Here is a 72089-nt window from a genome sequence, read left to right on the forward strand (position 1 = left end):
GACAAGATACATTCATCAAGAATCATAAGGTACAACACTTAGTGATAGTCATTGTTGTTGTTAGTTGCGAAGTCGTGTCCAACCCATTGCGACCCCATGGATAACGTTCCTCCAGGCTTTCCTGTCCTCTACCATCCTCTGGAGTCCATTTAAACTCATGCCGACTACTTCCATGACTCCATCCAGCCACCTCGTTCTCTGTCTTCCCCTTCTTCTTTTGCCCTCCATCTTTCCCAGCATGAGGCTCTTCTCCAGGGAGTCCTTCCTTCTCATTAGGTGGCCAAAGTATTTGAGTTCCATCTTCAGGATCTGGCCTTCTAAAAAGCAGTCAGGGTTGATCTCCTTTAGGGCTGACCAGTTGGATCGCCTTGCAGTCCAAGGGACTCACGAGAGTCTTCTCCAGCACCATCGTTCAAGGGCCTCGATTCTTTGGCGCTCAGCCATATTACAGTCATGAAGTCATAAGTGACCTGAATGTGATATTTAAGGAGCATTGCCTTTAATTCTAAAGGAAACGCAAACGTATCAAGTTTAGCATGCACCGCGGTTGTGTTTTCCTATGAATTTGTCTAATCCATCGTTTAAAAGGTTGACCATCACCATTTGGCAGCAATGAATTCCAAAGTTCAATCATTTCTTGTTTTAAAAAGTATTTCCAGAATTTCCTTGCAATTACTTTCAATGTAGGATTCCAGGTTCTGGTATTCGAAAAGAGAAAGAAAATTTACTTTTTCTCAAAATTCTCCATCCCATGCATGGTTCTATATTCTTCCTCAGGGGTGTCAAACTCGCGTCGCCACAGTGTCATTAGGTGACGTATCGCGACTTTTCCCCCCTTCGCTAAACTGGGCATGGGCGTGGCCAGCGCGTGACACATTTGGGGGGGCAGGGCTGCTGCTGCTGCTGCCGGAGCGTGTTTGCAGCAGCTCCTCTTGGTTTTATTTTATTTTATTTTATCAATTTTTAGTATACCCCATTGGAGCCTTTTTATTTAAATAATATTTTTCGGAGACGATAACAGCACAGACCACAACACAGACAAAGTTTTGGCTGATGGGGACTAATAAGACATGGGGAAAAGAAAGAAGCGTCCTGGCACCAGCCCGGAGCCCTCCCACCAATGAAGAATGCAAAACAACCAAAAATTGACGAGCATTTTGCTGACAAGAGATTTGTAAGTAAAAGTATCCCCCCCTCTATTTCCAACAATCTGGAGAGGTTACAAGGGGACCGGCAAAGAGATTTGACAAAACAGCAGATACTAGACTTTCCCGACCTGGGGGGAGGGGAGCAAAATGACAGCCAGCTGTTTTTACATACAACGAGTCCAGCTACAGCCTGTATGGAGACTGAGATAAAGTCTAAAATGTTTAACAACAAACTAATCCAGAGTGTGGAGAGTTTACCGTGGGAGAATACAACAGAGTTTATGGCAAAGCAATGCCTTCTTACAGCACAAACGGTGGTTTCAATATTTTGGCTCGCGGGCCACGAGTTTGACAGCCTTGCTCTATGTCTTGGTTTATTTACTATTTTTAAGCTCATCTGTTTTTAAAGCCCTGCTCCAGTGATGGCTAACCTTTTCCGGACCAAGTGCCCAAAGTGTGTCCGTGTGTGTGCGAATGTGTGCGTGAGCGCCCGAACCCCCAAAATGCAATGCGCGTGTGGCCCCCTGCATGTGCCCTACCCCACCGTGCATGCGTGTGCATCCCCTGCATGTGCCCGCCCCTGCGCATGCACACATGGCTACCCACAAGCAGACCGCCCTCACGTATGCACATGCGGCCCCCATGCACCCCACCCCTGCACATGCATGCACACACCCCACATGCCCCACCCTGTGCATGTGCTCCCCCGCAGACGCTCCACCCCCATGCATGGAGGGAGGCGCACACACATGCACGGCAGAGCTGAACTGGGGCGACAGCTCACGTGCCATCAGGGACGGCACTGCGTGCCACCCAGTAGTGGGATTCAGCCGGTTCGTACCACTTCAGGAGAACCGGTTGTTAACTTTCTGAGCAGTTTGGCACACTGGTTGTTGGAAGAAATCATTAGGGCAGAGAACCGGTTGTTAAATTACTTGAATCCCACCACTGTCTATGCCCCTTAGGTTCGCCATCCCAGCCTTAGTCTTTCTTAGTAAGGATCAGCTTTACTTTTTTCATTCCTATAATATCCTTTTGCAGTATGATGACCAGAACTGAAAACAGTATCACTAATAATAAGAATTTAAATCAAGGTAAAGGAAAGAATCAATTGCATCTCTCATTTTTATCCTCATGTAGGAAGTCACGTTTCTCAGTTCTTTTGTTACTATGAATCAAAATGAAACATTCAGATGGTAAATGATATTGGCATTGTTATTTATAATATTTTCTGTAACAGTGCATACATGTGTGTGTGTTTGGATATGTATGTATGTGCATATATATATTTCTATTTAAAAAAACTTGGGATTTATAATTTGCAACTCTGTTCTGGTCCCATTATTATTTCAATAATACATGGGGGAGTTTGAAAATGTTAACTTTATTTGTGTCACAGAATGTTAATCGCAAATATGTATGTTAAAATACTTCCTATATACATTATTTGGTCCAAATGCCTTTGCTAAAACTACAGCAGTAGAAACTCCAAAAGTATTGATAGTATGACAGACTTTACTGAAACCACAATTTATTGTTGCCAAAAAAATTAAAGGCCATAGTAAGCATGAATCTCTTTGAAAATATTTTATCTCATCTTTTTTATACTGGAAACATAGTAAATGTGTAGGAACCTCGGTTCTTATATTATCTTATCTTATATTATATTAATACACGTTTTAAGCATTTCAGTGAAAAGAGATCATTTTATTAAAAAACCATGAAAGCAAGTGCACTCATTCAACCTTAGAATTGTTTTCAGTACAGCAATATATTTAGATGAGAATATGTCATTAATATAAACAGCCGAATAGAAACTATTAAACTAACACATTTTAAAACTGAGCAAACCTGAGTATTTGATTAAAGTTTTGTACATTCTGTACACTTGAACAGGTAACAGAGAAGCATAATATTTTTGTTGATTTTTAATTTGTTAGAAGTAGTGTCTCCACAGTGCAAAATTCCCCATTAGTTTGAATTTTGAAATTACAAAGCTGGGGATGAAGAGGAAGCTTTCTTCTTCTTCTTCTTCTTCTTCTTCTTCTTCTTCTTCTTCTTCTTCTTCTTCTTCTTCTTCTTCTTCTTCTTTCCATTTTTTAGGGACATCTATAATAATAAATTGCAACTCTCTGTCTAATTCAGATTTAGACTTTGAACAAACCATCATGATCTTCGCTCACAGAAGGAAACTAGGATTCCATAGAGAAAAGCTAGTGAAGATTAAAGAAATAATAATATGTTGTTTACTATCTTGGGAAAAGGAAACCTTTCATTACTCATTTTAATTTTAGTATGTTTATTAACTGCCCAAATCTATTTACTCCCACACAGATTGAATGTACAGGAAGTCCTCAATTTACAGCATTTGTTTAGTGACTGTTTGAAGTTACAACAGAACTGAAAAAAGTGATTTATGACCATTTTATGACAATCATTGCAGCATTCCCCTGGCCACATTGGTAATTACCGTAAATCATATTTATGACAGTTGGGACATGTAATCACTTTTGGGATTTATTCTTCTGACTGTCAGGGTTCCAAGTAACACCCCCAATGAAAGAAAACTCCAAGGCTTGAGGTTCCTCAAAGTTCCTTTTTATTGAAGATGTCATATTGGCACATCTGGGAAATCCTGAATCTGAAATTTTCCAAGTTTTCCCCACCCAAATGAAAGTTCATGTCCCTGCCCAGCACCCTCATGTCCATCACATGGTCCAATCATCCACTGTCCTAATTGGAGACACCTCCCAGTCATCTGACTACAGGTGCCAGGGCAATGCGTCCTTGAGTGTCTGAGAAAGGAATGTTATTTTGGCTACATATCACCCATACTCTATGCAATCCCCTCCCATTTTCCCACAGAAGAATATGTGGCAGGCCTGAAGGCCCAAATGTAAAAGATAGCTTCCAGGTCTGACACTGACAAGCAAAGTGAATGGGGAAGCCAGATTCACTTAAAAAATAGGTTACTAACTTAACAACTTCAGTGATTCACTTAACAACTGTGACAAGAAAGGTCATAAAGTGAGGCAAAACTCACTTAACAATTGTCTCTAGCATGCTCTGCAATTCCATCCATTTTTTTTTATTTTTTTTTTAAACATGGTTTATCTCTGATATTTACAAATCAAAGGAGTACTGTCTTATTCAATAAACAGTGGCAAAATATACCATAGGATTCTCAAAAGCTGAAAAACAAGGGAAACATGTACGGTTACACTGTTTCAATGGCCAAATTAAAGAAAACAATTATCATTCCTTTCACATCTACTAGAGTTCTCATATAATGACACACAAAATTACGGCTTTGCTTTTACATAGCAAATCATTGAGAATGTTTTGATAATTTTCCTCTATAAAACATGAAATAGGCAATAGCCTTAAACAACAAGATATGACTTCTGATTTTTATTGAGAGGGGAGTTAATATTATCTGGGTTTTATATGATTAAAAAATGTTCAGTTCAATTTCTAGCCTGATTTGCTGTAAATATGGTCTAATCCAAATGAATACCTTAAAGAGAAATCAGTTACTCTTCAACCATTCAAGATCTATCATCTCTGTGGTGAGAAAGCCTCGTTTTCATCTTAGAACAGATGGATAAAATTGTCATTAACACAAACTGACAACCCTAAAACTGAAATATAGATTCAGAGAAGGATCTAATGAATTAAATCAATATTATTGCAATGAAAGCCAAAGAAATTAAAAGTGATTTGTAAAGTTACTCCACATTTTAACCTCAGTATATTATAGTGCCTGGCCTTTTTCAATTTCGTTGTTAATCTCTAAATCTGCAATATATTTTTATTTTAACATATCAAGTATGCATGAGAAGTCAAATGAATTCTGAACTGTTTTCAAATTCGTGGAAAGGCCAAAGATTTAGAAACTTGAGTATGGAGAAAGCAGCAAGGGAAACCATGATGAGTCGCTTTTGAAGTCCAGTTGTCCACTATGACTTACGCTAACACTACATCTCATCTACATGAGTTATGTCCGAATTTGACAGTGTAACTGAATCCTCGTGACTTCCCTAGGATTAATACTTTAAAAGTCTCACAATGATGCCTGGTAATATGTACAAATATTAAAAGGATGACCAGATAAAATCCAACTTTTACCTCCGCAGCAAGTTCAAACGTAAATCATCATTGATGACTGAACATGTAGATGTATTTAACAGCCTGCTATAGGTGCTGAGCCTCCAGAGAAGTAGAATTCCTAACTTCAAAAATTCTCCAGCCACTACACCTAGTTTAGTACTTAAGGAGCAGACCTCAGGCTAGGAAATCGAGATTCAGGTCTCTGGAGATTCTTAGTCATCCAGGTCATGGTTGTCCCAAAGGTGCTTTTTCAAAAGGCCACTGGACTTTGTTTTTCCTTGAAGACGTTTTGCTTCTCATCCAAGAAGCTTCTTCAGTTCTGACTTTGCTTCTTGGATGAGAAGCAAAACGTCTTCAAGGAAAAACAAAGTCCAGTGGCCTTTTGAAAAAGCATCTTTGGAACAATGTTCAAGAATTCATGGAATCTTACTTCGTGACTTTATCCTAGTTATTCTTTCCTCTAAACCCACTTCCCAGTTTGGGCATGGAGAAAGGGAATACCATCCACACTGCTTTAAGAACCTGGTGGAGAGGTGGGATATCAACCTAATACAGTATATAAATAATACATACTGGAATGCAACATCTAAATGGGTGCAAGGTGCAAAATGTATTAGCTAAGCAACTTTTTTTCTACCCACAGGTTTCCCTGGTGTTATTCTCTCTCTCTCTCTCTCTCTTTTTTTTTTAATTTGATTTATATGCCGCCCTTCTCCTGAGACTCAAGGTGGCTTACAATGCGTTAAGCAATAGCCTTCATACTTTTGTATATTTATACAAAGTCAGCTTATTGCCCCCACAAATTGGGTCCTCAATTTACCTACCTTAGAAAGGATGGAAGGCTGAGTCAACCTTGAGCCTGGTGAGATTTGAACTTACAGTAATTGCAGACAGCTGGTGTTAATCACAATGCTATCAGTCTGCTGAGCCATCAGGCCCCTCTTACGTCAATTTCTTTCATGCAACTTTTAAATTATACGTTTCCACAATGCAGCCCATGTTTAATGGAACTCTTCCTTCTTATACCGATATTCATAATTTTCGGGGGGGAAACAAATAACTGCCTCAGATGAATCTTTCACTAACCAACAAGGATATGATGGATTGTTTGGGTTTCAACCACCTAATAGTTATCTTTTACTGTTACTGTACATGTTATGTTTACTCAGTAGTAAAGAGGGCTGTAAAAATATTTACAGACCCCTCACATCCTGGACATAAACTGTTTCAACTCCTACCCTCAAAACGACGCTATAGAGCACTGCACACCAGAACAACTAGACACAAGAACAGTTTTTTTCCCCCACGCCATCACTCTGCTAAACAAATAATTCCCTCAACACTTTCAAACTATTTACTAAGTCTCCACTACTATTAAACTTCTCATCATTCCCATCACCCATCTCCTCCCACATATGACTGGATGACTGTAACTTTGTTGCTTGTATCCTTACGATTTATATTGATATTGTTTCCTGATTGCTTATTTGTACCTATGACTATCATTAAGTATTGTACCTTATGATTCTTGACAAATGTATCTTTTCTTTTTATGTACACTGAGAACCTATGCACCAAGAGAAATTCCTTGTGTGTCCAATCACACTTGGCCAATAAAGAATTCTATTCTATTCTATTCTATTCTATTCTATTCTATTCTATTCTATTCTATTCTATTCCATTCCATTCCATTCCATTCCATTCCACTCCACTCCACTCCACTCCACTCCACTCCATTCCATTCCATTCCATTCCATTCCATTCCATTCTATTCTATTCTATTCTATTCTATTCTATTCTATTCTATTCTCAGTAGTAAGTCATACTTCCCAGCAAAACCAGAAATAAAGACCTGCCTCTTAGGATTCAGGGGCTGCTACAATAATCATAGATCCTCCATGAAGTTGCCTAAATCTCTACCACATCTAAAATACTCCAGATTTTATTTATTTTTTTAAAATTGGCAGTCGTGAGGTTGAGTAGCTGTTCCCATGACTTCCATTTTTTTTCTTCTTGCTCAGCTGGGCTCTTTAGTTCTCAGTATTCAGTTAATATTTTTTTTTCCTTAGAGGAGGTAAATACTGTCGCTGCTTCCTCTCATCCTAGAAAAACAGTTCGGCCCTTAAAAAGAAACATTATATGCCCAGACTCGTGCTGGGTAGCTGAATGGTCTTTCCATTCCCATTTCTATCGATTTCAGCCCCTGCTACAATCTGGTTTCGTAGGTAACCTGGCAGCACATCATGCCTCCATTTCCCCACCCCCTCCTCCCCTAAGTAAAATCGCACATACATGCTTTATGTCCCTTGCCTTTCTCATAATCCCTCAGATGAACCCAATAAACAATATTAAAGCCCAATTTCTTCAAGATGACACATCATTATTACTGATTTCATGGGCTTGTTTATTCCTATGTTTAATTGGTTATGTTAATAACATTTTAATCCACATCTGGGTTGTAAGGGGGTGATAAAGAAACATTTTTTTGGTGTGTGGCTGCAGTGACATTTTTCAGGCATTATTAGTCATCATCAGCCAAACAGGTCACTCATTCATTCTTTTGAAATGTTCACTGCCCTCTCCCACAAAATGGGCAAACTGGGTTGTTGTTGTTGTTGTTTTTTGTTTTGTTTAGATGCGAAATAAATGAGACTCCTTAGTGTGAAAAAGAAACGTTAAGCTTCAGAGTAACTATATTTGCTGCTAATATCATAGTGAGATCCATTGGTAGGCAAGGCTCAATAGTACAGTGTTTCTCAACCTTGGAAGCTTGAAGATGGGTGGACTTCAACTCCCAGAATCCCCCAGCCAGCGCTGCTGGCTGGGGGATACTGGGAGTTGAAGTCCACCCATCTTCAAGCTACCAAGGTTGAGAAACACTGCAATAGTAGGAGATGCTGTTAGAGAAGAAGTACAACGGAAACCTTCCTATCCAGTTACAATATCTGCATATTTTAATAGACTTTTCCATAAATATGATCAACGAAATGCCATGGGTAAGACATATGGTACCTTCTCTCTTTCCCCCCCCCCATTTTTTTGCGCTTTCCCTTGTGGTTAACAGCGTGTGAGAAATTAAGGTGGTATTTTTGGACCAAGTGATCAAGGGGCTTATTGAAACCCCTACATATTCCATAAATCATGAACCTTAAAACGCTGGTTCATTAATGTATAACAACCACCACAAATCTTGCAATACTGAAATTAGAACGAGCCCCTTTGCGTAAATCGTTTTAGGCGAGAGCTAGAAAAACTCCTTCCTCAAGAAAATCCCCAAGAAGGATTTTCTGTTCCCGTTACACCCAGGGAAAGTCAAGATCAGCTCTCGTGGGGAGGGGTCTTGTCACTAGAGTTAAAGAATTGCACTTCTCAGCCCAGAGACCTGACTTAATAAACCAGGAGCTAAACTACAGGATCTCTCTAAAGTCAATCCATCAACAAGAGATTCCACAAATCCCTGTTTGGTTCTGTAGTTTAAAAGGACAGTGCCTAGCTTTACATACAATACTCAACTGCAATTTATTACAAGAAGGCTTAAGCTACGAAGAACTTAATTTAAACTCCACCCACACATGGGTTTCCATATTGCTGCGCTGAAACCGTTGAAGCTTGTTTAATAAGCTATGTGCAGTTAAATGATGTAATTTGATAAAGACCAATATCAGCATTTTGAAGGGGAAAGGGTATATTGCCCTTGCAAATATTGCTATCCAATGGCTGACTAGTCTATTTAAAGTTATAGAGTAACACCTAACATCCAAAAGAGCATAGTTTCCCCATTTATCTGTCGGAAAAACATTTGTCTGGATAAATATTGGAGGGAGGGAGGGAGGGAGGGAGGGAGGGAGGGAGGAAGGAAGGAAGGAAGGAAGGAAGGAAGGAGGAAGGAAGGAAGGAAGGAAGGAAGGAAGGAAGGAAGGGCATTTGTACATACGTCATGTATATGTGTGTCCATGTTCAAGGGAAAGGACATTTTTTGAGATAGGGTGCTGATATAATTGAAACTTTCCACTGGTAGGAACTTTAGCAAGTTGTGAATTCATGAGAAACAGTCCTCGAATCTGTTTACGCTTGCTAAAAGTTTTATTCTGGAAACTCATAAGAAACTATTGTCTTTACAGATTATTTTCCCTACCACACCAACTTTCCAAGAAGTAACCAAGACACAAAACTGAGCTCTGGAAGACCCCCCCCCCCACTTCTTATTTTTGAAATTAAGTTGGGAAGGCATAACTTTAGAATGTGTAGTGTTATAGGGAAGACAATTCTTCATAGACTCTTTTCAGGCCAAGTAATTTACTCCATCACAAAAGGGGGAAAAAATAAAGTTAATTTCAACATAACTGTGGCTGTTCCATAATTTAATAGAAGCATGCTGTAGCGCTTGAATCTCTGATTCCCCACATGCCAACAACAGTTGCTTCTTAAAGTTTTATTTTATTTTCCAAATGCAAATTAAAAATATTATATGGTTTACTAGTTCCATGTTCTTGCCGTTAAAAATCATTTTTTTAAAAAAACAAAAACAAAAACGACTATTCTCCATGGCATAATAAGGCTATTATGTAACTATCACTGTGTTGGGAAGGGGTGGTTACAGGCACTCCGCTTCACCTCATCATTTCTTTTAGCTTAAATATTATGCCACATACTGATTAATACCAGACCAATAAAATCATCTTAGCAATCTGGTTAGAGTCTCTTGTCTACCCAGATGGCCTGCAACATTAATGTGTGACAATTTCAACAATGAACTAGGACTGTTTTATGAAACCAACATTTGTTCCTCTCCTTTTTTGCATTTTAGGCTCCAAATTTTGACACAGATGGTATAAATTACTAAAAAAAAAAAGTGTTCATTTAGAAAGCTTAAATATGCAGTTTTACTTCAGCCACCAGAATCTTTTACGTTGGCAATTCAGCCGCTTCGCTAATAATTCCTAATAATGAGGGTCTGTAAAATATTTCCCCAATTTTAAAAATCCAGCAGTTCCCTAAGTTGATGTATTAATATTTTTTTAAAAAATTAGCAAACACTACACAAAGAGACGAATTTAATATCTAAAACAATCCAGCGCCCAATACTCCATGCCTTAAAAAAACATCGCAATGAAAAAGAAACAGAAAGAGACGGTTCTACTTTGGAAGGCCAAACAGTATAAACATAAAATAAATAATAAACTTGTAGCCACATATTTATTTGTAACCTTTCTATTGCTCAATCTTTAGAAAAATAATGAATTTTGGAGCAGAAACAGATGTTGCATGCAAATACCCATAAGAAAAGGAAAGCTATCAGCCACATTTAAAAGAATGAGTTTTAGAGTCCGCAAATTCCGTCTAGAAGAGAATGTGTCATCTGCTTTTCTAAAATACTCCCTCCAGAACCAACTTTATTGGAGGGAAATGGGGGTAAAATATTTTTATATGCATTTTCAAATAATATTGGTTGACCACACCATGAGTCAAAGAGAAAGGAAAAATTAAATGGGCAAAAAAAGCCAACACTTACGGCAATGGTGAAATGTAATATTTCTTACTACCAATTCTGTGGGCGTGGCTTGGTGGGGGGGTGTAATGTGACTTAGTGGGCGTGGCCAACTTTTTTTTTTTTTTAACTTTTAAAACCATCTTTTTCTACAACCTCTTTGGCCAAAGAGGGTGTAAAAAAAATGCTTTTAAAAGCCTCTGACGATCCCAGCTGAAACGCGCGATCATCAGAGGCTTTTTTTTTTTTTTTTTACTTTTAAAAGCATTTTTTCGGCCGAAGAGGTTGTAGAAAAAATGCTTTTAAAAATTAAAAAAAAAAGCTTCTGATGATCGCGCAGCTCAGCTGGGCATGTGGGTGGGGCAGGGATTTTTACTACCGGTTCTCCGAACCACCCCCTGCCATCACTACCGGATCAGGCGATCCTGTCCGAACCGGGAGCATTTCACCCCTGATTTATGGTTATTTTAGTATGCATATACAGTAAGGATTCCTGCACACTAGCTTTATTAATGCTTGGTGCAGTGGTGAAATTCAATTTTTTTTACTACGGGTTCTGTGAGCGTGGCTTGGTGGGTGTGGCAGGGAAAGGATACTGCAAAATCCCCATTTCCTCCCCACTCTCGGACCAGCCAGAGCTGGCATTTGGCAGTTCTCCGAACTACTCAAAATTTCCGCTACCGGTTCTTCAGAACCTGTCAGAACCTGCTGGATTTCACCTCTGCCTTGGTGTTTACACCAAGATAATCATAAGGATAGTTTGACCCAATTTCGAGCCGATTGATATTTTGTATTTGCTTTATAAAGCAACAGATGCTAGAAGCTGAGTCAGATGACCTGAGGGCAGGATGCGATGAAAGGGTTCTTAGTGCAAATACAAATTAGCAAGGTGTTACTACCGCCAATTATATTCATAATTTCATCCTTTTGGAGATTCTGGATGGTGAGTATTATTATTTATTTATTTTTGGATGCCACCAATGCAAGTCAATAACAGAGAAGACTTTTAGATGATGGTTTGATATTACTGTACAAATCTGAATTACAAATATCTGTCACATTCACATTTTAAAGAAAAGCAAGGCAGCCAATTCTTGGCGGACCTTTCATCTCACCTAACAATAAATCAATAAAGACAAAAATAAACACAAGGGGGGGAGAGTAAAGGAACAAACAGCTTCAGGTAAATCAGGAAGCTAACAGAGGTAAGCGTCTATTATTCCCATTTTCCAAATGAGAATCAAGTTGGAGAGTGAATATATTTGATTTGTATCTTAAGTCTACATCCCAATTTAAAAACTTTCGCTCCCCCAGCCTCAAATTAACATGCAGCTAAACTTAGATGCTGAAATAATTTTGTATAAACTGAAACTTTCTGTCCTAGATAAATCCTTTCTAAAATACAATTTGTTTGGATATGAGCTTTCAAAACACAGCCTTGTTTGGCTAGATCTGCCAAAAGAGAAATGCATTTCAGATTTGCCTTCCACTAGAATCTATCACTCTTACAATTAAGCTGGGGGTTGCACCATTTTTGCTGTTAGGATCTAAAATATATTGATATCTGTCTCTTATACAATGACACAAATTAAGCGGAGGGGCCATGTGCCTAAACGTCGCCAATGGGAAAATATCAAATTATTCCTTTTGAAAGCTACCTTAGTTTTTGAAAACCACCTTGTATTCATACCCCATAAGGCACTGTTTCAAGTGCATTGGGAGCATATATTAATCAATGTTTTGCATGGTGCAATCAATAACACCCTTATGTTTAAGTTTTAGCTCTCTTTTACAATAAATATTGATATATTGCAAACTATGTAAAAATTTTCATTGGACTTTTGTTTGCAGTATGCACTGTATTCATTCGGCAAATAAGTGAACTAAATATTGTTTGTTGCAAAACAGATGTCAAATAAAATTATGCCATATGTGCTATTAAACACTTTCCTTACTTTTTTTTTTTAACAGTGAAAAGCAAGATGCAGTTTCAAAACTGAATGTATTTGGCTTTCCAAGGATTTGAAGCATGAAAGCAACATTTCTGAATATTTTTAAAACCTGCTGTGCATCATGTAATCCAGTTTTGCATGTTAAATCTGTTTTTAAGGTTATCTTCAAAGTACATTCAATGAAAAGTCCCAACAATCTCCATAAAAGAAACACAGCAATCATTTTTGAATGTAAGCTGCTTGGACTAGTATCTGGGAATGAGAAATGATGTACCTCTGTTTATTTGTGGTTACCAAATGATAGTCTGTAATACAAATTGTATACAATGGTGCAAACACAAAAGAATGCTTGATGTTCCTTTCTTTCCTCAAAGGATTCATGTAAATGAAAATAACAGGGCCACATTCTCTAATAGAGTAGGCATTTCAGTTCTGTTTCTTGACCCACAAATATAGTTGCAGAACGTGGCTAAAAGGATGGCAGCTGTGATAGGTGTAAACAAAGCTCTACTCATTTTTTTTACATGGGTCATATCATAGTGGGTTGCCCCCGGTTCGCACCGGTTCTACAGAACCGGTAGTAAAACTGGCGGGAGGCTCCGCCCACTGACCCCGACGTCACTAAAATGCTTCTGTGCATGCGCAGAAGAGCGCGCGTGCATGTGAGTGAAGCGAGCGCACGCACGCAGCCCCGCTGCGAACTGGTAGTAAAGGTAAGTAGAACCCACCCCTGAGTCATATGTGCAACCCACATAAAATATAAGCAGAGCTTCCATTACATCCATCACGGCTGCCATCTTAAGTTTTTTTTTTTTTAATCACAGTCTATGGACACCACATCTTACATGGGCTGGATCTGGCCTTGAGTTTGACACCCCTGGCCTAGACATTGGTATCTGAATATAGATGTTTTTAACCTTTATATTTCATTGTGGTTTTTTTTTAATCTGGGGGAATGTTAATATATATTGTAGGTCCATGTATGATATGCCATACGCTAAATAAATAATAAATAAATATTGTGATGTATGTTCTGACGCAAAGGCATCAAAACAACAATAACCACCATAAAAAAAAATATTGGGACCAGAGGGAAAAAAGCAGAACAAATAGAAAGAAAGGATACTGGGAAAGTCTACCATTTCAAATGTTGTTCCAGTGTTCTACAGGTTGATTTCATCCAAGGTAGCAGCACATGTTCCATGATTCCTCTTGGATGCCTATGATACCTTCAGATTAATCACACAGTTGCCGAGTCTTCTTCTCATTATGTTCCTTTAAGAAGTACCCATGCAGGTGGCATTTGTCAGCCACCGTTCATATTTTCCTTTTTTGTCATATGGGAAAAATGAGTTTTCGTCAAAATCCAAAGCTCAGTGAGATATGGCTCCTGGTGGTTACAGATGAGCTTTATTATCAAACTCCATGCTCTCATAGATTCATGAATGAAGTCAAATATACGTGTCCCAGGATAATGTTGCAAGATCCAACCTGGATCGGTCACTGGGACCTGAGGTTTAGTCTTCCGAGTTTTTGGACTCATGCTGAAGCCCATTCTCAGGGAACCTCTCTCACACCAAAATGGATCATAGATTCATTCCACAGAATGCCATTTTCCTATGCAGATTTCCTTGCTTCCTGATTTTCTCTGACAAGGAAGAAGCAATGACCTATGTGACTAATCTACGCATCCTCAGAAAGATAGATTCTCAAGTTTGAGTTTGATACCTGGAGAGCTTCACAAAAACATCTGTGTCATCTTCTGGGCAGGACAATGTGAATGGCTTGCAATTGCATTCTTTCAAAATGTCTAATCCCAATTCCCAATTTGCATTCAACCTTGGTAATCTCCCAAAATCACAGTTCTAAAAAGGCACCAGATTTGATCCAGATTAGCTTTGGAAACTACAAAAGTAGACAAATATCTCCATTTCCAACAAAATGTTCCCTGAAAAACCATATCTTAGTTTCCAATGCTATTGATGGGACTAAGGTTTAAAACTGTAGACGCCTCTGGAATTCTTTTGTTTCCTCTACTGTTTTTAATTATTTGCTAAACAGGTAAAATGCTACCTATATTGTAGACATCCTTTCATATTATTTTTCCATTTTTAACGTACAGCAAGGTCAATAATTGTGTTTACAAAGATAGGCATTGGGAAAGGCTCTTGCAGAAGAGAACAAAGGAGATGATTACAAAAGTCAGACCTCAAAATGTTAATCAGATTCAAAAACATAAAACATGACAACTTAATGGTGTTTGATTAAAACGGGGAGGGGGGATAAAAAGTTCTAAGCATCTGACATTGAATCCTAATACTTTTTTAATTATAAAATATAAAATGCTTGGAATTTTATCCAGAAAAAAAAATTAGACTTGGTAATTTATTTTTCTTGTGTATACAGTACAATTTACTGATGAAAAAATGTGCTAAACTTATTGATTCATGACCATAATTGTTTAATTATTTATCATTGCAGAAATATATTAGCATTTATAATAATGCAGATGTGCGCAAAGGCTAAAGAAGCACATACAGCTTTTGTTTTCTGTTTTCTGTGCTGAAATTGGGTTGAGCTGGGTGGTGTATGCACATTGCCTTATTTTAAGTGTTGCAATTTTGCAGCTTTCTGCTTTATTGAACTTGAAGCAGATATGCCAATAAGCTGTCATCACAAAAATGCTCTCCTATCGAATTAAAAAAATGAAAATCTATAACCAAAGCCAGCACTATCTCCAAAGAAATCTTTCCTGCCATTGATTTCTTTGTTATGATGGGCATTAAATTATCCCCGCATCACATGGGCAGCTGTTGGCTTCCTCATGTCATCCAAAGCGAAGAAAGGGAGCTGATATGCATTGGATAACAATTACATCACCACAAATAATTACACTTAGTTGCAGAATATTTCAGCCTCGTGTTTCTCGAAGTCATACATGAAAACTTAAAAGGGAAGGCAGAGGTTCATCACAGTGTCAAATCCACTTTCAATAAGTTGTGAACCTTTTCTGTGGTCCATCATAGCTACACAATTGGGGACTAAGAAATCTCCCTTTCTCAAACCCTGCTACAATAACTTTGCAACAGGCTTCAGAACACCTATGGCTTTCCAGCTTTCTCAACCAGGTTTTGAAGTTTGGTCCTTCTCCTTCGCAAACATGCACACAACCATATCTACCCACAACATCTTTGCATTATTAGAGTCTGTAGTAAAGTAGCTACATTGATCTTGCATTAGCAGATCACAACAGATTTGTAAAAAAAAAAAGGCAAAGCACCAAAACAAATATTTCTGTGCTTAGTTGACTTATTCTGCATTTAATGCTCAAGGCAGGGCAGATCCCATTCCCCTCATCCTATGACTAAGAGATCTATTGGTTTCACGTATGTGAGCATAAAGATGCATATTTCTTATAGCAATTATTTGTGCAGATTCTCTAAAACACAGAAGCAGGAAGGATCGTTTCCCACGAGTGGACTCTAAATGGGAAAGATTAAGTAAGATTAGTCACATCAGTGGTGGGTTACCCCCAGTTCGCACCGGTTCTATAGAACCGGTAGTAAAACCGGCGGGAGGCTCCGCCCACCGACCCCGGCATCATCAAAATGCTTCTGCGCATGCACAGAAGAGCGCGCACGCGGGCCCCGTTGCAAACCGGTAATAAAGGTAAGTCGAACCCACCCCTGAGTCACATGTATGTAATTTTCCAGAAACTTCTGATCAATGCCCATGAATTTCCAAAACATTTGGCTATCCAGATAGCAATGAAAGGTAGAATTTTATATGAACCAGGAATGAGAGTTCATGTCTGACATTTTCCAACAGGCTCAAAAAGGATGGCATCAGATGCTCAATGTTGATTATATAAGTTCCACTTTAGGAATTCTGACTCTACTGCAGTTATTAAATAGAGCACTACCTTAGTCCAATTTTTGCTAGTCTCTTTAATTTATCATTGCAAGTGGTAAGCTAACATATGCTCATTTAGGCTCCTTTCCTATATATATATATATATATATATATATATATATATATATATATATATATATATATATATATATATATCTTCTCTGCATACACAAAAGTATATAGTCATAAAAACACTATTATAGAACTCTTCTCTTATTAATGATACCTTTGTATGTTTGAAGGAAGCATAGATAAGTTCCAAAATGGAATATGTTCTTTCTTTCTTCTTAAAATATCTAATATATGGGCTTTACATGGTGAATTCTATCATTTAGGTCTTGCAACATCGCAACCCTTTGCAGCTAATATTCCTATTCTGAATCTACCTGGTTTTTTTTTTCTTTTAGAAGACAAAGCAGAATGGAAGACATCCACAAGTCAGGAAGACAACCTTGGACGCTGGCCATTTTCCATGGACTTATCACCATTCTCAGAACTGACTAATATGAGTGTCACAGCACTTCATAATGGAGAATACGGTTGAGCCATCTGGATTGTTTTGCTAAATTATTCCCCAAATCAGGCAAAAAGGCATGAAAGCTTCACTTATTGATGGGATGCTATAATCAGAGAAGATCTGTTAAGAAGATGGTGTGCTGTATACAGATGAATTACGGATTAGTAATGTTGTTTTACAGTTGCCGATGGAAAGAACTCTTGAATTGGAAAATCTGTCATACAGTTTATATGATTACTGGTTTTCCTAGCCTCCGGCACTCGAGCCACAATTCTTCTGCATTGTTTGTCAAGAATGCACAGCCCTTGTAGGTACATGTAGTCCTCGACTTATTGGAATAAAGTATTTCCTGGTCTGTTGTGTCTTTGGCAATAAACCAACCATCTCAAAATCCAGAATTTAGATTCTAGTATCATAGACTCATTGCAATTATAGGATTTCTTATGAAAAGATCAAGAAAAAAGCCACTGGAATATACAAGAATGCTTAGTTACATTTAGATCTTTTTTTTAACAAAATTCTGGTGAGAAAAAAAAAAGAGGGTTTTGTAGACCATAGTGATGCTCATCAGATATTATTCAGAGGTTTTTGGTTTTGTTAGAACCATGTTCCTCAATGTTGGCAACAACTCCTCTGAGTTGAAGTCCACGCATCTTAAAGCTGCCAAGGTTGAGAAAAATTGTGTTAGAATTTTTGATGGTAACATTGCAGAGATGGGTTTGTTTTCTTGCCATGACAATGGACCAGCCAATTCCAAGATTTCGCCAGCAGGATTGATGGCATTAATCAGATGTTCATTTCATTGAAAGATAACACTATTTTCTGGAATATTTCTTTCCAGTGTAATTACCAGTAGCACATGATTCTCCTTAATTTACTCACTGTAGAAGACATGCAGAATAATAACATCTGTACAGTTCGTGCATAGCTATCTGACTATCATTCCTACTCGTTCCTAAGATTCTTTTATTTTTTATTTTATTTTGCTAGCTACCTTCCAGGACAAAATGGAGCCAAGACATCTGGGCAATATCCAAGTAAAAGCACCAAGCAGAGCAACACGTGAATACGGACAACACAGTAGACGTCCTCAGGACAATTGGCAACAACTCTCTGAGGCTTCATTTGAGTAGGTTTTCCAGCCCAACCGGAGATGTTATACTGGACATAGAATCTAGGCAAAGGCTGCTGGAAGGTTGGCCACCCTGAACAATTTGGCACCAAGTTCAGGTATGAGTTTCTACTCTCTACTGACTGCATATCATTGATGAATGTCTGAAGATCCTAAGACAGATCCTTATGGAACTCCACCACTTGCTTCTGAACTAATTTCCCAAGGAACAGCAGTTGAAAAAAGTGCAAAGTCTTTATGGCCTGGCTTGGCCTGACATTCTGCTATGTTGTGCAAAACACGCTTTCTTGTACTCAAACATAAGCAATTCATCAGCTTCTCCAGAATGTAGCATGAGTTACATTTAAAAAGCTAGGAAATTAGCTAATGCTTCAGCTTAAACCATTTTGAACGTAATTTGCATTCTCTTTTTTGCTCTTCAGTGTCTATATATATATGAAGAGATAGAGAACAGTCTCTCTGAAAGACATAGTACAATGAGCATATATTATAGGATGGTTTTGATTCTGAACTTTTTCATCCTGAATTCTGAACAATGGACACTTATGAATCATTTGTGCCATAGAGTGCAGCCTTTTGAACGAGTAACAAGAGAAATCAGTTTTGCTAATATATTTCTCATCCTGGCGCTCAAAGTCATGCTGAGTTAAAAATACATACACAGAACTTGAAAGTTACAAGATCAAGTCGAACTCTTAAGGCACAGGGAAAGGATTGGAGAAACAATAAGTTGGGAAATTATTGTAAAGGTGATGGACTAGTACAGGCTTCTGTAAACTACTTTTCAGTAATGGAGAAGTGGAAGATATTGGTAGTTATTTGGGAATTATCTCTGATATGCAATAGACCAGGGATCTCCAAACGTGGCAGCTTTAAGACTTGCGGATTTCAACTCCCAAAATTCTTCAGCCAGCCATTCTGGGAGTTGAAGTTCACAAGTCTTAAAGTTGCCAAATTTGGAGATCCTGCAATAGACAATGGAAGGTTGGGTCACCTCCAAAATGGCTCTTTGTTTAGCCTCTCCCTCTTTTCAGAAGATGGTGACATTTTTCTTTTAAGAACATTTGTAGGGTTTTCCAATTCTGGCTATCTTATTTTAAACACCATCTTTTTATTAACCAGGCTGCTAATTCCCTGTGCATTTAAATGACACCAACTTGAGGGCACATGTTTGTTATTGTTGTTTAAAAAAAAAAAACACTCAATATTTTATATAATTATACTGATTACTAGTTGGGGGACTAAGTGGCATAATGAATGTCCTAGGAATGAAAAAAATCTGAGTTCTAGTGCTCCTTTGGATAGGAAACCAGGACCAAGTAGTTGAAGAAATTTGTGTTTGTTCCTTTCTCCGAACCGTAGGGAGAAAGCAAAAGTAAACAATTTCTGAAAATATGATTTTAAAAAAACCCTATCTAACCATGTAATCACCAGGATCAGGGGTGAAATGCTACCGGTTCAGACCAGTTCAGACAAACCAGTAGTAAAAAATGCTACCAATTTGGGCGAACCGGTATTTCCGATGATCAGCTGGACGACGATCAGCTGGGTGGCGATCAGCTATGACGCGCAATTTATATTAGCTAAAATCGTCGGATTTCCTGCTTTCTAGCTAATCTAAATCACGTAGCACAGCAGATTTCCACCCCCCCCTCGCTGTTCTACTTACCTTTGCAGACTCAGAAAGCTTCAAAATGTTCGTTTTTTAGCGCTGCGCAGGTGCGCCTCAGGCGTGCATGCGCACAAAGCACGTGCTCAGTAGCACACTCATAGAACCAGTAGCAGAGGATTTCACCCCTGACCAGGATTGATTGACTTGAAGGACCATAACCCAGAAGAAGGTGGGTTTTCTTTTTAAGAAAGGAAGAAAAACTGCAAAGAAGGGAAAAATACAAAAAGGAGATCGATGGTCCTATATCATGCTCTGGAAAGGATTGCATTTTCATTAAAAGTCTCTTGAAAGGACAGGAACCGTGGGCACCAACAATGAATGAGCTTGTCGAGAACAGAAAGAAGAAGAAAAGCCATGCCATTTTTGCATGACATCGAATTACCTCCTATCGCCGGAGTATTTTGTGAATTGCCCTACTACCTTATTATTCATGCATGTAAATATTAACCGAGTCGCTACGTCTTGCATTTCACACATACGCGTTTCCTTCCATTTTATTTCTGCAGTGTCCTAAATGGAGAGCCTTAAATTAACTGCTGGCTCGCTCGTGCCCAGGACTATGAAATTAGTCCTGAAATTAAATAGCTCAATAGCACTAAGACATTCCCAACTACTCCAGCAAGCAATCACTCACCTCTAAGGTTAACAGGATAAAGGCTGGATAAAGAAACTACTCATTAGAGCCGCTTTACAAAGAAGCAATTATGCGACTTTATAAAGTGGTTTCAAATATATTTTGCAAACTATGACTCAAGACAAATATTAGAGGCAGCAAATTACAGTACTTAGAAGAATTATCACCAAAGTAAAGAGACTCTTAATCTATAAAAAATATCAACAAAAGATGTAAATATGGACTCCTCGATGGGTGGCATATCTCCAAGGAAATATACATCTAATCTCGCAGTGTGTCGCCTCCAGTACCTGGAGAGAAGGTTAACAATTCAGAGCTGTTTCCTACAGCTATAGAATACATTTTGATGTAGATTTGCAGATATCAGAGATTTAAAATCTATTATATAATCATAGGGCAAGGGCAAGACACCTGCAGATGTACTTTTCTGGGGGGAGAGAAACCGCGATGCCTTTTTCTTTTCATTTTAATCACTTTTGCACTGAGATTATGTTTTATTCTGGGCATTTGGTCTGACAAGAGTTTTTCCCTGTTAAAGATAAAATTGTAGGTTGCATTGCATTAAACAGGGGATGATGTCTTTTATATGGAGACCCATGGAAAGCAGACAAAGAGGTAACTAGATTCTATCTGCCCTTTTGGATGTCTTATGAGAGATGGGAAACGTCTTGGATTTAACAACTGGATTTATCATTCTAAAAATGGAGGCTCACTTCTTATTTTCTTCTTCTTCTTCTTCTTCCTTCTTTCTCCTCAGAAGCTCTAGGAAAGGCTTTAACTTCATGCCGTGTCTGCAATTGACAATATGCTTGGAATTTCTACAGGGAATAGAAGTCCATGTCAGCAACCAACAGATATCAGTAGCAAGGCTCCCTTCTAGGATACAGGCGCAATATTTTTCAAAATGCTAACTAAAAAAGTTCCAGTTTATTTTGGTCCTGCGTCACCCACTAAAAGTAACGTGCAGGCTAAGAGAAAAGCTAAATGTTACTTAATGCCACTTACATTTGAAATTAATTAAAATTAAATGTGGTTGATAAGGTTGCTTTCTGGTCGTATATTTAATAATCTCACCCTTTGTCGTATTAACATTTAAGGTTTAACGTCACCTTTTAGAGGTCTCAGGATGGGCATCTTTGGAGTAGCAGTAGAAGAACGGTGTGTCAGTGTTCCAGAAAAGACCCCCAACTCCAAGTAAAAACTCTGATGCAGCTTTCGAAGCCATATTAGTCCGGAAGCTTCCATGCTGCCACAATGATACTCTAGAACTAGGCAGAAGATGGTTAATATTGTCTAGTCAGGAAGTTCCTGATTTAGAAGAGCCTGTGGAACATTCTGCCACATGACGAAGAAGAGCAGGAGGAGGAGCAGGGGAAGGAGGAAGAGTTGGGGTGAAGGAAGAATCTAGATAGAACAAGACCATATAGGGAATAAAAACACAGGGAGGAGGAAGAGGGGGAGGGGAGGGAAAGGAGAGTGGGGAGGAGGCTAGCTATGAGTATAATTTAATTATTTTAGTTAGCTCAACTTGTTTAACTGAAAGGCCCAGCTTTGTTTATAAAAAGGAGGATTTCCCCCATGCCTGTGATGGCGAACCTATGGCACGCGTGGCACAGGTGGCACGTGGAGCCATATCTGTGGGCACGCGAGCATTGCCATAGCTCAGCTCCAGCGCATATGCGTACGCAGGCCAGCTTATTTTCGGGCCTTCTGGGCCCACCGGAAGTTGGAAAATGGGCCATTTCCAGCCTCTGGAGGGCCTCCGGGGGTGTGTGTGGTGAAGGCAGTTTTCGCCCTCCCCAGGCTCCAAGAAGCCTCTGGAGCCTGGGGAGCCTCTGGAGCCTGGGGAGGGCAAAAAACAGGCCTACCGGGCCCACCAGGCCATCACGTGCCAAAAGTGGGGGTTGCACGGGGTGTGTGTGTGTGTCACATGTGCATGCATGGGGGGTGCATTGAATTATAGGTGTGGGCATGTGTTCGCGCCAACCCTCCTGTGCTCCCCCGCTTTTGGCACGCGATGGCAAAAAGGTTAGCCATCACTGTCCTCTGCCAACCATACAAAACAACAACAACAACAGTTTTGACGTATAAATTGTTTGAAGATTTTCAACACTGAGAATTCTTGTTGTTTTTTTTTTTTAAAATAACATTGAATTAATGCAGGGTTTGAGCAATCATTTTAATCTATACTGGGTGATGCATCAGACTATCCAATTCAATTTGGTGTCAGCCAAACTAAAATGTGGAAATATATCCAAATTTCCTAATCGTGTTAGTGGTGGAAAGAAAAGCAGGCAGGAAATTACCACATTATGTGGCATTTTCGCTGGCCTCTGTACTGCGCTCGGTGAGAAGCATGTAATAAATAAAACTTATACCATTCTGCATCTAATCATGAGAATTTTCTCACAATGCTCCAGCTTTAAACAGCTACTTTAACAATGCATTAAATCAGTTGAGCTGGGCTGGCAGAGATCTCGTCCACAAATATTCTAATAGCCTTTGAATATGATATAGATAAGACATTCAGGAAACCTGAGAGGATCAATACGGTTTCCATCAAAAGGGAATTCCTATAGTTTGAAAGTGTTACTTACTTTTTATGGAAGACATATGCTGTGAACTTGCTCAAATGAAAAGCAACCAGATACTAGTTGGTTTATTAAAAAAGTAGAGACAGTCAGTTTACCCACTTTAAAAATATTTTGAAAGAAAGGGCTTTTACATTTCACATATATTCTACAGATTCTACATATATCTACAGATCTAGGTCAGGAGATTGTCAATATTGCTAGATATTGCCATCAAATTTTCCATTTCTCTTGTATGTGTTATTTGGCCGTTAGACTCAATCAGAAGTCAGGAGGTCTTTCCCCTATTTATGCATGCTTGGGAAAAATAGCAATAGCACTTAGAGTTATATACCACTTCACAGTGCTTTTACAGCCCTCTTTAAGCGCTTTACAGAGTCAGCCTATTTTCCCCCAACAATCTGGGTCCTCATTTTACCCACCTCGGAAGGATGGAAGGCGGAGTCAACCTTGAGCCGCTCAGAATCAAACTCCTGGCAGTGGGCAGAGCCTGCAATACTGCATTCTAACCATTGCACATTATGGATGGATGGATGGATGGATGGATGGATGGATGGATGGATGGATGAATGGAAGGAAGGAAGGAAGGGCAATAGCACTTAGACTTATATACCGCTTCACAGTGCATTCTAGCCCTCTCTAAGCAGTTTACAGAGTCAGCCTCTTGCCTCCAACAATCTGGGTCCTCATTTTACCCACCTTGGAAGGATGGAAGGCTGAGTCAACCTTGAGCCTGGTGAGATTCGAACTGCCAAATTGCAGGCAGCCGGTGATCAGCAGAAATATCCTGCAGTACTGCACTCTAACCACTGCGCCACCATGGTGCAGTTATAAACTGAGGTTTACACAGGTTTAGTAGATCCTGTTCTCCACTTAAAAAACAGGATTCTTCTTGCACTTTTAAAATCACGTATAAACATCTGTATCAGATAAAATATTTCCTTTATCATTATACTTTAAATGTACAAATGCCCAAACAAAAGCCTAATGGGATCCAATCTGGGTTGGTCACCAGCATCAGAGGTTTTGTCTTCCTAGCTTTTGGACTTGTGCTGGAGCCCATCTTCAGGGAACTAGCAGAGTGTGTGCTTTGTTTGGGGTATATTCTGTGTGTGGTATTTATACAGTGCCTAGTTGTGTGTGGCTTTTTAGTTGTTGATTGGGGTTCTACGCCTCAAATAGTAGAGAGAGGTTCCCTGAGGATGGGCTCCAGCAGGAGTCAAAACGCTCAGAAGATTAAACATCTTGATGAATGTATCTTGTCTTTTTATGTACAGTGACAGCATATCAGGGGTGAAATTGAGCAGGTTCTGACAGGTTCTGGAGAACCGGTAGCAGAAATTTTGAGCAGTTTGGAGAACCGGTAGCGGAAAATTTGAGTAGTTCAGAGAACCGGCAAATACCACCTCTGGCTGGCCCCAGAGTGGGGAGGGAATGGAGATTTTGCAATATCCTTCCCCTGCCACGCCCATCAAGCCACGCCCACCAAGCCACACCACATCCACCAAGCCACGCCCACAGAACTGGTAGTAAAAATAATTGGATTTCACCACTGGAGCATATGCACACTTGGCCAATAAACAATTCTGTTCTGTTCTGTTCTGTTCTGTTCTGTTCTGCTCTGCTCTACTCTACTCTACTCTACTCTACTCTACTCTACTCTACTCTACTCTACTCTACTCTACTCTACTCTACTCTACTCTATTCTATTCTATTCTATTCTATTTGGTCCTGGTGACCGACCCAGATTGGATCCTGCAACATTATCCTGGGACACGTATATTTGTCTTTATTCGTAAAAGCCTAACACTTACCTTTTACAGCCCAATATTATTACTCCTCCTCCCTTACACAAGACATGGCACACCAGATGAAAGGTCAAATACATGAGACAGAATTCTAACGCAACAAGATTTCACTCCCATGTTAACTGCTCCTCAGATCAAACCTGAAAAAGTACAAATAATAAATTTAGGGAAACAAGCAAAATGACCCTCCTGGTTGGTTGGCTTCCTAGATATCATCTACATATTTTAGAAACGTACAACCTTCTAATAGAAATGAATAAACTACTCAACCATAAAGTTGCTATAGAAGATATTCTTGTTCTGATTGGAAAGGGCATCTGCTATCTGCAATATTGATAATACTTTTCAAATTTCATCTGCTTTTGTTTGCCTTCTGTGTCGTCTGTTTAAACACACTGGGAATAATAATGAATCCCAGCATTATCTTCACTTTTTCAAGGCTGAACATATAACTTTATCACAAAAATAATTAAAATTCTTTGGCACTCTTGTATCTTTTCCATTAAACGTTATCAAGCAGTGACAATAAACTAACATCAGTCCAAGGCTGCCCAAATGCTGCTGTTCAAAAGAAGGCATTTGTCCCAAGGATGAGATACATGAATTTTGTGTTTGCAGGGTCACAGAATCCCAAAGTGTTTTTTTTTCCCTTTTACTTTTGTATTTTAAATAAAGTAGAAACTATGAATCTGAACATGCAAACACAAACCTATAAACTCTCCAAACATTAGATAAAGTTAAGTTGTTTTTTTTTTTAAAAAAAATGGGACTTCTTCTGTTTTTTAATAGAGAGATCTTAGCCATTTTTGCATTCCAAATTCCAGCTACAGACTTGGCACAATAATAGAGCATAAGGAATCCAAATTAGAATGCTTTCCATGATGTTTTTGAACTTCATGCAAAGTTTGCATGAAGTGTTTGCTCTAGTTTAGTTTATTTGATTTGTATACCGCCCTACTCCCGAAGGACTCAGGGCGGTGAACAGCCAAACAATAAAATACATAGATACAAAAAATTTAAAAACCAGATAAAATCAAATTAAATCATTTTGGCCCAGACAGATTAAAACACCCCAATAATTTGAAAACAGATTAAAATTTACATATTTAAAAAAGGGAAGAGATTAGGCCAAGCCCGCCTGATGGAATAAAAAGGTCTTCACAGCGCGGCGGAAGGTGCGCAGATCCGGGATCCTCCGTATCTCCGGGGGGAACTCATTCCAGATGGTAGGTGCCCCCACAGAGAAGGCTCTCCCCCTAGGGAGGCCGCTCTAGTGGTTAAGGCACCAGGCTAGAAACCAGGAGATCATGAGTTCTAGTCCTGCTAAAGCAGGAAATTTTGGCTGGGTGATTTTGGGACAATCACCTGGAGACAGGGATTGTAGTCCTGCCTTAGGCATGAAACTTGCCTGGGTGACTTTGAGCCAATAATCAGGAGAGTGTGAGTTCTAGTTCAGCCTTGGACATGAAAGCTGGCTGCATGTCACTCTCTCTCAACCCAACGCACTTTACAGGATTGTTGTTGGGAGGAAGAAAGGAGGAAGAAGGTATAATAGACATGTTTGCTGCCTTGTTTAAATAGTAATAAAAATAAAAACAGGGTATAAATAAATAAAGATTACGGAGCAATGAGAATTCCCCACTTCAGCCTCCGCAGAGTCTGTCTATCAAAATGCTGGTTTAGATTTGAGCCCATCGTTTTCAATTTGTTGGACATGAGCGGGGTTGATAAATTATTATGAAAGAGGCCCCATGTGTTATAGTTTATCTAAAAAGCATTTTTTGATACTTTTACACTTCTCAATTCTGCACAATGGATCACAAAACTGATTGGAAGGTGAAACTATGTTTGATGAACAAACTGGCAGTCAACTTATTTCCAATGAAATCTACTGGCAGGTGGCTATAGAAGGCAGTTTCTAAAGAACTGTAAATCTATAAATACCCAATTTAACCATGTTTAACCATATGTATATACACACACAAACAGGATAGATAGGTAGATAGGTAGATAGGTAGATAGGTAGATAGGTAGATAGGTAGATAGGTAGATAGGTGGATGGATGGATGGATGGATGGATGGATGGATGGATGGATGGATGGATGGATGGGTGGGTGAGTGGTTGGATAGATAGATAGATAGATAGATAGATAGATAGATAGATAGGTAGGTAGATAGATAGATATGCAATAATTTTTAAACAAAGTACAAACTCATGTCCTCAGTTTTCCACAATAAAAGGAACAAACATATCCATTTACTTTTTCCTTGCAAATATAAGACAAATGTAAGGTATTATTACCAATCAGGGGAACATCACTGGAGAGTGATAGTTAACCTCCTGTCTGTTTTTACAATCAAGATCAAAGGTGTGTGTGTACATACCCAAGGCCATTTTTTTTTTCCTGTGTTGGAAATTGTTTTAACCACAGGTGGGATAAAAGTAGTTCTGATCACAACTGCCTTCTACCTCCCCATAGAATCCCTTCGGAGTCTCACAGTGGCATTTCATTCCAAGAAAGTCAAGTTTCTCAATTCATCTCGTTTGATTGGGAAAAAATCCATCGGCCCTCTTCAGAAACATTGTACTCACATGATCTCAACATTTGGCTAATGACAATACCATTACCATAAAAAATAATAAGTACAAATGTGTAAAGCTAATTTGTTGATTTTAAATTGCCATTCATCCCCCCCCCCACAACCACAGTACAATTAATAAAACATGCACTTAAACCCTTAAGAAGGCATGCATTTAAAATCAAAATATGAATACCTTTGCTTAAAAGAATTTTTCAACCGCAGCTACATTGGTTGGTAAAATGGTTTAATATTATGTGTCAACTCAACTTGCAGTCCTCCTGACCTGCGTTTTCACTGATAGAGGATTGCAGGAAGCTGTCCCAGCCAAAAAAGGAAATTGGGAGCCCGTTTTCACTGGCAAAACACTCAGTCCGCCACAGGCACCCCTGACACGAGTGACATCAAGCTGGCCACACCCACCCTGGCCACACCCACTCTGGCCACACCCACCCTGACCAAACCCACCCTGGCCCCCAAAAGTCAAACGCAACCCTGATGCGGCGGCCCTCAATGAAATCAAGTTTGACATTCCTGGTCTATAACTTTTCAGCACATTTTAATATGATGTCTATTCAGCAAGGTCTCTGCTTATTTTATTTTTTATTTTTATTTATTTTTTTTAATTTGATTTATATGCCGCCCTTCTCCGGAGACTCAGGGCGGCTTACAATGCGCTAAGCAATAGCCTTCATTCTTTTGTATGTTTATACAAAGTCAGCTTATTGCCCCCACAAACTGGGTCCTCAATTTACCTACCTTAGAAAGGATGGAAGGCTGAGTCAACCTTGAGCCTTGGCAAGATTCGATCCTGCAGTAATTGCAGGCAGCTGGTCTTAATAACCAGCTTAATAACAGGGTGCCTTAGACCACTGTACTACCAAGGCTCTTATTAAACTAATCCATCAGTATTTTTGAAGATTTCAACTAAAAAAAATAGAATAATCAGAAGCAAAATTCCTACTTCTGATGTGGAATGCTTAAGCGAGAAATCCATAACTTTTAATATGATGAGATTGTCCAGTTAAAGGGGATGTATTTTTTTCCAATATACTTGCTAACAAATAGTGCTGTATCGGCACATTTCTTTTTTCTAGACTCTCTTGCTAGAATCTAGACTTTCCTCAGGATTCGTGCATTTAATTTAACAGCCATACATAACTCCGTATTTTAAAAAAAAAAAACAACAGTGCAAATAAGATAGGAACACATGATGGTCTCGTATCTTAAACAGAAACAAAAGGCAAAATACAATGCTAGCCTATCAATCCAGCTATGTTTTTAGTTTTGGTTTTTGACCAATTTGTACATAATCCCACTCTTAGCTTGCACAGCCTTGCAAACAAAGTTTCCACAGACTAAAACAACTTTGGATGACAACAAACGTGGAGACAAAACGAATAACATGTGATTGATATGAGCAATAATTTTGGGAACTATCTCTGCCATCCATAACATAATAAAAGAATAACAGCGTTGTAAGGGACCTCGGAGTCCCTTCTAGTCCAACCCCTGCTCAAATAAGAGATCTATACCGTTTCAGAGAAATGGCTGTTCAGTCTCTTCTTGAAAACCTCCAGTGTTGGAGCATTCACAACTTCTAAAGGCAAGCTGTTCCACTGATTAATTGTTCTCAGTGTCAGGAAATTTCTCCTTAGTTCTAGGTTGCTTCTCTCCTTGATTAGTTTCCATCCATTACTTCTTGTCCTGCCTTCAGCTGCTTTGGAGAATAGGTTGACCCAGGGATGGGCTTCAAAAATTTTAGCATTTCTGCCCGGTTACTGAGTGGCCGTGGCCATGGCGGGCGTGGCCTAGTCGGCCTCCTGCATCATAGCATTTTTGCCCTCCCTAGGCTCCGGAGGTTTTCCTCAAGCCTCTGGGAGGGCGAAAACTGCCTCCCCAGGCTCTGGAGGCCCTCTGGAGGCCAGAAATGGCTCCATTTCCAGCCTTCCTGAACTTCCGGTAGGCCCATTTTTCAACCTCCCTGAGCCTCCATGCACACTCTGTACTTACCTGCATCCAAAATGGGCCGCGTGTGGACTCTTGGGAGGGGCGGGACAGGTTGGGCGAGGCCAGCCAGGAGTGGGATTTGGGGGTTCTCTAAACTGCACAGAATCTTAGTTAGAGGTTCTCCCTAACCCCTCTGAACCCCCAGCATCCCACCCCTGGGTTGATCCCCTCTTCTTTGTGGCAGCCCCTGAGATATTGGAACACTGCTATCATGTCACCCATAGTCCTCTTTTTCATTAGATTAGACTAGACATACCCAGTTCTTTGTATGTTTTAGTCTCCAACCCCTATTCATCTTTGTTGCTCTTCTCTAAACTCTTTCCAGAGTCTCCACATCCTTTTTATACTGTGGAGACCAAAACTGGATACAGTATTCCAAGTGTGGTTTTACGAAGGCATTATAAAACGGTATTAACACTTCATGTGATCTTGATTCTATCCCTCTGTTAATGCAGCCTAGGAGTGTGTTGGCTTTTTTGGTGGCTAAGTGTAGAATGTTTTAATAATGAGTGTTAAACGATATTCTCTATCACATAGCAGCTCATGAAATTGTGTTCAAGAAGCATGTAAGAGCAGACAGGAATGTAAGGATACTGAATTTTATAGACTTGCTTACTCTGAGAAGACTTTTTTCAGTCCACCACCCGAGTTCCACACTTCACCAGCAATTTCAGTGTCTCAAGTAAATGCTAAATTTTAAAAAGGCATTACTTTTCATTAGCATTTTCACTTAATGCTAATGCAGTCACTTGTCAGTGGATGTAAACATAAGTGGGGACCAGAGTTTATTTTTACACCTCCGAGCCCAGCTACTGGTGACTTTTCTTAGATTATTCTGTCTGTGTTTCTTTTGCTCCCTGAGATGTTTTTAGACTGATTTCCTCCCGACCCTGCCCTCTCCATCAAAATAATTTCAGACCTTTCTGACATTTTACCAGCACCTCAAAGACAGGAGTGGCTTCTGACTTTAATGAGAAAGTTCAGTTTGGGGGGGGGGGAATCAAATAATGATAATATAATCGCCTCTTCAAGGTTGACTAAGGGTAATAATTTTTGGCCTTGTTCACACTGTTATTTTGTGCTACTTTCTGATAAAAGGAAATGATGGGGAGAGAGAGACAAAGAGAGGAGAGGAAGGGAGGGAGGGAGGGAGGAAGAGAGAGAGAGAGAGAGAGAAAGAGAGAGAGAGAGAGGTTTGAATGAAGGTTCGATCCTGCATTCAAACTTTCTGTGGGTTTTCCCACAAATGTGCCACCGTGTCACAAAATCAGTGCCTTCCTCAGGAACGTACGGATTAAATTTCCCTTCCCTTCTCATTCTTTAAGAAATTAAGAGAAACCAAAACTGGAAACAGTAACAACATCTATTCACAGCAGAAATCTAACTACATTCCTTCCCTTAAACACAACCTGTCACATCACAAGGCAGGCTGAGAGAATATGTCTTTGGAAGAAAAAAGAAAAAAGAAACAGTTACAAAATAATTAAAACGATTCAAATAAAAAACAAACGGGATCATTATCCAATGTTTCAAACAAGGAACCGAACGGGAATAAAAGCTGAACCTAAGTGCCACACGTAGATTTAAGTCATAATAAAGTTTCCTTGCTTGTGGCTTGCTGTGGTGTGTAATCATAATCCATAAACTATAGTTTATTGCTCAGCGGGTTGTACCAACTCGACCAATTATGACTTATTCAATTGGTTAAAGAAACCATGGCTTAGCTCAAGAAACATATCTAATTAGAGCTGGGTTGGATGCAATCTCCACCACCTTCTGTTCACGGGGTTTCTTTCTGAAAAGAAATCATATATCATAAATTATTCTCTTTGATTAGTACGACTGCAATGGAGGCCAAATTTTCTGTCATTACACGAGACAGTTTTAAGCGAATTTTGCCCCGTTTTATGACCTTCCTTGCCGCAGTCGTTAACTGAATCACTGCAGTAGTTAAATTAGTAACATGGTTGTTAAGTGAATCTGGTTTCCAGTGGTGGTATTCAACCGGTTCTATCCGGTTCGGGCAAACCGGTAGCGGTGGCTGTGGGAGGCTCCGGCCATCTGCCCGGATGTCATCACGTCCCATTTTTGACGCTCTGCGCATACGCGCACTCACATTTGTGAACTGGTAGTAAAGGTAAGTGAATAGAACCCCTGCTGGTTTCCCCAATGACTTTGCATGTCAGAAGGTTGGAAATGGTGATCACGTGACCCCGGGATACTGCAAATATGAGAGAGTTGCCAAGCGTCTGGATTTTGACCACATGACCATGGAGATGCTGTGTGAAAAATGGTCATAAGTCACTTTTTCCAGTGCCGCTGTAACTGAGCGGTCACTAAATGGGCTGATTTTACAGTGGTGAAATCCAATTTTTTTTATTACCGGTTCTGTGGGCGTGGCTTGGTGGGCATGGCAGGGGAAGGATACTGCAAAATCCCCATTCCTTCCCCACTCCAGGGGAAAGATACTGCAAAATCCCCATTCCTTCCCCACTCCTGGGGGAAGGATATTGCAAAATCTCCATTCCCAGCCCACTCCAGGGGAAGGATACTGCAAAATCCCCATTCCTTCCCCACTCCTGGGGGAAGGATATTGCAAAATCTCCATTCTCTCCCCACTCCTGGGGGAAGGATATTGCAAAATTTCCATTCCCACCCCACTCCTGGGGGAAGGATATTGCAAAATCTCCATTCTCTCCCCACTCCAGGGGAAGGCTATTGCAAAATCTCCATTCCCACCCCACTCCTGGGGGAAGGGCTATTGCAAAATCTCCATTCCCAGCCCACTCTGGGGCCAGCCAGAGGTGGTATTTGCCGGTTCTCTGAACTGCCCAAAATTTCCGCTACCGGTTCTCCAGAACCTGTCAGAACCTGCTGGATTTCACCCCTGGGCTGATGTAAGTTGAAGACTACTTGTAATTTTAAAAAGTCACCTGAAAGCTTACTATATTTATGGCGAGCGGTCTTGCTGAATTGAGGCATCTATTTTCCCTCCCCTTGTAATGTTCATTTATTTAGCTAGTTCTAAAGGTCACTTTAAAGTTTCAGACGTGAACACAACCTCGAGAGCCTATCCTTGCCTTGCAGATGCTATGGGCAGAGTACGTGCATTTGCGATAATTGAAGCATACCACAGAGGCAGGTATCGTAGAGTGCCAGATTCTTGACTGCTTTATGGTACTCTTTTGTGACGCTGGATTCATTGCCCCATTGAGCGACTTCTGAAGTTACTCCTGATTTATGCTGGCATAAATGTCATAATTTGGTTTACGAGTTGAGAGTTGTATATTTTTGAGAATCTAAACTGAAGTTTCCTTTCCAGGGCAATTTATTAGAGCTTGCTCATTTACCAGTGAAGGGGAGGTGGTCGGAATGGGCCCATGCCAAGAGAAATCTGGTCCAACCATGAAGCAGAGGAACTGGCAAGGGAGTCAATATGCAAAATTAATTTAAGATAATAATCAGAGCCTTGTCTTCATATGGCGCTCCCATGTAACACCGCTCCTGCGCGAGCTGCACTGGCTCCCAGTGGTCTTCCAGGTGCGCTTCAAGGTGCTGGTTATCGCCTTTAAAGCGCTCCATGGCATAGGGCCTAGCTATCTTCGAGACCGCCTGCTGCTACCGACGACCTCCCATCGTCCTGTGCGCTCCCACAGAGAGGGCCTCCTCAGGGTGCCATCAGCCAATCAATGTAGGCTGGTGACCCCCAGGGGGAGGGCCTTCTCTGTGGGGGCACCTACCCTCTGGAACCAGCTACCCCCAGAGATAAGGAGAATCCAAGACCTCAGTGCCTTCTGCCGTGCCCTTAAAACCCACTTTTTCCAGCAAGCCGGGCTGGCTTAAGAAGAAATTTTAAATGTTTTAATTGGTTTGTATTTTTAATTTTGGGCCAAATTTATATATATTTTAATTGTTTTTTAATATTTGTATTTTATGTTTTTTAATTCTGGCTGTACACCGCCCTGAGTCCTCAGGGAGAAGGGCGGTATATAAATTTAAAATAAAATAAATAAATAAATAAATAAATAAATAAATAAATAAATAAATAAATAAATAAATAAATAAAATAAATATATGCTAGATTGGACAGCTGCATTGTGATCATCCAATCTTACGCGAACTGCATCCACCTTTGAGTAAGCGTAGAATGGACAATTAAAACAGAAAATACCCATATTGAACAGAGATCAATATTAGTAAGATTAGCATAAAGTTGTCTTGTATCAATGATTGTACTAGCTCAGCATTGTCTAAAACACAAAACAACAATTTGCCATTGGGGTGGTTTCCAGTTCAAATCTCCTAAGCCGTTTTCCAAAAATGGTCCCTGTTCTTCTGCTTCGGAATAAGATCCGGGATTGATTGCCTGCAATTACTCAGCTCTGAATACTGGCTAACATCCATCAATCACATGCTACAATTGAAGAGACATAAAACTGAGTTATTACCCTCCATTGTTATTTTTATAAATGTCGCAGCCCACTGTTTTCCTTTCCATTTCTCCTTCATTTGTTCCTTCTCAGCCTACTTTCAACGGATATACTCCTACAAGCTTTCAGTAAAACAGACGTCTACAGATAGCTTAAGCTGGAGTATTGCAAGAATTGGATGCTGATACCAACAATTCTTTTATGACAATAATTGGGAGGGGGGGGACTGAAAAGAATTTGCTTCTCATCTTTCCCTAAAGTTCAGCTTTAAGTAAAGAGGACTCTTTACTGCCACTTCTGAATGGTAGAGATGTACACTGCTCAAAAAAATAAAGGGAACACAAGCAGAAGACATCCGAGATCTGAATGAATGAAATAGCCTTATTAAATACTTTGTTCGTGACATACAGTAGTTTTGTGTTCCCTTTAGTTGTTTGAGTAGTGTATAAACTACTGTATGTAAAGAACAAAGTATTTAATAAGGCTATTTCATTCATTCTGATCTCGGATGTCTTCTGCTTGCCTTTATTTTTTTGAGCAGTATATTTTCCAGATTAGGTTAACTCATAGCCTCTTTCAAAAATCAGCAAGACATTAATGTTTATTTGGGCAACCTAATTCTATAAACCAGGGATGTGGTGGCTCATTGGGTCAGTGGCTAAGACGCTGAGTTTGTCGATCGAAAGGTAGGCACTTCAGCAGTTCAAATCCCTAGTGCCGTGTAATGGGGTGAGCTCCCGTTACTTGTCTCAACTTCTGCCAAACTAGCAGTTTGAAAGCACGTAAAAAATGCAAGTAGAAAAATAGGGACCACCTTTGGTGGGAAGGTAACAGCGTTCCGTGCACCTTTGGCATTTAGTCATGCCAGCCACATGACCATGGAGAAGTCTTTGGACAGCACTGGCTCTTCGGCTTTGAAACGGAGAGGTTGGCAGAAGCTGGGACAAGTCACAGGAGCTCACCCCGTTACACGGCACTAGGGATTCAAACTGCTGAACTGCTGACCTTTCAATCGACAAGGTCAGCATCTTAGCCACTGAGCCACCGCATCCCTTTTCTCAGTAACTACCATACTACAAATGTAAGACCAGATTTTGTCCCTACCGTAAAGTCAATTTAGGTTGAATCCAAAAAACGTTGTCATAGTTTGATTACCCAAATGGTCTACTTAATGATAACTGTCCCCATCCTGGGATCTCCTGATATATCTTAGATTACAGGAATGACCACTTCCCTTGCAGTTCGGAGAAGATTGGAACTGCAGGATTTAGGATGACAAAATTACTTCCTTTTCCCTCCCAAAATGGTTAAGAGCTCTGTTGGATCGCGCAACCACGGTGTGTCATGTTTCCAGCAGAAGCCACACAGATGGTTCTGAAGCTCCCGGCAGGACACCCAATCAATAGCCTTTTCTCTGCTGTTCTTTCCACCCCCAGCTATGTCCTGAATCTGGGGATTCCACTTAGTTATCATCACTAATAGCTGTTGACAGATCTATCTTCTTTCATTATTTTTTCTAATTTCTTTTTAAAGCAGCTATCTGAGCACTCAGCTACCAGTTGGAGGGCAACTTTTCCTAAGATGATAATTGTGGAGAGAAAGCTTAAATGCTTGCCTTTCTTCCATGCTGTAGTACCAACGACAATTGCCTCTCCTGCAGCACCTGGTATTTAATTATAATATTCATCTAATTAGCATAATGCAATATTTCGCAGTTGCTCTGGGAATCATTTCATGAACTCGGGGTCACTGAAGACCGCCGTCCTCCTCCGTAGCGGCCCCTACACTTTGGAGCCACCTGAATCTTCCCTGCTGATATTTCATAAGGCAGCAAAGGCCATATGATTTAATCAGGTGTTGTGATGGATGTGTGCTGTTCTCTTATTGTTCTTTATATTTATGGTTGAGTTTGGCTGGAAGGGATTCAGTTCTGTGTTTTTAATCTTGCCGTCGTAAACAGCCTAGAATTGTACAAAGTGGATGGTTTATAAATATCGTAAAAATGAATAAATTCATGCAGAAAAGTTTGTCCTTGTAGCGATCATCATGCTCTGTCCTGGTTCACCCTTCGCATCCTTCTCGTTCCTTGGAAGGAAGGTGGCCACGGAGGTGGCCTCTCATTCACGGAGGAAGGATGGTAACCGATAGCTGAAATGCCCATAGGCATCCACAGAGGAAGGAAGGGACATCACGTGCACCACAACATTGTGTCATTTCTGCAACAAGGTCATGAGATATGTGGCATCATCCCTAGTATTGATCACCCGTACCCCAGTGTTTCTCAACCTGAAAACTTTAAGAGGACTTCAGCTCCTAGAATTCTCCAGCGCATTGCACTCCCCCAAAATGCCCCCTGCCCCCCACCCCTGTGCATCAGGGGTGGGTTCTACTTACCTTTACTACCGGTTCACAACGGGGCCACGCGCTCTCACTTCGCTCGTGCATGCGCTCTTCTGCTCATGCGCAGAAACGTTCTGATGATGTCGGGGTTGGTGGGCGGAGCCTCCTGCCGGTTTTACTACCAGTTCTATAGAACCGGTGCGAACCGGGGGCAACCCACCACTGCCATGCATGCGTGTGTGGCCCCCTGCATGTGCCTCACCCCCAGCACATTTGTGGCAGAGACGTGAAGACCAGTTTGGCTGGCAGGAGACACGTGCGCATGCACGGCGGAGCTGAACTGGGGCGATGACTTGCGTGCCATCAGAGAGGGCTCTGCGTGCAATAGGTTCGCCGTCACGGTCCTAACCTATACAAAGAGCTGAGAATTCATACACTTATTCCTGTGAATTTCTTTGTAAGTATCTGGTAGAGAAAAAAAATTAAGTGGCATAGTATATCAATTGGCTTAATCACATTTACTTAGACTGCTTCTCCACCAATAGAGAGCCAGGTTCCGTGGATGGTCATAAAAGTTCTGGATTAAACCCATGGGCTTCTAATGATTGATTACAATCCAATATACTATAGCCGTGATGGCGAACCTATGGCACACATGCCACAAATGGCATGCAGCACCCTCTCTGTGGGCACGCAAGCCATCACCCCAGTTCAGCTCCGCCACACATGTGCACATGCCTCCCACCGGCCAGCTGGTCATTGGGTCTCTGCTGCGCATGCATGAGGGGCAGGGGGTGTGCGGGGCATGTGCATGCACAAGGTGGGGCCGGTTGCATGCATGGGGCTGCGCACACATGGGGGGACGAGGCGCATGGGAGGATGCATGCACATTGCATTTGGGGGGTTCAGGCATGCACATTCACGCATTGGCGCTTTGGACACACGGTCCGGAAAAGGTTAGCCATCACTATACTATAGCAACCTTCAGTAGAGCATCAGAATAGAAGAAAGTTGCTTTCCTCAGAATTCCCAACGTCAGGAAAAACTGGCCTGGTTCATACATAATGCCACACCCTAATATATATTGTGTTTATTATTATTTATTTATTATTTTATTAAATTTCTATACCGCCCTTCTCCCGAAGGACTCAGGGCGGTGAACAGCCAGAAGATAAAACACAGAGATACAAAATTTAAAATAGATTAAAACGAATTAAATAATTTGGCTGAATTTTAAAATACCCCATAACAAATTAAAATTTGTATTTAAAATTTAAATTTAAAAGAGGAGAAGATTTAGGCCAGGCCAGCTTGATGAAATAAAAACGTTTTAAGCGCGCGACGGAAGGTGCGCAGATTTGAGTAACATGGCAGCTTTTTCAACAAATGATGATTCGGTGCACTTAGTTGTGAAACGATCTCAGCTAGAAGGTGTTTCAATGAACTCTGAAAGAAAAGGCAGTTTAATGTACATATGAAGACGACATCTTTGATCTCCCATCAAAGACAAATCCTAAACCATGCTATGCCCTGAAACAATAGAGTCCAGTGATAGAGCATATAAAAAGTCCTTTGACAAATTCTGTCATTTTGTTGTTTGGGCTAAGGGTAAAAAAGATGTTTGTTTAAGAACCTACAAAGTTCCTTCAAGTTAGTGAAGAGCAATGATGAACTATTGAGATCAAGAGCCTTGGTAGTACAGTGGTCTAAAGCACCCTGTTATTAAGCTGGTTATTAAGACCAGCTGCCTTCAATTACTGCAGGTTCAAATCTCGCCAAGGCTCAAGGTTGACTCAGCCTTCCATCCTTTCTAAGGTAGGTAAATTGAGGACCCATTTTGTGGGGGCAATAAGCTGACTTTGTATAAATATACAAAAGGATGAAGGCTATTGCTGAGCACATTGTAAGCCGCCTTGAGTCTCCGGAGAAGGGCGGCATATAAATCAAATTTTTTTAAAAAAATTGTTTATAAGGTATTATTATTATATCCCTGTTCCACATTATCAAGTTATGAGCCTCAGGTGCAACATTTTGATAGAATTTCTCCAAATAGGCAGATGTAACTCCTTGTGCTGAGCAATCATGAGGTTTAAATAATATGGATGAACCAACCAGCCCTTGATTTGGATGTTCCTCAAAGACACAGATTTTGGAAAAAAAACGTAACGGAAGACAAGTTTTTCAAGAGTTACTAGTCATTGGATTACTACTGCTACTTCTAGGATCAAAGCCAATAAACCTCTGAATACCAGCTGCTGGGAAACAATAGGAAGAGAATACTAGCTTTTTTTATTGCTGTGGACATCTCAGAAGCCTCTGTAAGAGCATTGTGGGAAATATAATCCCCGACTAGATGGTACAGCAATGCTCTCATGTTCAACAGTCACCCCAATTTTCTTTAGACCTCTGCAACTTTTTTGAGTCCTTCAAAAGAGTGACAGTGGGAGATTTAAATAATCTCTGCCTGGTTTAAAAGGGGAAAGATTTAACAAATTTGTCTCCCACCATTCTTTCATCTTCGTCTTCAATTTACTTTCCTTCCTACTCACTTATTCTAAGGTTCAAAGGCAATCAACAAATGAATAATTTCACATTTTCAAACCATTACATTATTTGTTGCTTTTTATCAACAGTAACTTTTGTAAAAAGGTAAAATCTCTTTGCATATTGACTGTCAACTCCGCACAGATGTAATGGCACCAGCCACTGCACCACAAGATGAAATAAAAATTAAATTGTAGTTGGGGGCTTTTAAATCAACTCAATTAAAATAAAGAGATTCTTGGCTTGATATAGGGAAATATTTGTATTTCCAATTCTATTTGTTAATACATTGACATATGTGCTATTTTTTAAATGTAGCACTAAGTGCACTTTCTGTCAATGCCATAGATTTTTTAATAGACTGAGAAAATGCATTTCATTTCTTCTTATTTTCCTTCAATACATCATTTGGTTCTGCTTTTTGCCTGCATGAAATTCATTTTCTAATGGAAATATTTGTTTTGTAAATCAAATATGTATTATGCACAAAATGCAAAGCACAAATTAAATTATGTTAATGAAATGAAAGAGATATGAAATGCATATTTCATGGACAAAACATAACCTCAGCAAACAACCATTTCTTGATAAAATCTTTAAACACAATCTCATTCTGTGACAGACATATTGTTAAAGCAGATAGCACCTCATTTAAATGGTTTCCTTTAATATTAGTGCTTAGTATATAATTGTAAATAACTTTTGGGATGAAAAACCAATAATGAAATACTGTCTTTAATAGTTTGCTATTGATGTCAGCATAAAATTTGTAGTAGTTGAATATTGGAAATTGGGAGTGTGAACACAATATAGTCAAAAGCTGTGAATGATTGCATATTTAAATAGAGCTGACTAAGGCAAAGATGTTATAGATATTAGTAATAGGCAGAAAATTATGCTGACCTAACATTATTTGACAAAACCCACTGTTTTAAATTATATATTGGTTATACTTAATGAATAATAGATTTTGTAGGTGTTGATTCTCTGATCATAATGCTGATGACACTATACACGCAGGATATTTTTCAATCCTCCATTTGACAATAAAATAGGTGGCCATCACAAAAGGAATCATAGAATAATATACATTATGTATGCCCCACATAAATCAAGGATGAAACCACACCTTGGTGTGCCCTATGGGACTCTAAACCACCATGTGGAAGAATGGCACAGTTCAACAACTCGGAAGAAAAATTGTAGGGCAAAAGAATGTGAGTTAGCAATACACGGAAAGTATATATTGTTTTGTCTTCAGATGACAAGGGACGGAGGGAAGCATCATCATGAGCAGTTATGAAAAAGATTGGTAGTGTTTTGAAATGATGCCGATAAAGGAAATAGTCTCAACATCTAACTACGTTAGTCTGTAACAGCATAACAGAGACTTCACATTACCAGATGCCACGCTTTGAACTGCCACACCAGCAATGGACAATCCTGAATAGAATTTGCGCCTCACTGCCGGGACTCACTGTATAAATGGGGGATAGTATTATTATTATTATTATTATTATTATTATTATTATTATTATTATTATTATTATTATTTCAATTTGTATACCGCCCTACTCCCGAAGGACTCAGGGTGGTGAACAGCCATAGAATAAAACATATGAGTACAAAATTTAAAATAAAATAAAACGAATTAAATAATTTGGCTGAAAATTTAAAACCCCAATAATTTAAGACCAAATTTAAAATTTCCATTTAAAAAGGGGAAAAACTTAGGTCAGGCCAGCTTGATGAAATAAGAAGGTCTTGAGCGCGCGACGGAAGGTACGCAGATCCGGGATCCTCCGTATCTCCGGGGGGAGCTCGTTCCAGAGAGTAGGTGCCCCCACAGAGAAGGCTCTCCCCCTGGGGGCCGCCAGTCGACATTGTATCTTCCCCTCACTGTTACTGTGGGGTCCCACATCAAACTGTAGATCACGTCATGACTGGCTATAAGGTGAGGGCATACACCAGTCCAGTATCTGATATTTTTCATACAAGTGATGCTCGGCTTCAATAGTCAGTTGACCTAGAGGTTGGTATCTGAATAGAGATCTTTAGAATAGAATAACAGAGTTGGAAGGGACCTTGGAGGTCTTCTAGTCCAACCCCCTGCTTAGGCAGGAAACCCTACACCGCTTCAGACAAATGGTGATCCAATATCTTCTTAAAAACTTCTAGTGTTGGAGCATTCACAACTTTTGCAGGCAAATTGTTCCACTAATTAATTGTACTAAGTGTCAGGAAATTTCTCCTTAGTTCTAAGTTGCTTCTCTCCTTGGTTAGTTTCCACCCATCTTTTTATCATTCTTTTTAACATTCATGTTTCATTGTGTAAATGTTAATATACATTGCAAGTCCATGTATGATATGCCATACGTTAATCTAAGAGACTTTGCACTGGGAAAAATCTCACAACAGAGAGTCAGCGTGATGTAGTATTTAAGATACGAGATGCCACCTCTGTACCGTCCTTGCCTTCGTTTTTTGGTTTTGTATTGTTAATATTTTAATATCTTATTATTCATTATTTTAATGTAAAGCTATCCAGAATCTCTATGCAAAGAGATTGAAATGGGTGCAGAGGTGGGCTGCTGGGGGTTCGCAGGGGTTTGGGAGAAACTCTAGCTAAGATTCTGTGCAGTTTGGAGAACCCCCAAATCTGACTCCTGGCCCCCGGCTCAGACCGGTTCATAAGAACCGGTAGTAAAACTGGCGGGAGGCCGCGCCCACTGCCCCAGATATCGTCATCAACGATCTGCACATGCACAGAAGCAAGGCGCGTATGCGAGCGAAGCAAGAGGATGCGCACGATCCCGTTGCAAACCAGTAGTAAGTAGAACACACCCCTGCCCTACTCCTCTCCAGCCAAACCAGATTACAGAAGCATGCTCTTAATGGCTCTGGACTCATCGTTTACAAAGCAAAACAAGGCTAACAAAATACGGTAATTCAACATTTGAGTTGTATTTCCCTCCATGGGGGAAGTCCGAGGCCTCGATCCAATCAAAGCCCAAAGCCTAAACTAGAGGGGAAGAAGACCAACTGTGACTCATCGACTGACTTGAGCCTCTGTTTAAAACCCATATTTATGCATGATTTTTTTTTTCTCCTTGGCAAGCTACTAAATGCCAAAAGGTAATGCAAACGGGCAAAGAACAAGGGGAAAACTCCAAGGGGCCACTAATCCCTCAGAGCTTGTGGAAGCCTCAGGAAACGTCTACTTGGCATCTTGTAATGAGAGTTCAAAATTCCTCTCATTAGCCAAAGTAGACCAGGTGGAGACTGGGGGGTGGATCCCAAGCCATCTGCTCACACAGTAAAAGACATTTACATTTGTTTACACCCCCTCCTCCCTGTAGTTAGTAGGGAGAAGAACTGCACTTCCTTTCATTGCATTAGCTAGAGTAAGGCTCTTTCTCTGATCCATGGTCCTCTTTATCTCATGCATACAAATGTCAAATCTGAATTTCTTGCTCCCAACGCACACGGAAGCCGTTGGAACAAACGGCAAGGGTTAAAATATTGGTGGTGAAATCCGGGCTGTTTAGAGAAAACTTCCAGCATTTTTTTTTTCCCCTACCAACTTTCATTCAGTTTAGGGAACTCACAGGAGCCTAGGAAGGCTTCTGGAGTGATGGGAAGACATATGAGAAAAGGGTTGTTTGTTTGTTTGCTTGTTTATTAAATGTATTGGTCGCTAAAGGCCACTTCGTAGTACCAGCAACTTGGACTTTGTAGTATTGTTGTAAGGTAAAGGTAAAGGTTCCTCTCGCACATATGTAGTAGTCGTTCCCGACTCTAGGAGACAGTGCTCATCCCCGTTTCAAAGCCGAAGAGCCAGAGCTGTCTGAAGATGTCTCCGTGGTCATGTGGCCGGCATGACTAAATGCCAAAGGCGCACAGAACGCTGTTACCTTCCCACCAAAGGTGGTCCCTATTTTTCTACTTGCATTTTTTACATGCTTTCAAACTGCTAGGTTGGCAGAAGCTGGGACAAGTAACAGGAGCTCACCCCGTTACGCAGCGCTAGGGATTCGAACCGCTGACCTGCCGACCTTTCGATCGACAAGCTCAGCATCTTAGCCACTGAGCCACTGCGTTCCCCCATCGTCGTACTTGCCAACTAACACAGTTATTTTGTATTTTAATTTGACCTACTTTTGTATTTTAATATGACCTATTTTTCTCCCTTTTAAATGATGTTAATGGTTTACCAAACCACCGCCCATCTTACCACAGGATAACTCTGGGCGGCTTGCAATATTAAAAAGATAAATCTGTACAAATAAAATACTACCAAAAATAGGATACACAACCTAGCTAAAAAGATGGGGAGGGAAGGAGTACAGTCGGATAAGTGCTTGGTGGGGGGGAACGAGAGGTGGGATTTGTCTATCAACGATGCCCAATGTGAAGCCTGCCAGCCCCAAGCCAGCTATCAGAGCCAGGGTTTTTAAGTTCTTGTGGAAGATCAGGGGAGTTAGAGCCTACCTCACTTTGGCGACAAGGTATTCCAAAGGGCAGGAGGGATGGCAGGAAAGGTTCCTCTCTTGGACCAAGCCAGCCGGAATACCCTGGGCGATGGACTCACAGTATGCCCCCTGTGCTGGCATTTAGCACAGGGGGTTGGGCAAATTCCAGTGGGATGAGAAGATCCCTCAAGTAACAGTGTCCCCTATTATCTGCAACCATAAAGTCAGCGTGAATCTATCACCAAGAGAATTCAGAAAAATTCTCAAGCATGCTAGGAATAAAGAGGAGGGGAAAAACATCCTCCATGGAAAGGAAAATAAAAAAAAAAAATGTTGCAAAATAGATTACAAGTTTGCAACGGCATTAGCAAATATAACTAACTTGAATTGAATCCGACTGAATCATAGCAGTACAGGTAGCCAACCTTTTCCTAGGTGGCTTGCTCATGTCTTCTGCCCATGTCTTCTGCCCATGTCTTCTGCTCATGTCTTCTGCTCATTGGAAAAACGTTTGCTTAATGGTGTCTTCTGACAAGCAAAGTCAATGGGGAAGCTGTATTCACTTAACCATGTGTTACTGACTTAACAACAGCAGCAATTCACTTAACTGTGGCAAGAAAGGTCATAAAATGGAGCAAAATTCATTTAAAAAGTCTCCCAGAAAATTTGGGCTCAATTGTGGTTGTAAGTCGATGACTACCTGTATAGAGAGGGGAAATCTACATATCACTCCACCTAATTCAGGGCTCTTGTCCTCCAACTATTGGATTATATATTACTGTATTTTTCAGAAAATAAAACACACTTTTTTTCCCCAAAAAAGAGGGTGAAAATCTGGGTGCGTCTTATACTCCGAATGCAGCCCCGCCCAGCTTCTCAAACGGAGTTTTCAGAGGCTGAAAAAAGCATCAGAAACGAAGCTTCAGAAAAGAAGCCCCCAAACAGAGCTTCAGAAAAGAAGCCCCCAAACAGAGCTTCAGAGGCTTTTTTTCTGAAGCTGTTTCAGAGGCTTTCAGAAGCAGGAAGAAAAGTTTTTTTCTGAAACGGAGTTTCAGAAGTTTCAGAGGCGGGGGGGGGGGGGGGAAGCAAGGCACAGAGCTCACAACCAAGGAACCTGTTGCTAAAATTCACCTCTGGGAACAGCTGATTGGGGATATTCCAGGAGGCCGATCCCCCTGCTAATCAGCTTTTTTCTTATTTTCCTCCCCAAAAACTAAGGTGTGTCTTATACTCCGAAAAATACGGTATATATTATGTATCTAAGCCCCAGAGCTCACTGTAACAGCATTGCCAAAAAAGGCATTAAGAGTTGTTAACCTAATCTTGTGAAGCTTCTTCTCTGGTAATATTGTATTGCTAACTAAGACATACAGAACCTTTGCCAAACCAATTCTTGAATACAGCTCATCACCTGGAATCCACACTGTATATCGGACATTAACACAATTGAGTGGGTCCAGAGATATTTAATGAGAAGAGTCCTCCGCTCCTCTACTCGTAATAGAATCCCTTATGCCACCAGACTTGAAATTCTGGGCTTGGACAATCTGGAACTGTGCTGCCTGCGGTCTGACCTAAGCATAGTACAGAAAATAGTCTGCTACAACATCTTAACTGTCAACGACTTCTTCAGCTTCGATACAAACTCAAGGTAAACTCTCCAAACTTGATTGCAGAAAATATGACTTCAGCAGCAGAGTGGTCAACGCCTGGAATGCTCTACCCGACTCTGTTGTTACAGCCTCAAACCCTCACAGCTTCAACCTCAAACTGTCTACTGTGGACCTCACCCCATACCTAAGAGGTCTGTAAAGGGGGCATGCATAAGTGTGCAAGTGTGCCTACCGTCCCTATCTTACTGTCCCCATTTACCTGTACTTACTTCCTTTGTTTATGTGTATACCTATACCTGCTATCTTGTTCATGTTTTACAAACAAACAAACAAACAAACAAACAGATAAATAAATAAATTTTAGGGTTCCCCATCAACTGGACTGAAAGTTATGAAAGTCGTACTCAAATATAGTTGAGAAAATAGGATTAAGGTGTCATAATTATTGTCCTAAAGGCTCAGATGCAGAGAACAGATTAAATACTACCATGATTTTCATAAAACATCTCAATTTTATTGATACGGAAGTAAATATTTGATTGTAGTAGTTAGCCACAATTGTAGACTACATGAGTTTGTCTTCCATAGTCTACTTTGATCCAAGCCTAATGATATTGACTAAGATCAGAAGAATTTAAGAGTTGCAACTAACTGTAGAACATGTTAATTGAATTTCTTGTATCTTGATAAGGGAAAAGAAAAGCTAATAGTTGTAATAATGCTTCATTAAAACCTCCACTGTTTCCTCTAGTATTTAATAAAAGATGTAAATGCCCTGTGTAATGAATGAGATAAATTCAGTTTAAAATTATGCCTTTTTTTTGCCAGTGTTCAAACATAAAAGAAAATTTAAACACTTTCATTTACATATCACCTGCTAGATTGTGGACATCTTCCGAATCATAACAATGATCTTGTTTTTTTGTATTTTTTTTTAAAGCCACATAATATGTTTCTCCTCTTCCATGGCACTGCAGATAAAAATAGTATCAAGGAAAAGCGACAGATGTCCCTTTGGTGATTTTAATAAGCTCTTCATTGCCCTTAAAGTCAGAATTAATTCAAGAGTTTATTCCTTATTTTGTAAGAGGAGAAGAGAAATGAACAGAGAAAGACAGACGAGAATCAATGATTGCTGCTTGATCACAGAAATTGATCACAATTGATCACAGAAATCTATTCCAAGAGGGGGGGAACCCTTCGTATTCCTGCTCATCACTCCTTGATCAAACAGATATTGAATAGAATAGAATAGAATAGAATAGAATAGAATAGAATAGAATAGAATAGAATAGAATAGAATAGAATAGAATAGAATTCTTTATTGGCCAAGTGTGATTGGACACACAAGGAATTTGTCTTCGGTGCATATGCTCTCAGTTGTTCTGACTTAGGCTTCCTGATATAGTAAAAAGCACAAAATTAGTCCCTAAACCCCCTTTTTTTAATTTTACTGGCTGTGAATTCCTTTCATTCACAGCACATGCTAAATCACCAAGAGTTTATAAATAGTCCAACAGAAGTCTGCCTCAGTCCTTCGGATAAGGCTGGTAAACACCCACCTTTATCTTCTGACATGCTTCCAAAGACCTAATTGGCAATTACCTTGGCAAGGCCACACGGAAACACAGAATCAAAAACGGAGCTTCAAAGTACAAACCGACACCATCCACAACGTTGCTTCCTGCAAAGGCCCACGTGCCTTTGCTCTTCCTTTATGCCTTATGGGAGGGGTCAGTCATCTCTAAGCCTTACTCCCGAGTTGTCCCTTTTGTTTTAACTGTTTTTGTTCTGGCAGCTCTGCGCATGCGCGCACTAGAAACAGGCTCCCCCTGTTCCTCTGCCTCTCTGATGTCTGATTCTGGAGGCTCTGGAGTCCACACATAACTCCCAGATGGTTCTGGCCCCCTCTCTGCCTCCAAAGCAGAGCCCTCGTCTGAGCCTTCCCCAGACTCCAGGACTGGCCCATGTTCCTCGCCAGCCTCCTCACTGTCTGACTCCGCTGCCAGCTCTGCAGGCTGCTGGCGGACCACAACATTAGTGTACATAAAAAGAAAAGATACATTCATCAAGAATCATAAGGTACAACACTTAATGATTGTCATAGGGTACAAATAAGCAATTAGGAAACAATCAATATCAATATCAATCGTAAGGATACAAGCAACAAAGTTACAGTTATGCCGTCATAAGTGGGAGTCTTTTTATCCATGTAGTAGGCCACCACCCCATGTTAGTAACTTAACAACTGCAGTGATTGACTAAAACAAATGTGGCAAAACTCACTTAACAAATGTCTCACTCAGCAACATAAATACATTGAAGACTACTGTACCCTGAATAAAAGTCAACAATTCCCATGTTACAATGCCAAGTGAAGACATTTTTTGTTCCCTTTTCCCAAAATAAATTTGACCCCCTTCTTTCTTTGCTTCTAATAGTCTCCTTCTTCTCCACTCGACACCCAAGCCAATTTAGATCCCCCAGATTTACTTCCCATGGTATTAATACAAGATTTTTTTTTTTAAAAAAAGAGGATATTAGTTTCTCCCTTATAGCTGTCAGAATTAATAACTTCTCTATCACTGATAACTCCAGGTCAATATTAGATTTGTAGATATGGACGGATATAAAACGTATGGAAATATAATCACTGATTTGTCAGTATCCCCAAAGTCTTTAGATTATTGAATTTAGGGCTATGACAATTGAAATGAAATTGAAGGATAGGTGGCGGGGGGAGAAGAAGTCCGATTCACTGTAAACTCTGACAGGGAGATTCCTCTCAATACAGTAATGCCTTTTAAGAATTGGAACCACGTCCATCAGAATATGGAAGACATGTTAGCACACAGACCAACTTTAACAGTAAACATTGAAAATGTCTGCTTAATTTCAACAAGATTTGTGATACAGTTCTACAGCGGATGTCAGTGAGTAGGCAGTGAACAAGACCAATTGCTCCTCAGCTACTGCTTAGTGAATGATTGCAACTGAAGGGCTCCTTTTACAGTAGTGGCCAAAATTGTGGAAACCTTTTGGGAAAAGTGTATTTTTTAACAGATTAACAGAGTTGGAAGGGACCTTATAGGTCATCTAATCCAACCCCCCACTCAAGCAGGAGACCTTATACCATTTCTGACAAATGGCAGTCCAGTCTTTTCTTGAAAGCTTCCAGTGATGAAGCTCCCACAACTTCCGAAGGCAACTTCTGTTCCATGGGTTGATTGTTCTCACTGTCAGAAAGTTCCTCCTCATTTCTAGGTTGAATCTCTCCTTGGTCAGTTTCCATCCATTATTTCTTGTCTGGCCTTCAGGTGCCTTGGAAATAGTTTGACACCCCCCCTCCTCTCTGTGGCAGCCCCTCAAATATTGGAAGACTGCTATCCTGTCTCCCCTGGTCCTTCTCTTCACTAGACTAGCCATGCCCAGTTCCTGTAACCGTTCTTCATATGTTTTAGTCTCCAGTCCCCTAATCATCCTGGTTGCTCTCCTCTGCACTCTTTCTAGAGTCTAAAACTAAGACTAGCTAATAACAGCACTTTTTTTTTTTTTTTTGAGTAGTACCAGTGGTGGAATTCAGCCAGTTCACACCATTTCAGGAGAACCGGTTGTTAACTTTCTGAGCAGTTTGGTGAACTGGTTGTTGGAAGAAATCATTAGGGCAGAGAACCGGTTGTTAAATTATTTGAATACCATCACTGAGTAGTACCATAAAATTATATATCAATGGAAAGATAATTTAATCAAGAATGCGATGCAATAACTTTTATGAAGGATTTGCTATTAGAATAGCAGTTACAGTATAAAGAAGAAAAGTGAAACACGTAGGAAAAACGAGATGTACAAAAATTATCACCATGTCAGTTAATACTTTGTTGGGTAACCTTTAACATGAATTATGGCTGTACAACGTCTTCCCATGGAATGAACCAAGTCTTTTAGTTCTGCAGCTGTTCTAATGTGAAACCAAAATGGAATGATTGCTTCTATTAACTGGGTTTTATTGCTGGGTTGCTTCTGACTAACAAGTTTCTTTAGTTGGCTCCATAGATTTTTAATTGGGTTAAGGTCTAGACTATTCCCAGGCCATTCCGGCAGTGGAATATGATGATCTTGAAACTCAAAAAAAAAAAAAAAAGTGGTGTTATTAGCCATCAAACCTCAAAAATACACTTTTCCCAAAAGGTTTCCACAATTTTGGCCATTACTGTATTTATTTTAAACTTTCTAAGATTTTTGAACTTTCAGAAGTGGAACAAAAAGCCCCCAACTTGATTTGCGGAGATGTTTTCGGACAGCGCTGGCTCTTCGGCTTTGAAATGGAGATGAGCACCGCCCCCTAGAGTCGGGAATGACTAGCACATATGTGCGAGGGGAACCTTTACCTTTACCTTTTATTTTGCATACGGCCTACTTCTACCTTTGCTTTCTTCATTCAGTCTCCCCATTGGTAAATTTGTGTCCAACTTGACCAGGTTTTTAGAATAAGCGCTCTTAATTGCTCCGTAGAAACTTTTGTGAGGCAGGTGAAGGGAGGTGGAACAATTTTTTTTTTCTGCCCGACTCTTCAAACTCTAGATGACCCAGAATAAAATCCCTTTTTAACAAGACTTCGTTCCTTAGCTAACCAGTGAAAACATTGTAAAAATAAACAAGGCCCATTGTTTGCCCTCGTAAGGCTTGGGAATTCTTTTTTCACTAAGCGCTTCGTTTACCTGAGCTGAAAACCGGCAGACTAGAAAGGAAAAGAAAAGCTCTTTGAACCTCAGATAGGAAAGGGAGATCCACCTGGGTCGATATTCACAAACTCAGTCTGGTCACGACTTCAAATAAACAAACAAACAAACAAACAAACAAACAAACAAACAAATAAAAACAAGCAAACAAAATCTGGCTAAAACTTGACAATCTGCAAAGACTTTTTTACCTCAGATTTGTAATCCTCTACATTTAGCAAGGCTAAGTGGAATATTCAACTTTTCTTTTAAAAAAAACAAACTAAAAGAGGACCCAGCCTGGTCACGACTTCAAAAGTAATAATAAAATAAAATAAAATAAAATAAAATAAAATAAAATAAAATAAAATAAAATAAAATAAAATAAAATAAAATAGTAGATTGAGAGGTCGGCAGTTCAGCGGTTCTAGTGCCGCGTAACGGGGTGAGCTCCCGTTACTTGCCCCAGCTTCTGCCAACCTAGCAGTTCGAAAGCAGGTAAAAAATGCAAGTAGAAAAAATAGGGACCACCTTTGGTGGGAAGGTAACAGCGTTCCATGCGCCTTTGGTATTTAGTCATGCCGGCCACGTGACCACGGAGACGTCTTTGGACAGCGCTGGTTCTTTGGCTTTGAAATGGAGATGAGCACCGTCCCCTATAGTGCGACCTTTTGACAAGCCAAGTCAATGGGGGAGCCATTTAACTTAACAACCATGTTACTAACTTAACAATTGCAGGGATTCCCTTAACAACCGTGGCCAGAAAGGTGGTTAAAAAGGGCAAAACTCACTTAACAAGGACTACCTGTATTAGGTATGTCTGCTGCCTTGAGTTATTTGGAAAAATAATAAAGGCAAGATACAAATAAATAAATAAACAATAAAGAACATCTTGTATAGCCAGTTATCAATAGTAGCCATGAATTCACACGCTTGACTAAAACAGCGACGAAGGACCAAAGCTTAAAACTTCTTGGGGTATCATGAAGAAAATTCATTTCTGCATACACCCAACCATATTTAGGTGAAACCTAAAGTTGTCCCTTTATCCTACTCCGCAGCAAGCCGGAATGAAATACTATCAGAGATGCTGATAATTTCTCCCTAATTCTGATATGACACTGAAAAAAAAAGTCCCTCCTTAATTGGTCTTAAGTCAGTTGCAATATTTTTAGGTTCTGGCTGGCTTGCTTTTGAAAAATGCGAGGTTGTCTGCCAGAGAAATATCTTCTCCTCATCTTGGATAATTTCAACATATGTATCTTGGACCATTACCATTTTGGAACATTTGAATGCGGCAAGTGTTAAACCCTCACTGTTCTGTTTGTTTGTGTTTTATTTTGCACATAAATATGTTTCACCATATTATAACTTGGCAAAACGATGCTTTTTTTTTTTTTTTTGAAAGTCGAAAGACTGAAGATACGATACGTAGCTCTTTACCGTGCCAGGCAAGGTTTGAGAAAAGCAGAGCCTTGTCCATTAGCATCGAAGAGGTCAGCTTTGGGGAGGGGTGGTGGTTTAGATCTTTTATTTGAAGGTCCTCTTTTTTTTTTCCTCCAAAGCATAATGTAACGAGAAAGATAATCATGCTTCTTTACAGAGAAAAAAAAAGGAGCTGACCTATCCTACCGTGATTCAATCTCAAGTGAGGTTTGTCATCTTCTAAGCGTTCCTTTCACGCAAAAAAAATAAAAATAAATCTGAGGGTACCGTTTTGAGATGCTCTCCGCTTTATTAAGCTACGCATCTCTCAGCAAAAGTGGGGGTGGCGGAAATCTGATTTGAATTGTTGGTGGTACCTGACTCTTAAATGAGAAACACAAAAGGATGCAGAATGATCCTTCTCTACTTCAGGGTATCACCGCCCCTATAGATTTCAAAAGACAAGAGAAAGGAAGCTGAACCTGTGCATTAGCTGGCTGTATGATATAATGAGTGCGATCAACTGGATGTCATGAGAAATAATATAATAATAAACATTCTTTCCTCCCTCAACACATAAACAATCACAGGTATTCTTCTTTGCATTGTGGCTTTTCCCAAACATTTTTTTTTCCCCTCCATTGTTTAACCTAGTATCTCACACCGTGGAGATGCTAAAGAAAGAGAAGAGGAGGATCGGGTTTAAAATATCACTCTGAAGCAAACAATGATTTGATGGGTTGGCTTAATTTATTGCAAGAACGGCATAGTGGGGGGGGGGGGTGTCACACATAATATTCAAAGTATGTGTGGATACTATGCGTGAACTCAGCCTGATAATCAAAAGATAAGGGTCTAACATGGGGAAAAAAGGAATGGACTTTGGCATTTGGAATTTCAGGATTTTAATCCCAAACCACGAGAGAGAGAGAGGGGGGGGGGAGGGAGAGAGGGAGGGAGGGAGGGAGGGAGGGAGAGAGAGAGAGAGAGAGAGAGAGAGAGAGAGAGAGAGAGAGAGAGAGAGAGAGAGAGAGAGAGAGAGATCCTTGAAAAGTCCCAATTCTGAATAAATTCTTATTCTTGTTAGGCACTTTAGATGGACTTATATGTGCCTGGAATTTGCACACTGCAATGTTTTGCCATCTCAAATACGATTCAACCAAAAAGCCATATCATGATAAGGTGTGACACCTTAACATCTCATGGGAACCTACCCTTAGATCTCACCCTTTGGTTATTTTCCTAGTGGATTTTGACATAGTGACTGGATTCACTCACCATGCCAAGCCCTGGCTTGCTTAATCATGGTTTATGAAGACAGCAATTGACTAGGTTCAACCTCCTTAGCCATTATTTGCTGCTTAACAAAATTCACACTACATTTTAAGCAAACCCAAGGAAACCAAATCATGCATTGAGAAGATGCATGAACCCAGATTAGGGTAACTATATCTGCCATGTAAAAGTCTGAATAACCAACAAATGTCAACAGCGTTTTGGAGATTCTTGCATTTCTTTGCTGTTATCTGAGACTGTTGATTTCTGCAAAGATCTGACCCTGAGTCCCATTGAGAAACAGGTTTTTTTCATTCTCTCTTTCTCCCAGAGAAACACATTTCTAATAGATTTTAGCCAAAATGGAAACGACTGCATGTTGTATTGTCTGTTTTCTTCCATACACGTGCATGCAAACTTAAATAGGCTACCACTAGATGCTGTCCTTCGCTCGTCCTCTTAAAAGTGGGATGGGGGAAAGAAAGATGGAAGAGAGAACAAATAAGAGAAACGGGAATCTGGTGGCAACAATGAGATGGATAAGCAAGTTTCTTTAAAAAAAAAAACCCTCATATTTGGAAGCTGTTGGTAAGCCACATGTACAAGAGTCTTAATTACATCTGTTGGTGGGTTGGAAGAAAAGATTCCAATAGACATCGGAAAGCTCAGAAAGTATGTTCTATATGTTCTCTTTATGTGTAGGGCCTGTTCCAGCTACAGCCCTCTTGTGTTTCTGATTTTCATACCATCAATGAAGACTGGCTCTCATTAATGTCTTCTCTTCTCTACTAAATGCACTTCTGGCCAGATACCAAGCTGGCTTGCTCTCATTTTTTCCCAATAAAATTTCAGCATGACCTTTTTCTGTCTATGCTTTGCGGAACGGAGGGAGGGAGGGAAAAGGTGGAGAGACAGGAAGGAAGGAAGGAAGGAAGGAAGGAAGGAAGGGAGGGAGGGAGGGAGGGAGGGAGGGAGGAAGAAGGAAGGAAGGAAGGGAGGGAGGGAGGGAGGGAGGGAGGGAGGGAGGGAGGGAGGGAGGAAGGAAGGAAGGAAGGAAGGAAGGAAGGAAGGAAGGAAGGAAGGAAGGAAGGAAGGAAGGAAGGAAGATACATTCCATATCCTCTAGAGCACAATTAGAAATGCAGAGTGTATTGACTCATGGACCTCTTTCAAATCTTATTCAACTCTAATAAGTTCTAGTTAAAGGAGTCCATGATATAATTTGTTCTCCTCCACTCTTTGCTGTAATTCTTTAGGTCCTGAAGAACTGCAGTAACACCAGCCTTACGTTAGTGCGCTTGGTTTGGGTTCAGCTCAGTGTATTGCATGAACCCAGATTATTCTGGTTTATTTAATAAAGCAGAGCTAAGCGTGGTCAGCATAACATGATGTGTGAACCCAGACTTTTTCCTTCATCTCTTTCTATCTTCATATCTGGTCAAGAATTGACCGACTATGGGTCTCAATCCCAGGGCAACAGGTAGCAAGCTTTTCAAACAGAATTATTCTCATTTCCATTGATTGGGCTAATAGAATCTCACAATCCATCCTAGGCAATGTCTAGGAGAGCTTGCCGAAATATGGACTCACTTACTCCAGGGATGTTGACTTCAACTCCCAAAATTCCGCAGCCAGCATGATTACCGCTGAAAGTCCAACGTTAAGTCCACTTATTGTGGCACGTTGAGGTGGAGACAGGCTGGGAGAGAGGTAGAGAAATCCTTTACCAAAATCCAAACTCTCTCTGAATGAAAGGAAAGGAGATGTATGATTGGTTTCTGGCCTTTGTTTTAGGTTTAATGAGGAAGAATATTATTCTTGCCTTTGTGTTCTGTCATCTATTTGCAAATGACTCTGAAGACGAAGGTTTTTTCTTTCCCCTAAGATGCATCTAATAACCACAACTGTACATTAAAATACTGTAGTTGCATTTGCCATGATAAAATTCACATGCGAGGAACACTGTTTTTGTCTCCTCGTTTCCATACGATATCATCCTGCACATAACCTTAAAATTGAAATGCCATGTCATATTTTCTGCCTCCAGTAGCAAGTGTTATCTTACCTTACATTCTATTATATCATTGTATTTTCTCCATCCTGCTTGATAAGCTGTCAATATTGTTTTGGCAGGAGAAATTTCCATCTTCTGCATCAGATGATCTCTCTGACCTTTAAGCAAGTTGCCGGTGAGATAATTTACTTGCGTTATTGTGACAAAATAATATCCTTTTTCCAGGGGAGGTCACGTGACTCGCGATCATTACACGATTCCCCAAGAACGATTAAAAATTTGCACTTTTTCCTCTCTCTCCTTTTTTTCAAAGGTGGGGGGGGTGGAAGGGAAAGAGGGAGAGCAAGCATGGAGGGAATTAGCACATTTCTTATCAACAGACTTTCTCGAGAGAAAGAAAGGAAAGGAAAGGAAAAAAATGAGAAAGGTTGCTCTTGCTTAGGAAATTATTTAGGGCAATGGATCATACGGTGGCCTACTTTTCCTTTTAAAAATAAAAACAAATGCTAAAATCTATTTATTTGTTGTTTTTTCACTGCTCAGCCTTTTGTAGCTAATGTTTTAATACAATTTTTGAATGTCTTGTATTAGCAGAAGGATGTAATCACAAATATCAAGCTTTCTGGCATCCTTTGCCTCTCTGCACATAACAAAAATGTCAAACAGATTTTAATGAAAGGCAGCATGCTTGTGGGATATTCGCAGTCTGACATGGAATTCTAATTTTCAGATGTCTTAGGCTTACTGTTTTAATGCACAAATAATTGCAACTTGGAATATTTTGTTTTATAAAGGAGACAGCAAATGAATCCAAAAAAGCAAAATTTATCACATATCTGAGTCGCTGCCACCAAGCTTTGTTCTAAATCATGCCCAAATTTCTTAGGAGTTTGGCTTGTAAAATTAAGCTGGCAACCACTTCTCTCTATTTGCAGATCAGTCAATGCCTCCTACATAGAAAATCTAGAATATACAATAAATATTCTGGATTATATATACCACAGATTGGAAGCAAAGCTTTTCTTCATCACGTAAAACACATATTCTGCTTAAGAATAGGCTGTGTTATGTCATTTATTAGATTGAGCCTGAAATTAAACCCACGTCTGTTCCTTGGTGCAGAAGAGGTCTCAGAAAAAAAAAAATTAAATTGATTACCCTTGGACAGCATGAGAAATTCTATAGAAACCTCATATTTCATCATACAATGAGCTCTTTTTTTAATAACTAGTAAGCTAGTAAACTAAACTAAAAAAGAAATGACTTCCATCTTCATCACAAGTATAAACAATTTTAGTAATTTATCACCTTTTCTTAAAATACAACAAATGATCTTTTCTTCCCACATTCCATCTCTTATCTATAAACAAATCTTTAAAGCCTCATTGATTCAGTCCTGATCAGCAAAATTCCAATCAGGGTTATGAGACATTACAAGATATCTATTTTAACTTTGATCAAATAAACCAACTTTATATTCCTTCCTTTCACTTTAATCATCTTGATCTTTAATTTCTTCTTTTTTAATTTAATATCCTAGAACCTGATTTCTTTTTCTGTCTGTTCTCATAAAGATTTTCAAAACTTTAATAGATTAGATTTAATTTTGTAAATCCAATATAGAAAAAAATATGCAAGATACACTTTTGATTTATTATTTGTATATTTGTTTTAATTATTAACAGATCAGCCAATTCCAGCTCTATATTCAATATAACATCTTTTTCCAAATCATTCTCAAAGCCTTTCATTTTAAAATCCATTTTCAAGTAAGTCTCAGTTTTGTCCAATAAAATTTGTTCCTCTTCCAGAACATTTTTTAAACCCAATCTACTGAACAGATGGATATCAGACACTCTTGGAATTTTCTTCTGCGTCCATTGTTCACAAATATCTTTCAACATATCCAATTGTTAAAGTATTCTGCTCCATTCTATATTAGTAAGTCAAATTTTAATTTTCTTCTCCTTTAATTTTAATCCTTAGTTCCTTCTTCTGGTTCTTTCTAGTGTCCAGATCTTCCTTTTCTTTCTAGTGTCTAGTCCCATTCAATCATCTTTTTTTCTTCTTTTTAAAATTCAAAACAATAATTTTTTTTTCATGGGAAGGAGTCTTATAATGAATTTCAAAATCTTATTTAAAATGTATTATTGATTGATGAAATTTTTTGCCACCCATCTTGTATCCAATAACACTTCAAATCCATCTGAACTATTTATAATTTTTCAAAATAAACATTCATATCATTCTTTTTCTGTTTATTCAACAAAATGTTTTAATATACATGTTTAAAGTTGCATTTAAAATGTCTTTTGTTAAGAATTGAAAAAAAAAACTCACCTGGCATTATAAAAAATGTTGCACAAAAGATTTTTAATAGTTGAATAGCAATCAAGAAGCAATTTGATTGAACATGATTAAGAAAGGCTCAGCAAATCTTGTGTCCATATAGACTACTTTATGGCTGTGAACTTGACTGAAATCCTTCTATTCCCAGCATCTCGACGCACAAGGTCCTGCAGTCTACTTGCAGGAAGCAGTTGTCTGGAATACAAGTGGGTAATCTCACAATCTCTCCTTTTTGGGAGAGTTTTTGCCAGGCAGAATTCACTATCCATCACAATCTCAACCTTGTTTGTCAGGGACTTGTAGTTCACCATAAATCCTCACCAGAGGTCCATCTTGCCATGGATTCTTGAAGAGCATAGTAGCTGATAGCTTTCCACTAACAATCTTTTGGACTCAAGGTAAGCAAGATGGAGTCATTCAACCATGAAGAGTACACAATGAGAATTTCAAAGAGGAGTTGTCCTTCACTTAGTCAAAAACCTCACAGACTAGTTTTCAAAGGGCCCAAGTCTTTATTGCCAAACTTGGTTTTAGCAAGTAAGGCTAAACCAGATGAAGGACCCACTTTGGATCAAGCTATTCACCTATTGGTGGACTCCAAAATACGTTTTTTTTAAAAAAAAAAAATAGTCAGGTTCACTGAACGTATAGCACTGCTTGTACAATCCTTTGTGTCTTGTGGCCAACGGATTCTTCTTTATACAAGGGACTTGGGCTAAATTACTTTGGATATCCCCTTCCTATGAAATCAAATTGCCTGAAAAATTTCAAGCAGTCTTGTGCTCTAATAAAGATCAAATCTGAAATGTCTGAACCTCCACCCAATTTCCATCTGAACAGCTGGAACCAAAACGTCTATGTGCGATACATAATATGATTCTGAAGCAGGCCGGCCATTTGAATTTTCAGCAGAATGCATGTGTAGTGCTCCACAAATAGCCACAAAGAACATGGATCAATGTGAGGCCCTATTGACAAAACCTCCCCTCTTAACGCATATATTTTGTGCAATTTTTTATTATGATCATGCATGTTGATTCATAGCTGGCTTGTCGATAAAAAAAAAATTGTACAAAGTCTTTAAGCTATAAATGTCACCAAAAATTATTACAACAATAACCATTTTATATGGGCAGGGGTCTTCCGAGGTAGGTTGCAGAACTATAAAAGAAGAAAGGAAAGATTCTGGGGACCGGTATCCCATACCCAAAGAGTAAGCCAGCCATTGATTTATGTTAAAAGCACATAATAATGTGCAACGTATTTAAATGCAGTAGAATTATGAATAAGAATACCTGGCGCATTGTATTCTCTGTATGAATATATAGGCATTGTTAGTGTTCCTCCCAAGCAATCTGGATTTGAGCTGATAATATAACAGAAAAGCAGTTTATTCTGAACACAATATAAGGAGACGTGTCAGCAAAGAAATTGCGTTTCCGTACTACTTTTTACCTGGTTCTGAGTTAACCCGTTTGGGGGGTTGGCCCAGTGCACTGAATCAAGTCAAATGCAGCCAAGATGAATGCATGTCAAGAGCAATGTGTGCTGCGTAAACATAGCCAGAATGAAGGAGCTGCACGACAATGAAAAGTTAAAATCAGACAGGGGTTCCTTAGGGTCAAAAAATGCAAAGGTATTATACTACATTTTAGCCTTTATTTTGAGTTTCACTTTTTGTTACTTGAGAAAGACAAGGAAGATCTGATTCCAACTAAACCATAAATGTTTAACGGAATTTGGGGAGCATTCACTCAAGGGATCATAGATTCTGGTTATTTCAGGAGAAGAGTCCTCCACTCCTCTGCTCGCAACAGAATACCTTATGCCACCAGGCTTGAAGTTTTGGGATTAGACAATTTAGAACTACGCCGCCTTCGGTCTGACCTAAGCGTAGTACACAAAATTATCTGCTACAACGTCCTACCTGTCAATGACTACTTCAGCTTCAACCGCAACAATACACGAACAAACAAATAGATACAAACTCAAGGTAAACCGCTCCAAACTCGATTGCAGAAAATATGACTTCAGCAACAGAGTGGTCAATGCCTGGAATGCACTACCTGACTCTGTGGTTTCATCCCCAAACCCCCAAAACTTTAACCTTAGACTGTCTACTGTTGACCTCACCCCATTCCTAAGAGGTCTGTAAGGGCCGTGTATAAGCGCGCCAGCATGTCTACCATCTCTGTCCTAATGTCCCCATTTATTTGTGCCATTTTATGTTTTCATAATCATGTTTATACTTATATCTGTTATCTTACACATGCATGACAAATAAATAAAATAAAAATAAATTTTAAAAAGAGCTGTTCAATGGCTGTGGTTGCTAAATAATGTGGAATGGAGTTGATAGGCTGGCCTATCGTGGCTCTCGCAACCACTCCATCCAATCAAATGCTCTTTTCCATTAAACATGGGTTCCGTCCTGCTTCCTGTTCTCTGATTGGCATGTGGAAGACCCAAAATGATCCAAAGGTGAATTGGACTTTCTTGATCCCCCCCCACCTTGAAAACATTTTGCTTCCCATCCAAGAAGTTTCTTCAGTTCCCACTGAATGGTGGGGAGGGGGGGCATGGAAGGATTTATCCTAATAAGTAAATTATCCAAAAATCCTTCCATTCCCCACCCTTTGCCTTTTGGGAAAAAAAACCTTTGGGACAACTTCAGGGTTGCGGTTGTGGGAAAAAATAGGAGGAAAGAGAAATATATAAGTTTGATGCCTTGAGTAATTTGTAAAAACAATAAAGGCAGGATACAAATAAATACTTAACTATTAAGACTCATGCAGTTGCTGCTTTCTACACTAAAAGAAGCTGTTTGGGCACGAGCATAGAGGACTGAAAGCTCTTATAGCCATCTCACGAAAGTCCAGATGTTCTGAACTAGGAACATCTTCCTTCTTTTTTTTTTTTATTTAAAAAGTTTTACAAATACATTTTCTCCCCAGTTCCCCCCCCCAAGCCTTCCCTAACCCTCCCCTCCCCCCAAGACTTCCTCAGAATGAAATCCAAAACATAATTACATTTTATGAAATTTAAACCCCTCCACCCCCTGTGTACTATTTATATCTACATAGAACTCAGTTAATCTATCCCTGCATAATACATTCAGCTAAAAGCTATCTGATATTTCCTCGTTTGATATTTATTCTGCACATAATCTATCCACTTTTTCCACTCCCATACATAAGTCTCTTGAGTTCGATCTTTTAAATATGCTGAAATCTTCGCCATCTCTGCAAAACTGGCCATCTTCAAAGTCCATTCTTCAATAGTGGGCATAGCATCATTTTTCCAATATTGACCTATCAATAATCTCGCTGCTGTCACCATATACAATATCAGCTTTGTTTCACCCAATGTAAATACCTAACTATTAAGACTCATGCAGTTGCTGCTTTCTACACTGAAAGAAGCTGTTTGGGCACGAGCATAGAGGACTGAAAGCTCTTATAGCCATCTCACGAAAGTCCAGATGTTCTGAACTAGGAACATCTTCCTTCTTGTGTTGTTCTATGTTGTGATAACGTTCCGTTAACAAAACAGATCCAGAGATTATATTTTCTGGAGAGCTAAACATTTTAATCCATAAATGCAACAAGGGTGAGGAGGGCACCTCTCCTTCTCAGTGATACTCACACCATACAATAGGAACAGTCTTTGGTTTCCTATTGTCATCCTTATTTGTGGAGGACAGGAAGAAAACATACACACACACACACACACACACACACACACACACAACACAACACGGTAGGATTTTGGTGCAACTGTGGGCAGCCTTCCTTTTTTTCTCCCTTTCCTGTGCAGTTTTGTTTCACTGATTTTGAACATGTTCTAATTTTGTCATTCAAGCCATCTGACTCTCCCGGCTCTATACAAACAAAACCTAATTTAGTCAGTGATGTTTTAAGTCATAACAATGACGGATGGCCGAGGTTCAGGTGTGCAGAATATTTAAATACTTACTCAACATATTTTTTTAACTTTCCATAGTGATATGAAGACAGAGAGGTTGGGTGGCTGGTTTCTACCTCCCTTCCTTCCTTCCTTCCTTCCTTCCTTCCTTCCTTCCTTCCTTCCTTCCTTCCTTCCTTCCTTCCTTCCTTCTCTCCCTCCCTCCCTCCCTCCCTCCCTCCCTCCCTCCCTCCTTCCTTCCTTCCTTCCTTCCTTCCTTCCTTTTCCTTTTCCTTTTCTTTTTCCTTTTTCTCTTTCTCTTTTGGCACTTAGATTAATTATGATTTTACATCTGGAAGGAAAAATATAATAAAAGCTCCTTCTATTCTACATTATTAATTGCTTCTTTAATGAGGAATTCCAGGAGCTTCGGAGGTTGGATTGTTAAAAATTATATATATATATATATATATATATATATATATATATATATATATATATGCTGCGAGCTTCGTTCTGTTGCCTTTTTGTATCTTATGAAGGTCACCATAAAAAGTGATTGTTTAGCATAGCAGCCATGAATTATGCCACACAGACAAGCTTTTAACCTATGTGCTTTCGCTCGGAGTGAGACACCCAGTTGTACTCCTTTTAAACAGTTCTCTATTGAAGAGGATTCAATCACCATAATGAATCTGAAGGGAAGCCGCAATCTTTCCCACTGAAAGAATTTCTAAAAGATTGTAGAATTTGTAAAACGAACAGCTCCGCAGACTAAATGGCTGTGTGGGTGAATCAATTATGGTGGGGATGGTGGCAGTCATAATATTTAGTACATATCAGAATAGTGTTTCAGGTATAATAAGATATGCGGGGGCTGGCTTCCCCCCCCTTCACCCCCGTTCTGTTTCCCCCCCCCCCACTCCGCATCTCTTCGGCTGCCTCCTTTCTCTGCCAGACGTCGTATGCGCAACTTAGTCACTGGCATTTTAGTTAGGACTAGCATTAAGTCAATTTTTAAAAAAATCTTTTTTTTTTTTAAACTGGAAAGCACAGAGACGGGAAGTTTAAAAGGCTCAAACTACCCTGTAGTAATATTATTGAATCAAGCCATCAGGATTATTTGTTGGGGAAAAATCCCCAAGAAAATACAAATGCACCACCACGCTATCCGATGCGCAAATGTGCAAACACCGAAATGATTGTGTGTGTGTGTGTGTGTGTGTGTGTGTGTGTCTCCTTCTCACAGGTCAGTTATCTCCCTACTTCCTTATTAATGCCATAATTATTTTTGTCCGACAGCAGCATTTATAACCATCTAGTCGGTGTCCAACTGCCCATATTTCCATTAATCAAAGGCCCTGACGACAACTGCCATCATTTTCATTTATGATGACTTATAGGTTCATTGCGGTTCGCTTAAATGTTACGGGGAGCGAGACAGCTGTGGGCAAGAGAAATCGCATCAAATGAAGCTGGGTAAAAGGAGAAAAAAAAATTATAGGATTGAAAAATGAGCTGAGCCATCCGTGGTACAAGTGAACCTGATGCGGGGAACTCTCTGAAGGAGGCTTGGATTTCTTGACAGAGAGGCGAAAATGTAACAAAATAATAGAGGACTCGGAAGGGACCATGGAGATCTTCTAGTCCAGCCCCCTGCTCAAAGCAGGAGACCCTATACGCGTGATGATGAACCTATGGCACGCATGCCACAGGTGGCACGTGGAGCCATATTGGTGGCCACGTGAGCGTTGCCCTAGCTCAGCTGCAGTGCGCATGCGTGTGCTGGCCAGCTGATTTTTGGGCCTCCTGGGCCCAATGGAAGTCAGCAAACGGGCTGTTTCCGGCCTCTGGGGAGGTGGGGAAGGCTGTTTTTGCGCTCCCCAGACTCCTAGAAAGCTTCTGGAGCCTGGGGAGGGCAAAAAAAAGGGCCTACCGGGCCCACCGGGCCATCACATGCCATGAGCGGGGGGAACTTGGGGGGGTCGCACATGCATGCATGGGGGGGCAGGGGGCATAGAATTATGGGTGTGGGCACGCACGCGTGCAACCACCCCGCACTCCCCCAGCTTTTGGCACACAATGGCCAAAAGGTTAGCCATCACTGCCTTATACCATTTCAGAAAAATGACTGTCCAGTCTCTGCTTGAAAGCCTCCAGCGATGGAGCACCCACAATTTCCGGAGGCAATCGGTTCCACTGGTTTATTGTTCTAACTGTCAGGAAATGTCTCCTTAGATCTAAATCCCTTCTCTCCTTGATTAGTTGCCATCCTTTGTTTCTTATCCTGCTTTCAGGTGCTTTGGAGAATAGTTTGACACACACACACACACCCAACCCTTCTCTGTGACAGCCTCTCAAATATTGGAAAACTGGTACCAGGTCACTCTAGAGAAATGGTTGCCCATTTGGGATGAAGATAATTTCTAACAGAACCCATACTTGTACTAAGCTTAGCTTCAGCCTATGTAAAAGAAATACATCATTGGGCAAAAATCCCACTAAAATAACCCTGATCTTCCTACCACGGGGCTATTTCCCAAAACCATCTCCATAGTTCCTTACACCCAGTGGTGGGTTCCTCCCGGTTCGGTCCGGTTCGGCCGAGCCGGTAGCGGTGACGATATGACGTCACCGAACCGGTTCTCCCACCCCCCCGCCCTCCCACTCCCCTACCCCCCCCCCACGTTATTCTTACCTTTTATTTGGTCCCACCCCCAATCTATTGCTGCCTCCTGACTCCCAGCTGATGACTAGAGGGAAAAAAACTGTTTAAACTCTTGCCGCGGGGCTTCAAAGGGCTGCCCTATAGCTGATCAGTGTTAAAAGCAAACAAATGAGTCGGGTCGTAAGTGCGAGGACCTTCCAGAAATGACTCTGACCAGCTAGCCACACCCACCTAGTCACATGACCTCCAAGTCACACCCACAAAATAAGCCACGCCCACAAAACCGGTAGTAAAAAAAATTAGAACCCACCCCTGCTTACACCCATTTCTTTGAAAATACTACCACTACCACCAACCCATGTGTGCATTGTTTTGGGTTGTGGGGGGGTCAAGGTCTCCAGCAGATTGCCACGGTCATTTCCAGGGGTGGGATTCAACCAGTTTCAGGCGAACCGGTTCAGGCGAACCAGATGTTAATTTTAATCTGGTTCACCAAACCGGTAGCTGCAAGGTCTGGCTGACTCCACCCATCCTGCCCCTCCCCTCCCAGGAATCTCCATGTGGCCCGTTTTGGATGCCAGGTAAGTGAAGTGCCCACGCGGAGGCTCTGGGAGGGCAAAAAACAGGCCTCCTGGAAGTACCAAAAGTCTGGAAATGGGCCCGTTTCCAGCCTCCAGAGGGCCTTCGGAGCCTGGGGGAGGCCATTTTCGCCCTCCCAGAGCCTCAAGGAAAGCCTCCGGAGCCTGGGGAGGGCGAAAACGCCCCCCCCCACTGTTTTGCAGGAGGCCGAATAGGCCACGCTCACCATAGACACACTCACCCAGCAATCGGGCAGAAAACCAATTGCTAAAATTTTTGAATCTCACTCCTGGTCATTTCTAGTGAAAATGCTGCAAAGATGCTTCCGTTTAGTAGCAGAGCAGCAAGAAGTTCCAAATACAGTACAACTTTTCCAAAAGGCAGAAGTGCCAGAGATGGCAGAAAGGGTGTCTTTTTAATAAAAAAATAAATAAAGCTACTCTTTATTAGGAGAGTTACAAGCGGAGCCTTTTCAGGTTCTAGACAATGTAATGTGATTTATTCAAAGAAATGACGATGATTAGACATTAAATGGCACTAAATATGCTACTTCCTCTGTGCAGCCTGATAAACTGGTTTCATTAACATTATAAGTAACAAAAGTTTCCATTTCAGTCGGCCTGTTTCTTTTTTGTTTGTTTCCAACGCAATCTCAGCTGCAGATGCACAACGCTATAAAATTCGTGCTGTTAGCACATGCATTAAGTCATCGTAGCCGTACTTACAAACATATGGCTCTATATGTTGGCTTGATGAATAATTTCTATTTAGGGGTCCCATTTATAGAACGGTTTGTTGGGTATGTAGCTCTAAGCTAGGGATGGGCAACATGTAGCCTTCCAGAGGTTGAAGGGCTAAAGCTCCCCTTATAGCTGGCCTGTGCTAAGGTCACAGTGGTGGGATTCAAATAATGTAACAACCGGTTCTCTGCCCTAATGACCAGCTGGATAGGCGTGGCTCGGTGGTCATGTGACCGTGTGGGCATGGCCAACTCAACATCATTCACGTCGATGGATCCTTCGCCTTAGCTGTTACAATGTAATAAGGGTTAACCAAAGAGGCAGTTTCTGTAAGCAAGGCAATAAAGAGTAGGCTAGAAACACCAGCAGAATGTTACCTTCCTGCCTTCCTTACAGGATTAGCCCTGTAAAAGTGGGAATAAAACAAAATAAGATTTCTTCCAAAAACCAGTTCTCCGAACTGCTTAGAAAGTTAACAACCGGTTCTCCCGAATAGGTGCGAATTGGCTGAATCCCATCACCGGCTAAGGATGATGGCGGTGATGGAAACTAGAGTTCAACAACATCAAAACTTGACTGAAGAAGTCTTTGAGGATTAAATAAATAGCAATGTTTCACTTTATGTGGACAAATATTATTAGACTTACCCTTATATGGACAACAAATTGGAAAGGCTCAAGGACTCAAAATTCAAATTATGTAGATGTTCAAGTAGAATGTTTGATTTTTCCAAGCAATCCATCTGCATGGACCTTCAACCACATAAACCAGAGGTCTCCGAACTTGGCATCTTTAAGACTTGTGGACTTCAACTCCCAGAATTCCTCAGTCAGCTGGCTGGGGAATTTTGGGAGTTGAAGTCCGCAAGTCTTAAGATTGCCAAGTTTGGAGACCGCTGACATAAACCAAGCACAAGAGACAATAGGATGCAACTGCACAGATGTCATGTGGATTTGGATCAGGGAATATATCATAATAGGAGCCTTGGTAGTACAAGGGTTTAAGGCACCCTGTTATTAAGCTGCTTAAGACCAGCTGCCTGCAATTACTGCAGGGTTCGAATCTCGCCAAGGCTCAAGGTTGACTCAGCCTTCCATCCTTTCTAAGGTAGGTGAAATGAGGACCCAGTTTGTGGGGGCAATAAGCTGACTTTGTATAAATATACAAAAGGATGAAGGCTATTGCTGAGCACATTGTAAGCCGCCCTGAGTCTTCGGAGAAGGGCGGCATATAAATCAAATTAAAATAAAAAAAATAAAAATAATAGCACTTTTGCAAAGATTTTCAGTATATATCAGGCCAATTCAAGCTGATGTTATGATCCATCCCTCAGACAAAAGTTCAACTTTTATCAGCTTTCATAAACATAGTAATTGGTAAGGCATAGTGAGAGATGTACTCTAAAGTGATTAAGAGCAGTGGTGGCGCAGTGGTTAGAATGCAATATTGCAGGCTAATTCTGCTCACTGCCAAGAGTTCGATCCTAACCGGCTCAAGGTGGACTCAGCCTTCCATCCTTCCGAGGTGGGTAAAATGAGGACCCAGATTGTTGGGGGCAAGATGCTGACTCTGTAAACAGTTTAGAGAGGGCTGTAAAGCACTGTGAAGCGGTATATAAGCCAAAGTACTATTGCTATTACTACCCTAAACAACAACAACAAAAATGCTTGCCCTCCTAAAGCAAGTTGTGTTCAGGATTATACCTTGCCAAAGCATTTCCCACATGTATTTACTCCCTTCTAATATCATTGGGGTTACTGTAACCAAGATCTAATGTCTGACCCCAACAAGCCTTAGAGCTGTGATCAGAGCCTTCTGTTAGAGACCTTTCCTGTCAACCCAAGAATGTCAGGAACGAGAAATCACAGCCAGAACACACATACTCAATGCCGTTTATGAATTTTATTTATGAAGGCCCGATGAAGTCTATTTCCAAGATATTAATCACAAACACAGTTTCTTCATACGGCCCAAAGTGCAGAACAGCAAACGAAAACCTAAAGGAATTCCTGCACCAACACCACCAGGAAAATTAATTGGATTAATTGGTGACAATTTGCTCCAAATGAAGGCAAGTTTTCATGCCGTGAAACTGGGGGTTGGGGGGGAAAAAAACCTAAAGATTTGAGAATTTTGGAAGAGTGTGTGGGTTGGAGGGCCTGCCTTTTCAGCAATGATCATACCAGACTGTGCAACGTCTGGAGAAGATCGCAAATGTTTTAAACGGAGGCCTTGTAAACTTTTTTTGGCACCCTGTCCAGATTGAGTATTTTCGGTATTCTCGTAACAGGGGAAAATAGACACACAGCTTAAAGAGCCTTGGTGGCGCAGCAGACTAAAGTGCTGTTAAGTAGCACCAGCTGCCTGCAATTACTGCGAGTTCAATTCTCACCAGGCTCAAGGTTGACACAGCCTTCCATCCTTTCGAGGTAGGTAAAATGAGGACCCAGATTGTGGGGGCAATAAGCTGATTTTATATATATAAAAAAGAACACCACTTGGGCGAAACCCCTACTATGCAGGTATATACAAAAGTATTGAGGCTATTGCTTAACGCATTGTAAGCCGCCCTGAGTCTCCGGAGAAGGGCGGCATATAAATCGAACCAATAAATAGATAAATAAAAAGTAAATAAATTTCAGGAACAACTTCCTAATCATTTGATTTCAAATGCCGAATGAGATGACAAGCTATAGAAGGTAGCTGAGAGCTTTAAATATTGGATGGCCACTTATTAGGGATATTGTAACACTGTAAGATATTTTCTGCATTAGCAGAGGGGAGGCTTAACGGTTTTCTGCTGTGTCTTTTAATTTAGTAACTCTGTGAAATATTTCAGAGCCAATTCACCCAACAAAGGGAGGTTCAGGACTATGCCTGAGAAGGGATCGATGGTTTACATGTCCTTACATGTATACAGGCAGACAGACATAGGCACGCATGCAGATATCAATCAGAAATTAATCATCTCTGCTTTAGCCATTTCTTTAGCGTGGCTTAAAAAAATATGGGTCCATTTTATATATATATATATATGGAAGAAGAGCTTAACAACAGAAGTCTATGCTTAACCGGTGAAAGACAGTGGGGCAAAATGAAATCTCTTTGTTTTTGTATTTTTTTTAAAATAAATAAATAAATAAATAAGGAAAGAAGGGATAATGACAATGGAATTCTGATGACTTGGCTCAACCCAGGAGACAAATATCAGTTGAATGGCCTGTTGTGTTTGGCTTTGACAAGTCAGAGATCTGAATGGGAGCATATTTAAAAAGTCGGGCCCAAGAAATTGAATGGGGAAAGCAACAGTGTGTTTTGTGTGGGGTTTTTTTTTTGCTCCCTGCTTCAAGGGGGACAGCTAATTAGATGGAAGTTCCCCTTTAATATTCTTAGGGACTCCGTGTCAGTCATTCTGAGTTCTTTCATGCCTGGCTTTCTCAGCAGGACCAGGAAAACTTAATACCAAAAACTTTGTTTCAAGAGCGAGTGGAGACAAACAATAGCCAGTCTCTGAGTTATGGAAATTACTTCGGAGCTGAAAGGCGAGAGGGAACGGAGCTCCCTTCACGTAGCCTGCTCAACTCGGGGAGAAGATTTGGCTACCGAGGGATGTTTTAAAGTACTGAATGAAGCTGTCATGCAATTTTCACAAATCTTTGGGAGCTAAACCCGCCTTCCAAATCTAAAACAGGAGCCAGAACCGGAAGAAAAACAAAACAAAAACAAAATGTAACTGCTATAAATGCGGTCAACCAGAAGTCTTAATAATGTGATAAATCGGTATCATTTCAGAATAAAGATGGAGATTTTGAAGGGGCGGGAAATGACCCTAACACTTTATAATTAGGGAGAAGGATTCTTAGGTTTGTGTGTGTTCTGCTTTGCAAATAATTGGAGGACCTATGGCAGTTACATGTACAGAAAATAACAGAGTTGGAAGGGACCTTGGAGATTTTCTAATCCAAACCCCTGTTCAAACATACCATTCTGTCCAATCTCTCCTTAAAAAGTCCCAGAGAGGAAGCAGCCACAACTTCTGGAGATTAAGCCAGATTAATTGTTCTCACTGTCAGGAAATTTCTCCTTAATTCTAGATTGGACCGCTTCTTTGATAAGCTTCCATCCCTTGCTTCTTGTCCTGCCCTCAGGTAGTTTGGAAAATAGCTTGACCCCTTCTTCTCTGTGGCAGCCCCTCAAATATTGGAAGACTGCTATCGTGTCACCCCTAGTCCTTCTCCTCATTAGACTACACATATCCAATTCCCGTAACCATTCTTCATTGGTTCTGCAACCCAACAAGACAGACACAGACTTCAGAGGATAATTAGAACTGCAGAAAAAACAATGGCTACCAACGTGCCTTCCATTGAGGACCTGTATCCTGCACGAGTCACAAAGAGGCTGTGGAAATATCTACAGACCCCTCACATCCTGGACATAAATTGTTTCAACTTCTACCCTCAAAGCGACGCTATAGAGCACTGCACACCAGAACACCTAGGCACAAGGACAGTTTTTTCCCGAACGCCATCACTCTGCTAAACGAATAATTCCCTCAACACTGTCAAACTATTTACTAAGTCTGCACTACTATTAATCTTCTCAGCATTCCCATCACCCATCTCCTCCCACATATGACTGGATGACTGTAACTTTGTTGCTTGTATCCTTACAATTTATATTGATATTGTTTCCTGATTGCTTATTTGTACCCCATGACTATCATTAAGTGTTGTACCTTATGATTCTTGATGAACGTGTCCTATCCTTTTAATCAACTATAGTCCATATAGATTGAAGCTAAAAATTTAAAATACATGAACTGTGAGTTTGACCACTGATCTTGTTGCCGTACTGCACTTCAGTCTGGTCGTGTGCCAGCTATGTGCCTTGGATGTTTTGGTTCTTTGGTCTATGACCGCAATAAAGTATAAAGTAAAGTAAAGTAACGTATCCTTATTTTATGTACACCGAGAGCACATGCACCAAGACAAATTCCTTGTGTGTCCAATCACACTTGGCCAATAAAAAATTCTATTCTATTCTATTCTATTCTATTCTATTCTATTCTATTCTATTCTATTCTATTCTATTCTATTCTATTCTATTCTATTCTATTCTATTCATTTTAGCCTCCCTATAGCCTACTCATTATTGTTGCTCTTCTCTGCACTCTTTTAGTTTAACATGTAGCTAAACTACAACCCCCAGTATCCTTCACTTATTGCCAAGCTGACTGGGGCTGCTAAGAATTGTAATGGGGCAATTTTGGGAGAGTCACCCTCTTAACAACAAGTCCTTCTGCTTGTGGTTGGAAGTGGCTTAGCTCCAAAGGAGGGGAAGTGGAACAGCTCTTTCCCTTACCCTGGATAATTGAGAAACCTCCATTTTTGTTGGTTCCCCTCAATTGAGAAGCATCGCAGTGTCGCCTATGAGATCCACTGTTGACACTTCTGCATTAGCTGCGTTTTGCCAGTCTTGGCAGCCTTAGAAATTCTATCTTAAGGGCTGCTGTTTATTAAATTTGCAAGATACAAAACTGACTGACAAATAGTCGCTTTTCTTCTGTGAATGCATAAATAATAAATATGCCGCTCTAAAAATAATTAAAATATTGCTCAAATTTAAAACAGGGTGCCGAGCTACTAGAGAGAGAGAGAGAGAGAGAGAGAGAGAGATAGAAAGAGGTAATTTCCAGACAGCTTTATATTTTAGAAAGAAAAGAAGAGGGCAAGTGTATTGCAAGCAAGTGGGATGGTATTTTTCCCCCCCTTAATTGCTTTTTACTGCTTTCAGAATTTTTTTTTTAAAAAAGGAGAGAGGTTAAAAAGGAAAAGGAGAGAGAGGTTTTATGCCTGAATTAGAAAATTCACTTATTCCCCATTCGGACAACATGATGGTAATACTAATTCTAACAATTGCCAGTTTAGTGTAGTTGTTAAAGGCATCAGGCCAGAAACCAGAAGAGACATATGCTGTGCCAGAGTGTGTGGTATCTCCTTGTGTGTTGTGTGTTGTGTGTGTGTGTGTGTGTGTGTGTGTGTGTGTGTGTGTGTGTGCACTTGGAGGTCCTTGCTGACCGACAGCTTTCTTTAACAACTGTCCAAAATTACGACAGTGTAAAAAAAAAAAATAGCTTGGTCACCAATCCTCGCATTTATGACCAACACAGCATTTTGCAATCATGTGATTGCCATTCAGGCGCTTCACAACTGGCTTGTGAACAGCAGTTGATGCAGAACCTGGACGTAAAATGGCAAGTTGCTGTTATATCCTGTTTTATTTAAAGACCGATGGGGAAGGGACGTCCTAAGCCCATCACAGTCATAATTTTTCCCGCTTAGCAACTGCAATGCTTAGCGATGGATTTGCTGGTCCCAACCGTAGTCACTAAGTGAGGACTACCTGTTCAGGATGGATGGATGGATGGATGGATGGATGGATGGATGCTTTGTCCTGAGTCACATGACTAGGGAGCTTAGAATTCAGGAGTCCTCAACATTTTAAGTCAGTGCCGAACTGCTTCTTCAGTAGGGATGTTTACCAGGGATTGGTGGGAGAGAGATTTTTTTTTTCCCCACAGACCCCTATTGGATCTGGCTCATTTTCAGATCTTTTGGAGGCATCTCTCCCCAGACCAAATTTGAACCTGTTCAGGCTTTTGAGAGTTATCCTGCTGTCAAACCAAGATCTAAGTCAGGGGTCTCCAACCTTGGCAACTTTAAGACTTGTGGACTTCAACTCCCAGAATTTCTCAGCCAGCTTTGCTCCAGGGATGAAGTCCAGCACGTTCTAACAGGTTCTGGAGAACCGGTAGCAGAAATTTTGAGCAGTTCAGAGAACCGGCAAATACCACCTCTGGCTGGCTCCAGAGTGGGGTGGGAATGGAGATTTTTGCAATATCCTTCCCCCAGGAATGGGGAGGGAATGGAGATTTTGCAGTATCCTTTCCCTGGAGTGGGGTGGGAATGGAGATTTTGCAGTATCCTTCCCCTGCCACACCCACCAAGCCACACCACGCCCACCAAGCCACGCCCAAAGAACCGGTAGTAAAAAAAATTGGATTTCACCACTGCTTTGCTTTGCTGGCTGAGGAATTCTGGGAGTTGAAGTCCACAAGTCTTAAAGTTGCCAAAGTTGAAGACCCCTAATCTAAATTGCTTTGTGGAATTTTTTTTTTCCCCAACATTCTGTTAGATTGGGAAGAATTTTTTAAAAAAAAATCAAAGGGAAGGAAGTTATTTATTTTTATTCTTTGTTTGAATATGATTAATCTGTGTTACCCTACATACGCGTGGATGACGGGAGCATCCCTGAAGACCAATTAAAAAAAAAAAATGGACCCTTATCTTTTGTTCTGTAAATCTGGGGGAAAAAAATCTGAGGAAATGACCGTGGTTTCACTACTATTCTTCCAACTTCTAAAAAAAAAAAAAAGCCCTATTAATCATAACATAAATATTTA

Source organism: Pituophis catenifer, unplaced genomic scaffold, assembly GCF_029215685.1.
Source record: "Pituophis catenifer annectens isolate HBS135680 unplaced genomic scaffold, rPitCat1.0.hap2 SCAF_13, whole genome shotgun sequence".
Lineage (NCBI taxonomy): Eukaryota > Metazoa > Chordata > Lepidosauria > Squamata > Colubridae > Pituophis > Pituophis catenifer.